Below are 72089 nucleotides of genomic sequence, written 5' to 3'. Positions count from 1 at the left end.
AAAGGCGATAAAATGCTTACAATTTCAGTGATTAGTTTAATATCTGAATCAGAAATCATCCTTGGTGCTTTTTTAATTGAGGGATCTGCCAATATTGCAGCTATATATGGGGACATTAGTGTAAATCTTTTAAGCATATGGTAGACAGAATTCCATCTGGTTGTATTCAGATGCAGAGAGCAGTAAACCAAAATTATTATACTACTGCTCAACAGAGAGCGCTAAAATAATTCAGGTTCTATTGTCAATGAATATAATGAGAGTAGAATATATTATGCAATTATTGTATTCAATTAATGATGCAAAGTTAATTTACCATTTAAAAATATAATCCTCTAAAATACCCACCAATTTTCCTCTCCTCCCAAACCCAAAAAATTCCCCACCCCAACCATTTCAACTTATAAAAAATTTCCCAGACTCTTTCAAATGGGATTTAAAAAAAATAATATCAACATAAATATTTTACTTAAAAATAAATTGAATAATGCAATTCATCTTTTATTTTCTTTACCATCAAAAAAAAATTATCATGTATTACTTTTAACACGTTTGTATATTTGTATAATAGGTACATTTTAACTTATTTAATACTTCCTGTATGTGTGTATCGTTTTGAAAACGTAGGGAAATCCTTGGAGATTCGTATTCGTAATCGGTAATTCGATATTAATAGTCAGAACATTATTTTTGGTAATCAGAAACAACTAGAAACAACCATTCACCCACTTTCAATGTCAAGAGTCAAGTGTGAAAAATAGATGATGTAAAAGATCACTTCTTATGTAAATATTATGATTACAAATACCTTTTCAACGAAATATAATAAAGCTTAATTGTTTCTGGCTGATGAGAGCTTTGCACTGTATTTATAAAATAAAATAAAATTTGAATTATGGTTTTGTTTGGAATAATTACTTAAAAATAATAATTATGATTGGGATCCAAAAAAATACCTAACCTAATCATAATCACCGTAAAAACCTAATAACCGGTTTTTACTTTAAAAATAAAAAACCGGTTATAACCGGGACAAAAAAACAACCGATAAAACCGGTTATTGCGAAGTAAAAAAACCGGTTTTCGGTTAAAACCGGTAGGTTTTTCCCATCCCTACAGTACACACGTGTGAAATTTTAATAGGTACGTGGTATATTGATTTAAATAAATAGTTTTATCTTAGAACTTTTGAATTACCAGATGCAACTTTTACCATTTTAAAATGTTCTTGACTGTATGAAGTCTTATAAAAAAAACTGCCACGATTAGCTTTTGTAACTTGTAAAATTTTTATATCATTCATTTTAAGAGTTTAATTTTCCGTGTTTTTAGAAAAGTTACGCCCTAGACCATTAGCAAGAGTCTTAAAATCTTTAAATTGATCGTATGTAAATTCATTTACTTTGTAAGGATTACCGGAGTTCTTTGCTGTCCTTATTAAAGAAACGTATTGATCAGGAATATATGTAGGTCCAGATTTACGGGCTTTTTTGATGTTTCTCTCAATTACGGAATGAGTAAAATCATTTTCATTTTGCGTATGCCCTTTAATGAGAAATTTGTGAATAATTTAATTAAGGGTAGGAATTACTTCCACAGCCTGAATGTACATACTTATTAAAAATTTGTTTTTTTGCTGACCTGTGCAGTTATCACTGTAAAAAATGATGTCTATATCTTCATTTGCACTTGCAGGTAACTCCTGGATATGCTTAAAAACGCATGTGCTATCTCGTTAGCTCCTCTGTTGCCTTGCCCCTCGTGCCAGAAAAAACACTCAACATCTTTTGTTTTCAAATCGAAGATGGTACAATTGTAACCACTTAATTTTGAGACGTAATAAAAAGTTAAAAATTCGCCTTTTGGACAAGGCAATGATGCTTGAAGATCATAAACAGCAACAATTAGCGATGATCTACACTGAGCTTCGTTTTTGGCTTTTTCTTTTTCTAACCGTGATAATTCTTTTTCGTTTATGTGGTCTTCGTATACCTTTCTCATTAGTTCTTTTTCACTTCCAACAGCATTACTGTAGGCAGTATAATCTTCACACGCGTTTTTCTTTGGAATGAAAAAACTAATATTAAATTCCTTGTTAAAGGTTTTATAAAACATAACATAGTTAATATACTTTTCTTTTTTGTCAGTGCACATTTTAACATAATCTCTATAAATATCGCTAAGATTTCTACCTCCTGAGATGTATTCTCTGCTAGAATTAGCTCGAATATAATGGCTCTCGACACGAGGAATCGATTGAATAAACTTTATAGCAATATTTTTTAATGACTGGTCAACAGAGTGATGATGTTCATATTTACCTCTTCTATCTTCGAGTAAAGGCATCGGATTATTCATATCAAATACCTTAATTCGCACTGTTCGTATTATTGAGAGAGATACATCAAGAGTATTTAGGAAAAATTTTTGACATACACGAACTTTTTGGTTACTGCAATCTTTAAAAAATAATTTCAAATTGTTTTTCTTGGTCTGTTGCTAGATTTGTATGCATATTTTGGCTTTATTTCCACGTTGCTATAAGCAATGAAGGTACGCTTATGCAATGCATCAGATAAAGCATAGTATGCATTAAAAATTTGTGTCCGTTGCTCTTCCGTAAATTTAGTTGTGCATTATTGTCTACATTTATCTCCACAAGTAGGCTTAACAGATTTAGCATTCACGACTTTAGTTTTTGTAGCATAATTTTTACCTGAATGTCGCAACCGTTTTAAGACATTTGTTTTCCATGTATATATTTGGGTTAGCTTTGCGTTTATGTGTCTTTTTGGGTGGTGGATTTATTTGCGTTGTTTGAGACTGCAACGGTAGTTATTGCTCTTCTGCAGTAGGCTGCAAATCCCAATTGTTTGGAGCTTTTTCTGTCGTTGGATTAAAATTCGGATCTGCTACACTATCATCTGAGTCATAATCGTTTGAAGAATTATTTGAGTCAGAATCACTATCAGTTGACGATGAATCTAAAAAATAAAAATATTTAACGAAAACCTAACAGAAAACTAATGTTAAATAATACGTCTAAAAGAATACAATATCATAATTAAACACAGTCCGATATAAAGGTTGTGATTAAAACAATACAATTACGAATTTAAATCAATTTTTTTGTTCAACTTTATTTGAAACAGTATACAATTACGGAAATATACTATTACACTGATAAATATTGCACCATTTATACCAGTAATTTTTTTCACAAAAACTATACAATTTCAAAATTATATGATTTTAAATAAAAGAATGTTTGAAAATATTATGAGCAAAGTTAAATAAATTCAAAATGATACACTATTAATGAAACACAAAGCTTACCTTCAAGTTGATATTTTGGTTTTGTATACTCTTTAAGCGAAACAGCGTGCGCACTTCCTTGATTCGTGAACACAACTAGATATTGTACCGTTTTTGGGCGAAAGGCGGATATTTCTTGAATTACGATTGATTGTCACTATTCCAGAGAAAATATTGATGATACTGATCGTTTCTATATACTTAACTCAATTTCGTAAAAATTTGGAGATTGTATACTTTTCATGCGAAGTCATTTTAATATGTCATGTTTCATATGTATCGAAATAGATTTGAAATTTTGTTGCGTATGTGGCACTTGGCAAATAATGATTTATTATGTCAAGCAGAAGACAGACTGTACAAAGTTCAGTCCCTGGTAACTTTGCTAAATTCCAAATTTAAAAAGGTTATAGTACCAGACGAAAATATCTGCATAGATGGTACCCTTCCGCGGGCGTTTAACATTTCGCCAATATGTGAAAGCTATGCCCAATGGGAGGTATACGTATCACTGCAAAATTTATTGTGGTGCAGACAAAATTAATGGCATGTATGTGGCAACTAAAGTAGTATTTGAACTTATGGACGAATGTCTCGATAAAAGAATGACATTGTACACTGACAACTGGTACACCAACGTAGAGCTAGCTGAAAAGTTACAAAGCAGACAAACGCACCTGTTAGGAACACTACGAAAAAATCGGAAAGGTATTCTGAAAGAAATACTGGTAAGCAAACTGAAGAAGGGTGAAATTGTAGGAAGAGAGAGAAACGGCATTGTCATTTTAAAATGGAAAGATAAGCGCGATGTCCTGATGCTTACGACCAAACATCACCAAACGTCAAAAAGAAGCCGGAAGCTATTGTGGCTTATAATAATGAAAAAAGTTTCATTCATGTGTCCGACGATTCAAAAATATGGTACTGTTAAAGTTTTATATTTAAATGTTAAACATCACTTATCCAAAATATTGCAATTATGCTGGTCAAAAAACACGAGTGAACAGTAATACACTTAGATATTATGAAATATTTTATTAATTACACAACTCTAAAAAATCTAATATCCCAAGATTCTATAAACTAAAGCAAGCTTTTATTGTCAAAATGCATTAAAAATTAAAAAAGTTTATTATTGCGTGTTCCAAACAAATTGGAGTACCACATCGCATGCATATGTAAAAAGTCTTCCTATTTTTATTTATTGGATAAACAGAATATCTACTGCTTGTTCTATGTAGCTTAGGTCCCAATTGATGTACCTCTGGTTGCTGATTAGCACGTAGTGGTCGACGGCGTAAGGAAGGGTTTTGTCTTTGTTGATTTCAAAACTTAGATATCAGCTGCATACCCAGTTCTTTCAAAAAAATTCGTCTTTTTAAATTAAAGTTTTTTGTATTATATATATATATATATATATATATATATATATATATATATATATATATATATATATATATATATATATATATATATATATATAAGTTATCGACCCATAAATTATGAACTAAGCTTTAATGAGGTAATGACCCAAGTCCAGTGAACTGAAGAACGCTGATTAAGACAACATACGTTCCGAATGTTATACATTGTACTTTTAATATTATATTTCATTCTGTATAAAAATCATATTGTTAGTTAGTTTAGATTCTGCTTTTATCGTAGTAAAACCTATTGTTACTATTTTGTGTTAAATAAATATTTTTTTAAAATATAGTTTTGGAAAAATCTAATATATTTGGCGCAGTCAGATTGGATGGTCAAACGGGCGTTAATGAATATAACTCTCGGTTCTTTTCTACGATTTTTTGACCATTTGAACCATATTCGCGAAGTGAATTCCAGTTGGGCGAATTGAGTAACCTGACGAGAAGATTCGTACTTCTATACCGGAGGGACTTTCAAGTGAATATTGTGAGTGTCTCTAGATCCAGTTCCAAAGCAAGGTATTCCATTGACAAGATCGCTACATTACTGTAAGTGAATTAATGTCATATAGAGAGCCTAATTTAACACTAGATACTGATTATTCAGAGAGTAGTAACTCAGATACAGATTCTGACTCAATTTTAACTAATTTACATTTTAATAGTAATAATAAAATAATTCCAGAAATATTTAAATTGAATAATAAATTTAAAATGGCAGTTCCACAATTAAAGAAAGAATACTTAGATATGATTCCAGATTTTGATGGAAATCATACATTACTTCCTAGATTTTTAGAAATTTGCGAAAAACTTGTAAATAAATTTTATAATGCTGCGGATGTAAATGATTTTCAAAATGAATATTTGATGTCATGTATATTAGCAAAAATAAAAGGCGAAGCCGCCATTAATATTTCTTCTTGTATTCTTAGAACTTGGCAGGATTTAAAAGATGCTTTGATAAATTCGTATTCAGATAAAAGAGATATTTATAAAAAAATTTATTAAAATCCTTTGTAAAAGGTATATATTTTTAAAAACCCAAACGGGCTGTGTTAGACAAAACGTTTTCGGAATCCATTATTCCATCATCGGTGTCCTAGAAAATATATAACCACTTAATTAAAAAGAACGTGAAGTTAAAATTTTGACCAAGGTTAATGTAAAGTGTGGTTAATACTTACTAGGAGTACATGAATGTAGCCACTAAATACATGGGTAAAAACCCGTTAACAAATAATTAGTTACATTTGTTTTACATTATATTTTATAAATTATTAGGATGTTAAAGTTTGTCAATGGATGTCAACTTTAACATCCTAATAATTTATAAAATATAATGTAAAACAAATGTAACTAATTATTTGTTAACGGGTTTTTACCCATGTATTTAGTGGCTACATTCATGTACTCCTAGTAAGTATTAACCACACTTTACATTAACCTTGGTCAAAATTTTAACTTCACGTTCTTTTTAATTAAGTGGTTATATATTTTCTAGGACACCGATGATGGAATAATGGATTCCGAAAACGTTTTGTCTAACACAGCCCGTTTGGGTTTTTAAAAATATATACCTTTTACAAAGGATTTTAATAAATTTTTTTAATATATGGTATACAGCCCAATACAGGAACGTAGATTCCTTGTAGACATTTATACTTTAAGCATAGAAATTTCAGATTTAAAACAAGGCAATGAATCCCCATTCGATTTTTATAACCGAATTCAACACCTATTAAATCATCAAATATCTGTTTTGTCTACAAAAACTGAACATATGGTTGAGAATAATATTCTCGGTAGCTTTTTCCGAAATTTAGCATTAAGAGTACTGTTACGTGGGTTAAAAAAACCTCTTGGAACCCTAATGCGTACAAAGAATCCTCCAGATTTAAATTCTGCATAAGGCATTCTTACAAACGATTTTCAAATATATCTCGAACAAAATAATTCTTCTCACAGTAAAAATCCCAAACTTTATCAAAATAATAATTATTCATCCAGGCCAAAATCCAATTTCCGACAAAACCAACAAATTATACATCAACCCCAAATTCAATACACACAAAGGAATCAATTTTCAACACAGAAAAACCCTATACATCCTCCGAATTCTCAATATATGAGACAATCTTCTTTCCAAAATAATCCTAGTACAAGCAAAAATTCAAATTTTAATGGAAACAATGATGCTTTCAAGCCAAATCCGAATAGAAAATTCCCAAACCCTACTCCAATGAGTACAACAACTAATAATACGTACAGACCAACGCAAAACTTCCAAAATAGGACTCATTTCCGTAACCACAATAATCTTGCAAGCCAAAATAAAAATATTATCGCGGAAGAACTTTATAATATAGATAATATAGATTGTCCTGAAAGTTCATCCCAAGACCATTTTTTAGAGAAGCTAGCCTCGGAAGAAAACCACAGCATGTAGAATTATTAAACTTAACTAACAAATAATACGAATTGCCGTACATAATTTTCCCTGAACATAATTTAAAAGTTTTAATAGATACCGGGAACACTAAATCTTTTATTACACCAAAAATAGGTGACAAATATTTTAAAAATTCAATATACAAAAAACCATTTCAAATTTCTACTGCTCTTGGAACAACCAAGGAAAATTTCTGTACCGTAATTCCTTCTTCGTCTATATTTAGGCATAAAAAGCCGCTAAAATTAAATTATCATATATTTAAGTTTTACGATTATTTCGATTGCTTATTAGGATTAGATAATTTAAAATTATTACAAGCAAATATTGATTTAGTAAATAATTTACTAAAAACACCTACTTGCTCAATTAAAATTTTCTATTATAGACCGGTCGCTGGCAGCACGAATTGTATAGTCTGTATTGTATTGTATAGTCTCCACGTTCCGAACAAGTAATTAGGTTAAACATAAAAAATATAGAAAATGGTGACGTAATTGTACCTTATACAAAATTAGGAAAATTAGAAATTCCCCAATGTATTACAAGAGTTGTTAATAATGAAGCCTTATGCACTATTACGAACTCATCAGAGTTCCATTTTAAAGTTGATTTAAGTTCACCAATAGAAGTTGAAAAGTTCGATGAATACGAACAAATAAATCATCCCAATCTTAATTCTATATATACCGAAAAATTTTAATTTGATATTTCGAAAATTCGTACCGAACATATGAATACCGAAGAGCGGAATTCCATTTTAAAACTAATAAGTAAATATTCGGACATTTTTCATATTGATTGCAACCAATTGTCTTTCACTAATAAAATAAAACATAATATAAAAACTTCTAACGAGATTCCAATATATTCTAAATCATACAGATATCCGGAAATATATCGTAAAGAAGTCCAAAATCAAATTCAAGGCATGTTAGACCAAAATATCATCAGACCGTCTAGTTCTCCATGGTCCTCACCTATTTGGGTGGTTCCTAAAAAACTCGATGCCTCCAACAAACCTAAATTTCGCGTAGTAGTTGACTACCGACGTTTAAATGCTATCACTTTAGGAGATAGATATCCACTTCCAAATATTACTGATCTCTTGGACAAATTAGGGCGTTGTCAGTACTTTACCACGCTAGACTTAGCATCTGGGTTTCACCAGATAGAAATGGCAGAAGAAGACATCCCAAAAACCACTTTCAACACCAAAAACGGGCATTATGAATTTTTAAGGATGCCATTTGGCCTTAGAAATGCCCCAGCTACATTCCAGAGGGTAATGGATAACATATTGAGAGGCATACAAAACGAAAAATGCCTTGTCTACCTAGATTATATCATAATATTTAGTACTAGCCTCCAAGAACATCTCATAAATTTAAAAGAAGTATTCCAGAGACTACGTGAATCCAAATTTAAGATACAGTTGGACAAATCTGAATTTAAAAAAAAAGAAGTGGCCTACTTAGGTCATATGGCCACTCCAGACGGAATAAAGCCAAACCCAGAAAAAATAAAGGCTATAAAACACTTCCCAATACCTGCTACAACGAAACAATTAAAAGGATTCCTAGGACAATTGGGATATTATCGGAAATTTATTAAAGATTTTTCAAAAATTACAAAACCCTTAACAATGCGACTGAAGAAGAATAACGAAATAAATATTAAAGACGTAGATTATGTTGAATGCTTTAATATTTGTAAAGATCTTCTTACAAATGAACCTATTTTACAGTACCCTGACTTTACGAAACCATTTAATCTGAAAACAGATGCGAGTAACTTTGCAATAGGTGCAGTTTTAAGTCAAGGAAAAATAGGTTCTGATCTACCAATTGCTTATGCGAGTAGAACATTGAATGATTCAGAAATAAACTACTCGACGATCGAAAAGGAACTCCTCGCTATAGTTTGGGCTGTTAAATATTTCCGCCCATACATTTTTGGTCGTCGTGTGACTCTCGTAACAGATCACAAGCCTCTTCAATGGCTATTTTCGTTAAAAGATCCTAGCTCAAAATTAGTTCGCTGGAGACTAAAACTCGAAGAGTATGACTATGAGATTGTTTATAAAAAAGGTGCTTTAATCACAAATAGTGATTGTCTATCAAGAATACGATTAAATGCAAATAAAACTCAAGACATAGAACCCGAAACACCTCCAAATTTCTTCGACTATATAGAAAATTTTGATGAAACATTATTAGGAACCCCAAATAATGTAGATTCAGAGTCTTTGATTGTTGAACCCGATGAAATAATAAATCACCAAGATGCCAATGATGAAGATTCCTATGATAGCGACGGTGTTACAATCCATACAAACAAAGAAAATCCGATTACAGGTATACCTATATCAGAAAGCTCGGTAAACACTGGAATGAATCAAATTATCATTTCTCAAGTTAATTACGAACCAGCAGCACCATCTATTATAAAACTTTATGATAAAAAACCAAGAATTCTTGTACAATTTTTAGTTAGACATAGTTAAATTTGTAAAAGAATATATAGTACCTAAAGTTAAATATTATTTGTACTTCGAAGATCCTATATATGAAATATTTAGTAACGTCATACAAAAATATTTCAAATCTTCGCAATTATCTCTTACTAAAAGCACCAAGAAGCTAATTGATATCCCACCAAATGAAATTGAGGAAATAATAAAAAATTATCACGAAGGAAAACAAAACCACAGAGGATTAGATGAAACGGAAAGTAGAATAAAGGCCTTATATTATTGGCCGAATCAAAGAGCATCTATCCAAACCTTCATAAATGATTGTGAAATTTGCCAATTAACAAAGTACGACAGGAAACCTGTCAAACCCATGTTTAATATAACACCTACTGCAACTAAACCCTTCCAAATTGTACACCTAGATTCGATTACTTTGGAAAATACAAAATTTTTAACTATAATAGATTCTTTTTCTAAATATGGTCAACTATACAAAATAAATTCAGCTCAAGGCATTGAAGTAGCGAATGCATTAATCCGATATTTTACTCATCACTGCATACCAGAACAAATAATATCTGATAATGGAACCAAATTCAGTTGTCAAAGAACTGTTAGAGTTACACAAGGTAAAAGTACATTTTATAAGCTCTCAACATCCAGAGTCTAATGGAATTGCCGAGAGATTTTATTCTACGATCATTGAACACGTTAGACTACTAAATAATCAAAAGAATATAAAAATGACCATATTGAACATAAAATAAATTATGCCTTACTAGCCTATAACAATAGCATCCATTCAGTAACAAAAATGAAACCATACGAGCTGATTACGGGACATATAGATAATAACTCTCCTTTTGATATCAATATCGAGCAACAAGTTTTAAATAATTATATTTCAAACCATAAAGAAAAGATGAAAATACTTTATTCTAATATCAATAAATCTTTACAAAACGTAAAAGAAAAAGTAATCTCAAAAGCTAACGAAAAAAGAGAAGAATTGCCTGAAACAATCCCCACTAAAATATTTGTGCGTAACAGACAATTCCAAGGTAAAACAAAAAATAAATACAATGCTGAAGAAATAAGCAAAATTAATAAAAAAAGGAAAACCGCAAAAATAGTTACTCGACATAAAAATACTGCCGAAAATATCCACTTTTCTAACGTCAAACGACCTAAAAGAAAACCTTACAAATTTTCAGGTTCCTCGCAATCGGATGCACATCAATCCAAATAAAAGATGTTACCCATAATCTAGGCATACTACCAATCAAATTGGGACCTGCAAAACTTCAAAAATCTAGCCACACATTTGTCCATTACTACAATTTAAATCCGTTTTTAGAAGAATATTATAGCTTAAATATACAGTATGATCACCTGAAAAATAATCTTTCTAATTGTAAATTTTTCAATAACGAAACAAAAAATTATGTTAATCTAGCACAGTACGTCAAAAATAACATTGAGGAACAATTTGAAAATCTAAACATACATACAAAATTGCAAAGAAATGAAAGAGGTATAATCAATGGGTTCGGTTCAATTATTAAAGCTGTAACAGGAAATCTAGATGCTGAAGATGGCGAAAAAATTAACTCATACTAGAACACTTAAAGACGAATGAAGCAAACTTGCAAAGCCAAATCAATAACCAGTATTCGCTAAGTCACGAAATTATCAATAATTTTAATGAAACAATTCAAAACATACAAGAAAATGAAATTAATTTAAAATCAAAAATTTTGGCAATAAAAAATATAGTAGACTCCCAAACAAATCTTGAAAACGTCAACTATTTAAAAGAAATGTTTAACGAAAATATAATAACATACAACCTAATACTCAATACAATGGAAAATGTCCAAAATTCTATTACATTTTGTAAACTAAAAACATTACATCCTAGCATTATTAAGTCCAGTGAATTATATAACGAACTCCAAAAAATTTCATCACATTATAAAACACAACTACCCTTTGAAGTAAAATATTAAAACATTTTAGATTTCGAAGCTATTTTACAAATAACATGTAAAATAGAAAAGAAACAAATACAATATTTTCTTTCAATTCCTATTAATTATGAATCTAATTTCGACTTTTATAAATTATTATATTACCAATCCCAACTAAAAGTAAGTCAGAATTTGTCATCATGTTACCAAACTCAAGATATTTATTAAAAAACGAAAAAATAACAATTCCTCTAAATGACATTTGTACTTATGGTAAGATCTTTCAATGTCCTGGTTATCTCCAAATCAACCACGAGCACTCATGTGAAGATGAAATTCTATTTCATGGCATATCCACACACTGCCAATACTTAAAAGCGAAAATTCCATTTAACCATATCGAAATTATCCCAGAAATTAACCAATATTTAGCTGTCTTTCCTAAAGAAGAAAAAATACTCATTAAATGTGCAGAAGAGACGCAAATAAAAATCCTAAACGGAATTTATCTCATAGAGAACACACCATGTAAAATTATATTCCAGAATCAAGAGTTAACCTTTCAAGATGTCACATCAGGACAACCAATGATGATAAATGTACCACAATTAAATCTCGATATTCTTAAAATAGCACCAATGGAAATAACGCTAAATTCATTAAAACTTAAAGATATTCCAAATCATGAATTAAGACCCATATTACAAACTACGCCTGTGTATCACATTCCAAGTATTTTTACAACTCTATTGTACATTGGAATAATTATAACAATTATTGTTCTATTCAAAAAGAAAATAGCGAAAACGAAGAAAAACAATTCTACAAAGAAGGAAGAAGAAGGGCAAACAATCGAACTTCCACAACAGGCTTCGTTCTAGAAGAGGAGGAGTTATCGACCCATAAATTACGAACTAAGCTTTAATGAGGTAATGACCCAAGTCCAGTGAACTGAAGAACGTTCCGAATGTTATACATTGTACTTTTAATATTATATTTCATTCTGTATAAAAATCATATTGTTAGTTAGTTTAGATTCTGCTTTTATCGTAGTAAAACCTATTGTTACTATTTTGGGTTAAATAAATATTTTTTAAAAATATAGTTTTGGAAAACGCTAATATATTTTATATATATATATATATATATATATATATATATATATATATATATATATATATATATATATATATATATTATATATATATATATATAGAGAAAAGAAATTTAATCTTTGCAGATAAGTTAAATAGTAAACTCTTAAATATTGGGGAAATCTGCAAGAAAGACTCTAATGAGTATCAATTGTTTCGCCGAACGTTTTCGCCAAAGAGAATTAATTTGGCTTCTTCAGGGCTGAAAGAGAATAAATTATAATTAGCTACCATATATTATCTATTAAAACATTATTGATCTTACCGTAACTTAGAATTGTAGAGTTAGAATATTAAAAAACTTTGCTTGTAACATAGTGGTGTTTTTTGTTACTATGTGCAAAAAAAGTTTTTTTAAGGTTTGAAATGTATGGTAGCTTTGAACTTAACACGCAAAGGTTTACCCAAGGTTAATCGAAAAACCCAATGTAACTACATTTAAAAGGAGGTAATTCTTTGAATTGTCGGCAATAACTAAATTTTTGATTTTTAGAAAGTTTAAAAGTGAGGTTCTGTTTTAGCCAGAACGCAAGCGCTGACAAATTCAGTAGTTCTTATAAATCTTTATGTCGTTAAGGTTCATTGGTAAAACAAATGAAATTAAATCCCAGTATAGGGAAATATTATTTTGATTTTCTTTATTTAATTATATTCTATTGTTCATGTATTATTATATCTTATTGAGATGTATCTAAGAAAAGCATCTTATCAAAAGCAAGTTATCTTTTTTAGTTAATGAAAATTAATTATAAAGGTAGGTTAGTTGTTAATGGATATATCAGTCAAGTTAGTTATCTGTGATGTTGTATTGTTCTTGGTATCTGATTTAAGTAAGAAGTGGTATATATCGCTTAGATTCTTAATGTCACTCTTAACATTAATGGAGAAATCGTTAAGGAAAATATAAGACATTTCAATGAACTCTCTTTTAGATTTATTGTTCTCACGGTGGAGAATTGTAGTGTTCGCATAGTCCATGAGATGACCAGTGGAATGGACATGTTTGGCTAATGCAGAACGGTCAGGGTGAAGTCGAGAATCACTTTTGTGTAGTGTAATACGTGATTTCAATAATTGAGATGTTTGACCGATGTAGGAATTGTTGCAAGAGCGACATGGAATGTTGTAGACAATGTTACTAAGCCTATCTATGGGAGTCTTATATTTTATCTTAGAATAAAGATTATTAATTGTTAGGGCTGATCTACAAGCATAACAACATTAAAACTTAATGTGGCTTGTAGATAAAACCCAATGTAGTTACATTTCAATTAACCTTGGGTTAACCTTTGCGTGTTAAGTTCAAAGCTACCATACATTTCAAACCTTAAAAAAACTTTTTTTGCACATAGTAACAAAAAACACCACTATGTTACTAGCAAAGTTTTTTAATATTCTAACTCTACAATTCTAAGTTACGGTAAGATCAATAATGTTTTAATAGATAATATATGGTAGCTAATTATAATGTATTCTCTTTCAGCCCTGAAGAAGCCAAATTAATTCTCTTTGGCGAAAACGTTCGGCGAAACAATTGATACTCAGTAGAGTCTTTCTTGCAGATTTCCCCAATATTTAAGAGTTTACTATATATATATATATATATATATATATATATATATATATATATATATATATATATATATATATATATATATATATATATTATATATGATGCAATCTAGAAAAGAGGATTACATTTTTTGGTAACTTTTGGCAGATATGAGACAGCCGTTATATCTTCTTTAAAGGCAAATTTTAAACTGCGAATTTCTCTTTCTCGTGTGTTCAGAAATGCTTTTGGAAATTGCCTTTTATTCTTCCTAACTGTCCCAACCAATGTAAGATGATGAGTCTGAAGTAGATTGATCATGAGCGGATAACTGGTAAACAAGATATCGAAAGTTATATTACGTTTAATACCAGAAACTGGCCCAATCAAACGTTCAACTATATTTTGCGGACTGTTACTTTGTCCGAAAGGTTCTTTTGGCTGTGTGCCGACGTCTAAACTTCCATGTTTAGACATTAGTATGTTTTGGAGTCCACTAGCGCAAATACTGTTAACCCATATCTCCCTTACTCATTCGGTATGTATTAAAGAAATGACACACGTCCCCTGAATGATTCCAGTGTTTCGTCTCTTGTGAGATTTTGACTTGGTATATAGCATGTCTTACAGTTGCAAACGAATTTATCAAATAATCCTCAAATTGCTGCCAATTTATCGATCTGTTTCCGTTCTACTCTATTTTGCACATTGTCGAATGGCAAACATTGCAACAAAAATGAAATATCTTTGTTGTGACATTGTTGTTCGAATGAGATCAATACCGCTGCCATCAGTATTCTAAAGATCTGAAATATTTTGTCAGTTTGACTTGTTAAAGTTCCTTCAAATAGAGCAGAAATATAATAGCTTCGATTTATTATTTGTCACTCTTTTTGACTAAATACTGATGTCGTACATCGTACCTTGGGGCTTTTGTCGCTAATTTTATATTTGTGTAGTAAAAATGTCATCTAACCTTTCTTCTGTAAAGAAAAATAACCAAAAATCAAGATTACTCTGTTGTTCTCGTGCTATTTCTCTTACACCAGGTAAATATGTAATTATATTGTGCCATCTTGTTTTCACTCTTTTGTTCTTTGAGAGCTTGAACCACTTTGATTTTTCTTTATCTATAAATTATCTCTTACTATTATTATCACTACTACTTTCTGAACTACTTGAAAATTCACTTTCTTCTTCAGTGTCCACTTCTTCAGAATCCTCCCTTTTGTGTGCCTCTTCTTCCACTTTGGTTGTCTCTTGACTTTCTAATGCTGTTCGTTCTTCCTCAAATTCACTATCAATGAACGATTGCTGCACTTCAGAAATAGTGCCAAACTCCGCCAATAAACGTTTTAACCTTTCCTACTCTTATTCATAAGACATAATTTATGTATAATATAGTACCGCTAGAAGAAAAATAAAAATCATAGTACATTTTGAAAAAATATTAAAAATATCATGTTAATTTACCTCTATAAAACAAAACAGTAGTGTACCGGGATATAATACACTCCAACCGTCTTTGACCAACTCCTAATCGAAACAGTACATATGGACAGTTGACAACAAGGTCATGAAGAGAAAACATGTATAAACTATACGCTTCTTCTTCTTCTTAGAGTGCCGTCTCCCTACGGAGGTTGGCAATCCTATTGGCTATTTTTATTTTTGAACTTGCTGCTCTAAACAAATCAATCGATCTGCATTGATACCAATCACGTAGATTCTTTAACCATAAGTTCTGCCATCGCCCAACAGATCTTGTTCCTTGAATTTTTCCCTGTATTGTGAGTCTCAAAGTTTCATATTTTGTCCCATCATCACGTGGCTTAGGTATTCCAGTTTTCTGGTTTGTATAGTGGTGGTTAGTTCTGTATCTTTATCAACCCTCTCCAGTACTTCTTTATTTGTAATTCTATCAGTCCATGATATTTTTAATACTCTGCAGTATAACCAAAGTTCGAAAGCCTCGATTCTTTTAAAATTGCATTTTTTTAATGCCCAAGTCTCAGCTCCATATAACAATATTAAAAATATATAACAGCGAATGGTACGTAGTCTGATTACCAAATTTAGATTTTTGCACGTTAAAAGTGGCTTCATTCGTATAAATGCTGATCTGGCAATCTCTATTCGCCTGTTTATTTTTGAAGTATGATCATTGGTTTCATTGATCAAAGTTGCCAAGTACTGATATTTTTCTACTTGTTCTATTACGTTACCATTGATTATCAATAGGTGATGTTGAAGGAGCTATTTTATCTCCTTTTATCTTATAGTAATAAAAGGAGAAATTAGTGTATGGTATATCCCAGAACACTAACCGAGAGATAAGGATCAGTTGGAATATTCAACATCGATTTCGCCTCACTATAAGTCCCAGGTAAAACATTTTCTGGTGTTTAACAGTCTTTAGCAATTCTCTATCTTTGTTGTCGCTCCTTAATACGTCCCCTTTTTCTTCCTTTTCCTTCTTGTATGTACGCTTTAAAACCTGTTTATTCTTTAATATTAGCCTCCTAAATTGTTTCAATTATCGCACCATTCTTTTCTTAGTCTACCAATACTTCGTCCATTTGGTGACTTATCTCGTGTTATTTTTAATATCCTATCATCTGCCATTCTACTAATGTGTTCGTTCCACTCTGTTTCCGTTTTTTTCCCCATCCATTTATGTCTTTTATTTTGCATGCTCTTCTTGTGTTTTCGCTTCTCTACCTATCCAACAGACCTTTCCCTGATATTCGTCGAAGTATTTTGATCTCTATTGTTTCTAGTAGTCGTCTCATTTTATATGTGTCAGGTCTTGTCTCCGCTGTGTATGTTAATATAGAACTAATTGTAAATTCTTGTTTTTGTATCTTGTCTTAGGTGTTCGTTCTTCGAGATTGTGTCATTAAGAGATTACGCTGCTTTACTTGCTTTTAAGCTTTGTTTTCGTACTTCTTCTTCAACATCTCCGTGACTAGTTATATCTATTCCCAGATATCTAAACCTTGCTTCCTGCTTTATTATTTTCCCATCAATTTCGATTTTACATCGTAGTGGGTATTAAGATGTTGTCATACATTTGGTTTTTTCTGCTAATATTATATTCTATTTCTAGGCTGTTGTATTGAAGATGTGAGATTTGGAGCTCGTCTTCTGTCTAAGCGATTAATGCGGTGTCGTCTGCATAACATAATATTTGGATTTCTTTGTTCCCCATTCTGTAACCATGACCTTTAACTACTTGTATTATTAAGTACCTTCTTATTAGTTTTTATTACTATAACTACTTAATAATTATTATTAATTTAAAAAACTTCAATACTCCGAACACCAATACTCCAATTAAATTTAAAATGCGTAACTTACCTGAAATTTCCGGTTATTTCTACGAAAATCTTGTCCGATTTCCTAGTAAATTAATAATTGTAGAACAAACAGGTGGAAGAAGTAGAGCAATTACTTAAAGTGGATCAACATTGTTCTATTTAGAATAGGAAACGCCGACAAGGACAAGAGTGTTTGCAAAATACTTGAAACTCCTTATAAATTGAATCCTGTGCTTCCGCTCGAAATGGAATTGTTTGGAACGCTTTGAAATTTCCCGGTTTGAAAATTAGGACGTAAATATTTTATCAACAGACATCGACTAGTTCATATACCTACTTTGTTTAAGTCAAAATGTTTTATATTCTATTGTTTTCTGGTAGTACGCCCTTAAATGTATGACTCACATGGGTGGAGATATAAAATAACATACAAAATTGGATTGAATATAAATGTAATATTTTTATAAACATATATATTGTTTGAAGAGATTCTAAAACTATATTCTTGTGGCTATTCTTTAAGTTAAACATTATATTTATAAGGGTTTAAATCACAATTGATTGTAATGAAAATTACATTTTACATTTGTTTTGGATGTTTCGATTTAAAATCCGGAAATCGTTTTCAATTTTTTTATGCCTTAAAAATTTTGTTTACTTGTAAATGTTTGTCAATTGACGCTTTGTGGCAGCCAATTTAACAGTTGACCTACATAGCGTCGATATTGTAGGCATATAGCCATGTTTTAAGTTAAAATTCTGAGGATGATGTAATACCCTCGGATTTATATCAAATTATGATCTTTCTGTGCTATGTAATTAATTATATAAGACGTGTCTCTGAGCTTTTATTAACTCATTAATTTTGGTATATTCTTATTGTTGATTTCTTTCTTTATTATTGATAGTCAGAGCCTGGTACATTCTGTTAGTAAGTTTGTAGTTAGTAAGTTATTCACATTTTTCTTCAAGAACAGTTAATGTTGTAACGATCCAAAGAACTCATAATATTTTTTTTATTATAGTTTATTCAGAACACAACAATTTTTATGCACCCCTGTATAACTTAATTGCGTTTTAAATAACGTAAACATTAAATTTTGTTTTGGTAAATTATTGAGTCTTAACCCGGCATTTCACGCGCCAAAATAATATAAACCAAAAATCTTTTATTTTAAACTTACGTTACAATTTGTCATCTATTGTTGGCTTTTATAGCATTCAGTACAAAGCTGGGAAGAATGTTAGCGGTATATATACTTGACATGCCATTTCTTGACCATCTCGAACCACTTCTACACGACGTTCAAGTTGCGGTGTAATGAGACTTATTGCTTATGATTTCAAAAAGTTTCGGCGAGTACTATGAGTATTGTTTTCTTTTTGTCAGCAACGATATGGCATTTGATTCAAGATATATTTAAGGAATTAAAAAATAGTGTTAAAGATCATCGGCTTCAACTTTTTCGTGACACAGAAAATAGTTCCTTTTAGCTCATCAACGGTATTAACACTTTGTTGCGTTGTAAAATGTAATCATTGTTGGCTTGTATGCATGGCCACTTTCTGGAACAATCTTGTTTTTGTAATGCATTGCTGACAATAATGTAACTGTTATTTTGTTTTGCTTGGGCTTGTAGGATACCAAATGCAGTCACACTATTATCCTAATACGCTGATCAGCTTAAGTCACTAACTTCCTAATGTCCTAATCAGCTTAAGATGGAATACTGGTAGTTCTGTTATGACATTGTGAAGTCACACTCAACTTCTAATACGGTGATTGGCTTGGGTCACTAATTACCTTATATGGTCACGAGTAGTTCGGTGATGACACATAAACACAGCGGAACGAGAGATAATAATTTGGTGTGATTTAATTATGACCATTGTGAACGAGTTTGATTTAATTTAATAAAATAGCTATATTTACGTAAATACGTGTTTTAACTATTTTAATAGACGATACTATTTTAATAGATGATATCAGAAGTGTGTTAAAGAACCTACGGTAGAATTTAGGGAACTGTTTTTAATGTTAAGTGATTGAAAGTGTCCAAAATGCCGAAAATGAAAAAGTCCAAGCGAAATAGTAGTTCCAGTAGTAAAACCACAACAATTTCGTCTACCGATTCTTCGCCGAGAAGGGAGTCAAGGTATACGAAAAGAACACGTAAGTCAAGAAAAAGATCTAAACATTCAAAAATAAATAGAACCTATACGCCTTCGCCTTTGCCTCAAATTAAAGAAAATGCCACAAAAATAAATTCACCATCTGCATCTTATAATTGTACGAATAGAAACATTGAATCCGTCAGTTTTATTCCTGAATTTGATCCACTAATTGGAGAAATAGATCGATGGATTGAAATATTAGAGCACAATGCTAAGACGTATAGTTGGTCTGATAACTACATTATATTTCAAGCGATTTCTAAGCTTAGAAGTACCGCTAAAACATGGTACGCTAGTTTTATTGAAAATGAAGTTGCATGGTCTCAATTTTCTTGGGCAGAATGGAGATCAGTGTTAGAAAATACTTTTCAAAGTACACGAAATACTTATGATCTTTTTATGGACGTAGCCCATCATAAACCAACAGAAAGTTCTTCATTATATGAATTTTATTTTGAACATTTAGCAAAAATTAATAAACTTAAAGTAAATTTTTCCGAGTCAGATAAGATTTCTTTAATAATTGGTGCTATTGGAGACAAACATATTAAATCTGCTATTGAAGTTGCTCAAATCAAAGATGTCAATTTATTGGCAGTTTATTTAAGAAATAAGCTTTATCACAAAAGTCCAGAAAAATTGCCTGATTTAACAAATCCAATTGTTTTTTCCAAATCAAAATTTGTACATAATAACAAATTTGTTAACAACAAATTTAACAAGAATAAACCTTGTATGTGCTGTGGAATTCAGGGTCATTTAAAAAAAGATTGTCACCACAGAAACCAAATATGCAGGTTTTGTAAAATTAAAGGTCATATTAAACAAAACTGTTTTAAAAAGAACAAAGAATGTCAAGAGACAAAAGTAAATAAAGCGAACAAAAATTTAGAAAAAAATAAATCTGTTAAACAAATACAGTTTGAATCTTCCGAAAATAAATTTAATAAAATTATTTTCTTAAATGAGCACAGCCATACTGCATTCATTGATTTTGGCAGCGATTGTTCGCTAATTTCAAAAGAATTGGCAGATAAGTTTAAATTAGAAATAAAATCATTAACTAAAGATGTAAAACTTTCTGGATTTTTGGGAAATTCTTTATCAGTTGAATATTATGTATTTGCTACAATAAAAATCGATTTTGTAGAATTAAATATTATGTTGTATGTCATGGATAAAGATTGGGTTAATGACCTTCTAATAGGAAGAAATTTTACAGAAGATGTAAATATTATGTATTATAGGATAGATAATAGTTTAACATTTAAATATAAGAAAGACTTAGATAAAGAAATAAGTACAGGAAATATATCTAAACACGAGAAAATGATGTTTTAAAATATTTTGCTAAATCACGAGGACTGTTTTTATACAAATTTGAAAGCTCTAAAAAAATCGCATTCTGTTGTTATGAGAATCGATATTACAAGTTCAGAAGTTTCGTCCCTACAGAACACCTGCAGCTGACAAAGAAATTTTACAAAAAACAATACAAGAATTATTGGATGCAAATATTATTCGAAAGAGTAATTCATCGTTCGCAAGCCCTTCTTTTCTTATTGATAAAAAAGACGGTCAAAAACGTCTGGTGGTAGATTATAGGCATGTAAATAAAATTTCAAAAAAGATACCTCCAACAATGCTGATAATTGAAGAGATAATTGACAGCTTATATAATTATAAATATTTTACGTCCTTGGACTTGGCAGCAGGATATCATCAAATTCCTATGGCAGATAACTCAATCAAATACACAGCATTCGTTACGAGTCAAGGACATTATGAGTATTTACGCTGTCCCTTTGGGTTATCTAATGCACCGACTGTATTTCAAGAAATGATGAACGAAATATTTGAACAGTTTAAACAAAACAATATTACTCCGTATTTGGATGATATCTTAATTCCCTCAAAAAGTATTGAGGAAGGCCTGGAACTATTAAATAAAGTATTGCAAGTATTAGAAGATTATGGTCTAACTGTAAAGATGTCAAAATCAAAATTTTTAATGACAAAAATTACCTACTTAGGATATGAAATTTCATTTAATAAAATTTCACCAAGTAAACATAAGATTGAGTCAGTAAAAAAATTTCCTTTGCCAAATAATCAGCATCAATTAAGGCAATTTCTTGGATTGATATCATTTTTCCGAAAGTTCATACCAAATTTTGCAAGACGCACTGCAAAATTGACGCAATTACTAAAAAAAGATGTAAATTGGACATAGACAAAAGAAGAAAAGAAATATCATTCTTTTGAACTAGAGCTTTTGGCTATTGTCAAAACCTTAGAAAGGTATAGATATTATTTAGCAGGAAGATCTTTTACTTTAATAACAGACTGCAATTCCGTTAAAAATGCATTAGTAAAACAAACAATAATCCCAAGAATAGCAAGATGTGTTTTGTGTTTACAAGATTTTTGTTTTGAAATAAAACATAAATCAGGAGTACAACTACAACATGTAGATGCCTTAAGTAGGAACTTTGAAAGAACTGAAGCAGAGGAAAGTCTTAAAATTAAAGTGATGCTCATCCAAGAAGACGACTATCTAAGAGAAGCACAGGATACAGATACGGAAATAAAAAAAATTAAAGATATTCTTTTGTCAGGAGATCAGGAAAATCATAAGGATACTTTCAAGAAATATGATTTAAGAGGAAAGAAAGTTTATAAAATAACAGAATATGGTAGAAGATGGTATGTGCCTAAAAATTGTCGTTGGCAAATTGTCAAAATGAATCATGACGATATTGGACATTTTGCGTTGGATAAAACAATTGAAAGAATAAAAGAACGGTATTGGTTTCCACGAATGCGAAGATTTATTTTGAAATACATTGCGGCTTGTCTTGCCTGTTTATACCATAAACAACCGGGAGGAAAAAAGCCTGGCTATCTACATTCCATTCCAAAATATGCTAGACCGTTTCATACACTCCATGCCGATCATTTAGGGCCATTTGTGTTAACGAAATCTCAAAATAAATACGTCTTGGTTTTGATTGATGCCTTTTCTAAATTTGTGTTTGTTGAAGCTGTCCCAGATACATCAAGTAAATATGTTATTCGTGCTTTAAAAGAAATTTTTAAAATATTTGGTAACACCAAACGAATGATATCAGATGCAGGATCAGCTTTTGTTTCAAAAGAATTTTTGAATTATATGGCAGAGAGAGGAATTAGAGTGTTTACAACTGCAGTAGGAATGGCAAGAGGCAACAGCCAAGTAGAAAGGGCAAATAAAACATTACTGGATACCATGGCCACAATGGGTGCAAAGTTTGAGTCCGATAAGTGGAATAAGGATTTAAAAAACATTCAACAAGGAATAAACGGGACAAAACACCGAATAACTAAATCTTCTCCCAGTGAAGTGTTTTTCGGGTACAAATTAAGAGTTGATGGAGACAAATACATAGATGATAATGATATGGACATTATTGATGTAACGTCTTTGAGAAAGGATGTAGCTAAACGATTAGAAGAAAACAGAATCAAACAGAATAACGAATTTAATAAAAAAAGATGCTCTCCAGTGAAATATGCTGTTGGTGACCTGGTATTGACAAAAGTTACAAGTTTTCCAGCAAACAATGAAAGTAAGAAGCTTTTAGAAAAGTATAGAGGGCCATTCAGGATTGTTGAGGTTCTACCAAATGATAGATATCGTGTAAAAGAAGATGTACATTCATCAAGAACAAGGCGTCCTTATGAAGGAGTTGTTGGTGGAGAAAACATCAAGAGATTTAAGATTCAAAGATCTTAAAATTATTCAGGTTAGTTACATGATAGTGTAGTCATTTTGTAGAATGACATAAAGATATTCTATTGTTTAAAAGGAATTTGTTTGAATAGCTGGAACTAAAAAAAAATATATTTTAATTGTCATTCTGAAAAATGACAACAAAGTGTTTCAATGATCTGAATGGGATTATTTGAGTAGTTCTGACTATTTGAAGCAAATTTATTTTATTCGTCATTCTGAAAAATGACAAATAAATGTTCTAATGTTCTGAATGGATTTTCAGTTCGTCATTCTGAAGAATGACAAATAAATGTTTTAATGTTCTGAATGGATTTTCAGTTCGTCATTCTGAAAAATGACAAATAAATGTTCTAATGTTCTGAATGGATTTTCAGTTCGTCATTCTGAAAAATGACAAATAAATGTTTTAATGTTCTGAATGGATTTTCAGTTCGTCATTCTGAAAAATGACCAATAAATGTTCTAATGTTCTGAATGGATTTTCAGTTCGTCGTTCTGAAAAATGACAAATAAATGTTTTAATGTTCTGAATGGCTTTTCAGATCGTCATTCTGAAAAATGACAAATAAATGTTCTGAATGGATTTTCAGTTCGTCATTCTAAAAAATGACAAATAAATGTTCTAATGTTCTGAATGGATTTTCAGTTCGTCATTCTGAAAAATGACAAATAAATGTTTTATTGTTCTGAATGGATTTTCAGTTCGTCATTCTTAAAAATGACAAATAAATCTTCTAATGTTCTGAATGGATTTTCAGTTCGTCATTCTGAAAAATGACAAATAAATGTTTTAATGTTCTGAATGCATATTCAGTTCACCATTCTGCAGAATGACACCCAAATATTTTAATGTCTTGAATGAGTTTGTTTGAATAGCCGTAGCTATTCGAAACAAATTTATTCACATTGTCATTCTGAAAAATGACAGTCATATGTTTTAATGTTTAAAAATGAGCTTGTATGGATACTTGTAGCTGTCTGAAACGAATTGATTTAGACTATGTCATTCTGCAGAATGATGGAGCCTTTCTATAAATTGGCATTCTTAATAATAAAGAACATATTATTTTTTTTTAATAGGTGTTGTACGATCGAGGACGATCGTGACGTCAGGATGGTCGAATGCAGTCACACTATTATCCTAATACGCTGATCAGCTTAAGTCACTAACTTCCTAATGTCCTAATCAGCCTAAGATGGAATACTGGTAGTTCTGTTATGACATTGTGAAGTCACACTTAACTTCTAATACGGTGATTGGCTTGGGTCACTAATTACCTTATATGGTCACGAGTAGTTCGGTGATGACACATAAACACAGCGGAACGAGAGATAATAATTTGGTGTGATTTAATTATGACCATTGTGAACGAGTTTGATTTAATTTAATAAAATAGCTATATTTACGTAAATACGTGTTTTAACTATTTTAATAGACGATACTATTTTAATAGACGATACAAAGTCATGCTCGTAGTAAGTAACTTTACGGTCCTTTGACTTTGCGGTAAAAATCTTAGGAATTTTTCTTTTATTTTTGCGAATTGTGCCCATAACAGTTAGTTTGTGTTTTTTAGCAAATCTAAGTCTAAAGGTATCGACGAAAACCAATTATCGAAAGTTATATTTCTTCCAGTTCCAGAAATTGGTTTAATTAATCTTTGTACGACTGAAGAGACGCTATTGACAACTTTATAGGGCCCATCTGGTTGAGTCCCAACGTACACCTCTAGATTTTAGCTCCAATATTACGTGGAATCAACAAGCGATAATATTTTAATTCCATACTTTGCAGGTTTATTCGGTATATATTGCCGAAATCCACATTTGCCGCGAAATGACTTGAGCATTTCGTCAATTGTCCCAAATTCACTTAGAGCATAATTAGCTTTGCATCGGTCAACAAATCCATCAAAAAATTTTCTTATAGGAGATAGCTTATAGTACTGTTTCCATTCCTTTCTATCATCAAGATCGTCAAAGCGAAATAAAAATTGAAATCGATTAATTCCCATTGTAAGACGAAAAATCTCTACGCCGACTCCGTCCTGTGCCCACAGATCTCTCAAATGTTAGTGTGATGACAGCAAGACTCCAGAAAAATATAGAAGAACAATAAGTGCTTTAATTTCTTCCATATTTGTACTGTGGCATCTCTTTCTTTACTGTGATTTGTCCAAAGCTTTAGAATATATTTGTTTGCGTGTTCAACTATTTGATTAATGACGGAGTCTAAAAAAAACAATTGCCAAGCATCAATAATAGTTTTTGCTTCTCTATGTTTCTGCTCCGGGTCTTTTTTTAAACAGGAAACTACGGGAAATTTATTTCACGTCTTTTTGTCACTTTCCACAAAACACATACGAGTATTTAGATCTTGCTTCGTTTCGCTAGAGTTTCGTTACAATCTGGTAGCTCTTCTCCTTTTGATTGCTCTGACTTAGAGTCGTGATCATTGTTCTCCAAAACGTCATCTTGGTTTTCAGGAGGTCCACCTATCTCATCGTCGCTTTCAATTTTAACCCATATGGCTAAAATACGCTTTATTTCTTTCTCGTAAGAACCTATAACCTGCAAACAAAAAAATACTATTACAAATCACCGTTGTAATAGTATTTTTTTGTAACTATATTTCCTTCTTCTTAGAGTGCCGTCTCCCTATGGAGGTTAGCAATCATAATGGCTATTTTTATTTTTGAACTTGCTGCTCTAAACAAATCAATCAATCTGCATTAATACCAATCACGTAGATTCTTCAACCATGAGTTCTGCCTTCGGCCAACAGATCTTCTTCCTTGAATCTTTTCCTGTATTATGAGTCTCAAAATTTCATATTTTGGTCCCCTCATCACGTGGCCTAGGTATTCCAGTTTTCTGGTTTAGTGGCTATAGTGGTGATTAGTTCTGTTTCTTTACCAACCCTCTCCATTACTTCTTTATTTATAATTCTATCAGTCCATTATATCTTTAATACTCTGCGGTACAACCAGAGTTCGAAAGCCTCGATTCTTTTTAAATTGCATTTTTTTAATGTCCAAGTCTCAGCTCCATATAATAATATTGAAAATATATAACAGCCAATAGTACGTAGTCTGATCTGAAAATTTAGATTTTTGCACGTTAGGAGTGGCTTCATTCGTATAAATGCTGATCTGGCAATCTATATTCGCCTGTTTATTTCTGCAGTATGATCATTGGTTTCATTGATCAAAGTTCCCAAGTACTGATATTTTTCTACTTGTTCTATCACGTTACCATTGATTGTCAATAGGTGATGTAGAATTTTTGGTCTTTTTGTAATTAGCATGTACTTCGTTTTTTTTAGCGTTTATAGTAATTCCCATCTCAGCACTATTCATACTTACCTTTCGATAAGATGTTGTAGATCTTCTATACTCGTTGCTATGATCACAGTGTCGTCTGCATATCGTAAGTTGTTAATTAATTTTCGGTTAACGGTAACTCCCGCTTTGATACTATTGAGCGTGCTTTGAAAAATTTCTTCAGAATATAAGTTAAACAAAAGTGGCAATAAAACACATCCCTGTCTAACTCCTCTACAGATCTTCATTTCTTCTGAATGTTGAACATCAATTTGAACTATGGCACTTTGGTTCCAATATAATGTATGCACTATATTTATGATTTTACTATCAATGCGCTTGTTCATAAGTATTGATATTAGTTTTTCATGTCTTACTTTATCGAAAGCTTTTTAGTAGTCAACAAAGCACAAGTGTAGATCAATGTTTACATCCCGACACCGCTGAATCAATATGTTGATGGCAAATAGTCCTTCTCGAGTACCCATTCCATTTCGGAACCCGAACTGCGTCTCGCTAATATCCTTCTCTAGCCTTTCGTTTGTTCTCTTATGTATTACTTTCAGCAGTACTTTTAAAGTATGATTTATGAGGCTCAGTGTTCGATAATCAGAGCACTCTTCTGATGCTTGTTTTTTAGGGATGGTTATAAATGCTGACTTCAGCCACTCTTGTGGTATTATTCCCGTATACCGTGTTGAATAAATCTGCCAATATTTCCAAGTTATCCTATTCCGCTAGTTTTAACAGTTCTACTGGTATTTTATTTAATCCAGCTGCCTTATTGTCTTTAGAGTTTTTGATAGCATATTTGATTTCATCTGTCGTGATCTTCTGTCTCTCTAAAGGATTTAATTCTTATATTTTCTGCATTTCACCTTTTTCATCTTGGAAAAGTTCTCTAACGTACTCCTCCCATCGTCTTAATTTCTCTGGTAAATCTGTTAGTAGTACTTTTCACTAAAATACTAAATTTAAGAAATATTATAAAAAAAACCACACAAATGGTTTACTTATCGTATTATTAACTACTTCAAAAAACACACCAATATTTAAAAGTGTGAAACTGCAACACAAATATTTTTAATACTGATGTACACGCGCACGGTCAAAAGCACCGACTACAAAAATATTAAACTGTATCTCTCAGAGGCCAAATAAAAAATAAAATAATAAAACCCTAGTCGGTAAGGGGAAAACCGCTTGGAGCATTCCAGGAAGTATCACCATCACTATACAATCGGCGTCATTTTAACATTTATCACGGCTCGGTCCTTTCGACCGACACGCGTGTAGTTCTGGGTTAAGCGATAATGCAAGCTTTCTTCTAGAACTTTTTTCCATGGGTCATATTTAATGGTACGATTAAGGCTCCGCCTGATTTTGACAGGGGTATGGTAAGTTTTGCTTGCTTCTCCTGAAATAAAGATAAGCAGTTACTCTTGCTTTCTTTAAAATGGTTTGTTTCAAAACTTGTTTTTTACAAAGTGTTGCAGTTTCGCAAATGTATATAAACATTCATCAAATATTAACAGACATTGTGTTAGTTTTGATTCTTCCCGTATATTTAGCCAATATTTAGCGTACAAAAACACAGACGCTATAGAACGATGAACGGTTGATAAATACTTTGTAGCAGACAAAAGAGTGTTCTTCCATGCATTGTACATTAACAAAGGATAATAGAAAAATGAATGGCTTTTGTTAAAAGTGCAGATACCTGGGTGGGTATTCATCGCCCACACCTAGAGTTTACCTGTAAAAAACAACTCTGGGCCCAACGACCGTGTCAGTCAGTTATCAGCAAGCACTCAGTCACCATCAGTCGTTCCATCCAGTAGGAGTGGAGGCTGCTTCATCATCAATACTTTTTGTGGTTCCTGTATGTCGTTGAAGACGTCTTTTTCGATATCGGTTGATGCCATCATTCCATTGGGGTCAATTACAATACACCATATCTTGTTGCTGCATAGATCAAGTACGTTTACTTGGTGCTAAATTATTTCATATTGTGTCACGATTTTGAACCTTTTAATTGAACTTTATTTTGAAAATTTTACTTTTTTGTTTTTATACATTTTGTACTTTTTTACATTTTACTTATTGCTAATTGTTATTTACATGTATTCATAAAGATTATATTAAAATTTTATATAATATAATTATTTTTTTCTCGATTGCATTATGTTTAACATCATTATATTTCTTTGTATTTTATTGAAGTAGAAATTGGCTGTTAAAGTCATTGTTCTTTCTTGTATCATATTTAACCTAAAGTCTTTTTACCCTATGACGGCCAATATGCAATTAAGTTATGATCAGTGGGCCTCAAACAGTGGAGCGTTAATATTTAATTCCGATCGCTGGAAAAGTAAAAATATTTAATTTCCTGAATGTTATGTTCAGTAATAATATTGGATTTTACTGTATCAAAGGCAAATAAAATGAATATAATATGTATATACTATTAAAAGAAGTGGGACGGAATATTTCGAATACTGGAAATTATTTGTCGATATCAAATGTTCATCAAGGTCCCTATAAGTCTTTATTTTGCGTAGAATGAAAATTATACGAATGGTTTTGCATGCAGTAAAATTGAAAAATACTTACCAGGTTGATGGTATGTCCAAATTTAAATAAAATACATCCAAGACTTTCCTTTCTGCACTATTAAATATAACCTTGAAACAAATTGGCACTAAATCATTTCGGAGTTTTCAGCAAAACAAAAGGTTTAAATACATGTAGTCCAGTAATTAATACCAAAGCTATTGAGAGTATGTAGTCCAGTAATTAGACCGAAGGTACTTTATCGTTTAACTAGAACACACCACAAAGTCCGAATTAAATTCCTGAAACACTTTTTTGTTACTCCTTTTTAGCAAACGATTTGTCCTATTCACTGTCTGATATTTCACTATCAAAGTCGTCACTATCTGAATTGTCTATCCGAATAATTAGAGGCCTGATCTTATCTATAACTCGATCGGTTTGAAAAGAGTGAACGATTATGTCTTCCGTATGTCTAATACAATTTTGTCATTGTCTGCCTTTATTTTTTCTAGCGATTATTTCCATAAACTAAGAACGCTAGAGTCATCTGTTATTTTGGATGCATGTTTATCATAAAAATTTTTGGATATACCCCAAACTAACTCAATTGCATTATAGTAGCAATGGTAGAGCGGAAGTCAAAGAATTTTGTGCTCTTCACACCTTTGAAGTAAATCGACTTTTAAAAACACGTCACTGTAATAAATTTTCTTTTCTGTCAACCACAACTTTATTTCTTCTTTTGTCCAGTTACTTAAAGGATATCTCTCTTCTACTCTTAAGTGGTAGGATGCATTATCCAACATTATTAAGGATGGTCGCTCCAATTTTTTTAACAAATTTTCTTCAAACCATCCTTCTAAAATAATTGCATCCATATTTCCATTTCCATCACCTGTATCCATTGTGGACGAAAAAATTAAACTAGCGTCAGGAATAAAATCTTTATCATTTCCAGCATGAAGTATAATTTAGCGTTTACTATTACGGGAACGACTCGAAGAATAACATTTCGTAGTGCCTTCTTGCCAGGATGATATTGACATATTTCCTTTAGCGAAAATCCAAGTTTTATCTAAAAAATACAACTTGCCTCGGACTATCAGATTGTTTATGCATTTTCTTAAAAGATTCTACCGTTTTGAAACAACATTAGAGGTTTCACACGATACTATTGTCTATTATTTGTCTTTTTCTATCGGAAACCTAAATGTTTCAGCACTCTCCACAAACTTGTTAAACTAATATCACACAGTTCCTTGTCTGCTAGGTATTTTAATTTTTTTTAATTTAATATTTTTAATTGCAAGTTTAATTGACTGGTGCAAATCTAAAATTTTTGGATGTCGACGATTTCTCTTGCTTACTTTATTTATTTCATTCTCACTCATGTTATCAGTTCTTCGGAATGTCCTCTCTAATATACAGCAAGCATCGCGTAAGCGTTTCTAAACTGCCATAACAGATGTCAATGAACCCATAATATTTTTTTCCAAATTGAAATAACTTTCGACTTTCAGAACTAAACGCCGTTCTTCTGGAGATCTCGTTTCAACGACTCTACGTTTCTACTGTATTTTTTTTTCTTTCAAATTACTCATTTTACTTTAAAGTACCGCTTCACTACTATAATAATTGCTTTCACTACTATAAAAAATAGGTACTTATATACAACTACTACACCCTAAAAAGGACGAGGGTTGTACAACAGGCGAAACAATCGAACACAAATTATTTAACAGCCAATGCTAAACAAACGTAAACACTGCATTGATTGTGATTGCAAGAACCGTTCGCATGTTTTAAATAAGATTTTTGCTGATTATGTAATGGTTCAACAAGTTGGTCAATACACCCCTTATAGATATAAGCAGGTAGATTATCTTTACCTGTACATTTCTTGGGTTTTAATCTCTTTACACCAGCTCTAATGGCTTCTTCAGTTATCTCATCAAACTCTAGAATACCATGAAACTTAGGTATCTTCCTATCAGATGAGATGCTATAGACTGACTTAAAGTATAGTGCAAAAGCATTAGAAACTCCATCAGAACCAGTGTAAATATTGTTTTCTAACTTAATTTCTGATGGTAAACCCCTGGAACTACTTCTGGATTTGACAAATGACCAAAAACTAGTTGGGTCCATGTTAACATTTGTTTCTACAGTGTCATGATATTTTATATACTCAGATTTTGTTTGTATTTTAATGGACTTCCTAAGACAGTTGTACTCATTCTTGATTTGGAAAATTCGAAAAATATGTAGGAAAACTGTATTTACTATAACTATTGTTAGATTTTTGTCTTTTAGGTACTGCTTGTATATTAAAACCAATAAACGATAACTTGTCGATCAGTGCTGATTGAAACAACAGAGCAATAAAATGTTATTCATAAAGGTTGTGTAAAATATATCGCCGCGTATCTGGTCCACTAGTAATTAAGTTACCAGCATTTAATTGCAAAGCGGTCTTCTTAGGTGGAAAATACTTTACTCAAAATTTTTTTTGTAAACGGGCGGTTTGGGTTGTGTGATATAGAATATCCACAAGTCGCCTCGTAATGCTTAATTTTTTAAAACAGCTATGCTTTTACGGAAACTTGTTTCCCTTTGCGTAAACTCTTTCTATGGTAATATACCCAATGCGAAAGGAAGAAACCAGCGAGTTCAAGGTTGAACATATATAATCTCTTTCTTTCTGATGACCCCAATTGTTATATAGAGGTGATCGTATGTGCAGAAAGCAACACAAAGTTTGCTTTAAAACTAGCTTTCTCCAAACAAAAAAGTTAATTATTTAATTACTGGCGAAAGTTGGATTTATCTTATTATATATTACTAATTTCTATGATCAAATTGTATAATATGAAAAACTTAAATCCGTGTGATAACTGTAATGTCTTATTATTAATAAGTTTTTCACTTTTTGTGACAAACAAATTTTGAACGAAGCGAGTTTTAATTCTACACTCCTCTAATCCCAATAAAAATCGTTTCACTGTGGAGAAGGAGACAAATGTTGATAAGAATAAGATTAAATAAATCTCTAATTCGATCTAGGCTAGATTAGGCTGTTTTGCGTACATGATAGCCTCAAAGTCTGACATAAGCAAATTGAATTCGATACACAACAGTGATTCAAGTTTATGCTTGGAAGCGTTCAGATTCAGTGCAGCAGATAGTTTGTATTTTAAAGCCAACGATATTTTTAAGACTGCCGCCCTATCTATTTTTATTGCCATTTCTGGTCTTATTTTTAAGGTGACACAAGATAATGTAACTATTTTCTCTTTATTTACTGTATTTCCGTTAGTAAATTTTAAAATTTAAAAATCTACATTAATATCTACTTTCCACCATTATTGCACCATCATAAAATAAACAACACTGCAAAGTTTTATATAGACTATTTGTTTTAAAACACCAACAACTTTTCTATATCCCACCCGCAAACTTCACCAAACTGTTTCAAATAATTGTTGGTTTTCCCGAAACTTACACGAACTCTATTTTCCTCTAAAGCATTATTTATCTATTTGAGAACAAATGATTCTTTTCCGTGATCCTTTCTCCGAACCTTGAACAACAGCCACGATTGAGACATTATACTTTCAATTCCGATGTTTATCGGGTTTGATAATGGAAATAAATCACCGTTAGTCGATCTGAGCGTTTACTTTGTGCCATGTGAAATTCTAATTTTACAACCTTTATCCGAAAAAAAAAGACTAGTACGAGGTGCAATCAAATAGAACACGGTTTGTTTTGGTGTTTGTTGGATATCTGTTACCTCGTTAAAACCTGACAATATGTTTAGCAGGAATCTAAAAATCATTAAATATCACACAACTAACGCAAAACAACAATAACTTAAAAAAACTTTAACCGTTTTATAGAAATTTAATTTTTTAGTTCCATTTGCTTTTTTTTATTGTTTTTTCTTAATAAATTAGCTTGATAGTCATATATTTAGTATACGGTGAAAAAATAATAAAATAGAGATTATTGGAAAGCCTTTCAATTATACATCTTATTAAACATACTGCTTTATGGAAATATATACATATTTATTTTTACATTACTAGACATACGAAGAAAATAAAAAATAAAAAAATACCTCTGTTAATGATATATAATCTTAATTTACACTTCACTGACCACTACATATTTTAAAATTAAGAAAATTTCAGCTCTGTATAGTCCAGGATATGAGGGTTTTCTGCTCAGAATTCCTTTCATATGCATGAATTTGCTTGAAATTTTGACAGTAGATAAAAAATAGTTCTGAGATCACAATCTACCCTGTGTGAATACGTGGTTCTTTTCTGGGTGTGGTTATCACCCCAACTCAAGGGTAGAAAAAGTTTATATAAAAAAAATATTTTGGTCGCTATGTAGAATACGGAATTTTAAAACAAAAATGTTGTTTAAGACTTTTTTCGAAATATTCATAGTTTTGGAGTTATTCGTAACTAAAAGCTCACAAATTACACGTCAAAAAGCATGTTTTTAAAAGGTTTTTCGCGAATAACTCCAAAAATTTTAATTACATCCGAAAAACTGTTTGGATATAAAATCAACCTTAATAAAGAACGGAACTTGCCTTGTAATTATTAACCTAAACTTAATATTACTAAAGTTATGGCATGATGTTAATTAAGCGGTAAGGTTTTAATGGAAAACTGATAAAAACTTAAAAAAAAAATGTTTAAAATGACCACTACCGAAAGTGATTTTCATGAAAATTAAGGTAAGTTATAACTAAAATAAGGTAGGGTTGTATTTTTTGTGAAAATGAAAGTTCTAGCGAAAAATAAAATTTGTAATTTCCACTTTAATACCCTGTATCCTTCTTAATATCAACATTTTATTAAAGCAATTTGGCTTAAATCGTAATACTTTAAAGTGTAGAATCTACTGTTTGTTTTTGTACAATTACTTAAGGACCACCCTGTATATCGCAAGTATTGAAGCATCTACGATAATATTTTATTTTTGTCCTTTTCACACTATTTCGGCATCCTTTCTTACAGCTGTAAAATAAAATATTTTAAAAATAATTATGCTACAATAAACCGTTTAAAAATAAACCGACTTTAATATACACCAAAAATATAATTTGTCCACAATATTCAATGTTTTATATTTAGTCCAGTTGTCAGAGGGTTGACCCCTAAAAATTATATTAACAAGCTGAATTTCACCGAGAATAATAATTTTGGGACCCCAAAAAAGGTACTTTTTCCCCTGGCCTTCCTTCTAGAACCCCCCTCGTAGATGGGTAAAAACGCAAAAAAACCGATCTATTAAGAATCTGTATATATGAATATGAGCTATTTGAAATATAAATAAAAAAAGCAGAATTTAATGTGTTACATTACAAACGATCGCACGTCACAGGAAATGCCTTCGAGAAGACGGTAATTGTTAAAAAGATTTGAACGTTTGAGGTTGTTATGTAAAAGTTTAAATCCAGCGGTTTTTAAGCATATATGAGAATCATATATGCTTATATGATTCTCATATATGCTTATATGATATATGAGATCATAAAAATCGCGCCATTTATTTATTTAACCCCTTTATAAAATCTGGTTTATTAGCAAACAGGCAAAATACAAAAATTGCATACGGAAGCTTCACTGTTTACCTTTAAAACGCATCTTGATGTTTGTCGTTAGGACACCTGAATCAAAAGATATCGAATTTTTACCGTCGAGCTGATACAAATTTTATTGAACATTGATTTTGCGCGGGTAACTGACATTCAAAAATCGACGGTCACTTTAAGCGTTGTTTGTGAGAGAACGGTTCATTCTAAACAAAACATGCTAGCAAACATTTTTGTTTAAAATTATTTCAGCTACATTTTTTATTTAAAAATGGTAAACTTTTGTGCATCTTTTTTATGGACCCAATATTAATATTTTGGGCAAAATTCAGCTGGTTTGTATGATTTTTAGAGGTTCAGTGGCATTTTCATGTCTGACGACTGGAGTAATTTGTTAACATTAAAAATCATACTAACCGAAGATTAATTCATTTCAAGATTTTTCTCAAAGAAGTCTTCTTTAAATTAGGGATATTAGGATTTTCATAAATTTTCTGCACAATTTTTTAAATTATTGTTTGAAGCTTATTATCCAAGAAGAAACTATGAACTATTCGACTAATCATATTCTTATACTCAACTGTAACTTCATCGAGAACTTTGTTCTCCCAATGGTATGCTTTAAGTGGTATAAATTTATTATTATTTTTAGGATGTTTATGTAAAACATCTTATACTGATGACTTGTTGATACCTAAAATTTAAAAATATAATTAATATTATTGTTGACATAACAATGCTAATTGTTACATGTAGCCTCAACAGTAAGTTTTCCAGCATTTCTCTCTTCTGCTTACTCTTAAGATGGTTTTTTTATAAGTGTTCATTATTACACCTTTTTGCTTAACGCTTAAACGTATTTTTTTGATCTTTTCTTGGAGGTGAAAAAGAGTTTTCATTCATATTTAGTCAAAGTAATACACAAATTAATAACAATATTTAATCAACGTAACCCACACTAAAATTAATATAATTAATGTACTGTTCGTTGCAAGATATTTCGGATTTAATCTTCTAGGTATAGTTGTATACAGGGTCGGACTTATACTGATACATTAAAATATTTATTTAACATAGTGAAGAAATACAAAAAAAAATTAGACCTAACTATCGTCTACATTAAATCGGTATTACTATCATTGTTATCGTTTAAATCTATAACTACTCTATTTATAATGTTTTGGAACTGTAAATATTTTTTTTCTAGTTTTTTGATATGCTCTATACAATTTTTCCAATTATCTGCTGTAATATTATTACATTCGGTCTTAATTAAATCTACAACAGTCGAAAATGATTTAGGAGAATTATTATTTTTCCTCACATTACTTTTTAATTGAGACCACGACAATTCTATTGGATTCAGTACACAGTAGTAAGGAGGTAATCTTAATAGTTTATGGCCATAATTCTCAGCTAGACTGTCGATAACATAATTTTTTCACATTTAACTAATTTTAATAGTTCCACAAGTTGTTTTCTTGTGTAAGAATCCATAAATATATAAAATAAATTTCATGTTTTTTTTTTTTAAATTTTGTAAATTTTAGCTTTGTTTGAATAAGTGTTTGGAGTTTTGCTCTTTAGTCTACAATAAGACGGAGCATTATCCAAAATAATGACGCTATTTCTTTTTAATTTAGGTAGTAATTGCTGCTCAAACCACTTTTCAAAAAAAGTACTGTTCATATCTTTATGATAATCTAAGCGACAATCACTTTACACTGTTAGCAGAGAGTAATAAAGCATCTTCTACTCATCCTGATTCTTCCACACAATGTAAAATATAAATTCTCTTCCCTCTAGAGAGAGGGACATTCGTGACGCAATTTTTTCTACCATCGGTCCAACATTTTTTAACTATATCATGGGTGTCGAACCAAGTTTCATCCAAATATTACAAATTCTTCTCTTTACTCTTAAAAGACCTTTGACTCTCCAAATAATCGAACCTCTACTTTATTAAACGGCTGGATTCCATAATTGCCTGCCATTTATTCACTGTTTTAACCATAAAACATTCAGAGCATGGTGAACATTCAGGACAATAGTCTTCTCTCTTGGTGAATAGACAGACTTACTAACTGTACGCAACAGTACCGGTGTAAAACTTGATGATGTTGATGATGAAGCCATTACAAACAATCCAACAAAACGAGCACGAGCGAAAGGTACGTATATGTTCGTAGGTATATGGAATAAAAAATCACTCACGCACTGCATATAATTCGCAAAAGAAATATTCGAGATGCTAATTACTGCCGTAGATGCGGAAACAAGCCGTAAATTACATGCGATCAAAAACGTACTAAACAAAAAAAAATGTTTTCGTTCGTAATAACTTCACCCTTTCAAGTTAAGTTTCGAATATAAACTGAACAGATGAGACACGTGGCCAAAGCCGGCATCTTTATACCCATTATATTATTAAAAATCTGGGGAATTCCATCCTCATTATCTTGCAACGAATAGTACCTTCGGATATGAATTCCAGGTTTTCTAGTAAAGTGAATAAACGCGAAGATTAGTATTGAAATATTCAAAAAGATAAGGTATTCTTATTTACAAAATTGATAATGGTTAAATTCTTATTTTTATTAATATAATATAATAACCAACATTAGCCGTGAAAGTTTTAATTGTTTTTTGCTAAACATAATAGTTATTTAACCAACAAGTGTATTAATAAGGGCGATTAACAATTGAGATATATTAACGCGCGAGCGAAGCGAGTGCGTTAATGTTCGAGATTGTTAATCGCCATTTTAATTCACGAGTTCGTTACAAAACTTTTCCGTCGACCGTACTTTTCAGAAATAAAAATATCTTAGTTTAAATTTTTATTTACTTAACGATAAATAATGACATACAATGACAGACAGTACTTACAGCGGCTACTTCATTTTAAATAATTTTTTGGTGGGAATATAAATAGGTATGTTTGGTTGCCTACACCACAGGTAACTGCCAATCACAGAGCGTTAAATATGGTTAAATTAATTTATACAAGCAATGTATGTTGTATTGTCTATAATGAAATCGTTCAATAATAGAAAATCATTCATTAATAGGGGTCATTAATCAATGATTTTGAGGGTGTTAAAATTAATCATAAATGGATGGTCGACGGAAAATATTATTATTTAATGAATAAACACCTCAGGAACTTCTATGATGATACAAATTTTACGACCGTTTTATGACATTTCGTGCTCTCAACAATTTGTGAACGGAGAATAGGAGATTATTTCTTTGTTTCTTAATTCACTCAAAAGTTTATTTACAGTTGGTAAGTTATTCACTAAATACATATTATGATATATTGTTTCCCTTTGTTTGTTTGTATAGCTGATAAATGAAATCCTTTTTTATTTTGTTTCGCAACATTGGACCGCCTTTTATAAGTTCGTACACAGTGGATCGTTTCACTTATGTAAAAAAAAACCGTCTTTTTGATCGCTTCTAATTTAACCATCGTCGTAAGAAGACCTAAGAAAAATATGTAATTTTACTTTTTAAGGAATTCTACTCGGAATTCTGTGTTTTTATGAATTAATTAATCGGTAAATATGATTAACCTTCCTAGTTTTTATTAATATCTGTAATTAGGTTTAATTAATCTTTGACGCTTTGACGATTTAGGGCATTGGTAGTTGATGTATTAAGAGCACAAATAAGTAGTAAAAGCCAAAATACCGCCAACAAAAAATTAAATATTTTCGTTGGATTTCGCGGAAATGTATGTAGGGCGAAAATTCGTCCCATGTGGTATCGAGTGTTTTCACGTTCTACAAATCTGATTTTATCAGTTTAGACGAAAGTTTTGGAAAATGGTTACTAATGACTGTATTAATTCCTTGCCATGATGTGCAGTCGCATTCTTTACATATTAGCAGTTGATTATAATGTGTTTCCTTTATCTTTGAAATTCCATTAAGGCCGTATGACACTATGAATTTTCTTGTATCATTTCTTATATCGTTTCTGATATAACAAAAAAATGGATAGTGTCATATAAGCGTATAGTTCTTATATCAGAAACGATACAAGAATTTGTGTCCGCTGCAGTTTCTTGTACAAGAAATGCGCCAATTTGTGCGCAAAAACGTAAAACTTTTGTCAGAATGGCGGCTGGAGATTAGAATAGCAGTAGCCAAATTGAAAAACAATAAATCACAGGGATTGGATCAAATAGCATCGGAACTACCGAAAGTGGGAGGAGATGTATTACTAAAAACAATACATAACTTCTTTAAAAATTCGTGATTAGTTTAAAAATTTTTTTATATCTCCAAATAAGAGAGTAGAATTTCAAGAGCATGCCATTCAAACACATAATTTGTAAAAAAAAACAAATCATTACAACCAAATTATTTATTATTTCTGTTTTCCATTACAGCATGTTGAATATCTTCAAAAACTGTGGTTTCCAATTTAGTTTTAATATTGAGACATTTTATTTCTTTCATTTTTGAACCACAGTATTTAAAAAAATAATCAGTAGCATCTGGCTTGGGGTTCTCAGGTAATGCAGTTCTATTTTTATATGTGTCAAAATTTCGACCAATCATGTGCCGAATCACATACAATTTCCGGTAAAAGAACTTGCATAGTATCATACAGAGCACAAATGTACGTGCAAGAAACGATACATGAAAACATAAATAACTTTTCAGAAACGATATAAGAAATGGTACAAGAAAATGCATAGTGTCATAAGGCCTTTAGCATATTTTTGTTTAAATTCTTCGAAGAATCACATTCTAGTTGGTATTGTCTTTCTAAGAATTTGTAAAGTGCAATTAGCCCTAAGTACGTCTGATAACTGATAACTGCTAAAATTACATGTATATTTGGTGATGTTCGGAACATGACTGTCTTCTGTCTTTGAGTTTTAATTTGTTAAAATGGTACTAAACAAAGTATACAGATAATAAAGAGTTAAAAAAATGGTAAGAGTAATGAGATACATAGAATACTTGCACTTAAAAGTAAACCAAAGTCGCTCCACCTGGTACTGGTCGTTTGAGAATTCACCCAGTATTAGGAAGGTTAATTAAAGAGTATTTTTAACGAATACTTACCGTTGTAAACGTTAAGCACAACTTGCTTTGCATCGTGTGTGAGATGAATATAACCAGAACGTTTTTCAAATTCAGACTCGTCTTCACTTTCTGAAACAGTGGCAGGAATGTACAGGATATCGCCACTAATCATTTCTATATCACTTATATTCTTACAAAAGCCCATTTAGTGACAATTTGATATTAAGTAAACGTTATCTTTTTACCTGAATAAAATTCCAAGAAATTGACTAATCTTTTATAATCTGGCTTTATCACTGGCGTTACGTACCTACAAATTTGTAATTCTGAATTCCAAGTACAAATGCAATTAACTGATTAAATTTAAATGGGTACACAAAATTATGCTTAAAATTTTATTTACCAATCGTTAACAACTCAAAATTGAAGTACGTACCTGGCTACACCTACTTTGTATCATTTAGTAAAGTACCTTTAAACTTTGGATAGAATTTAAAATTGAACCAACCTAATGTAACGAAAGACTAAGGGTGACTATTCATTATAGCAATAAGGGAGTACAGTCATTTTGTGCTTGATATCGGCCCAGTCTTTTAATCTGGGGAATTCCATCCGAATTATCTTGCAACGGATAGTACGTACGCGTAAATTTTACATTTACATTGTTGATGCAATTAAATTTTTGATAAATGTTATCGCAATATATTTTCAATATTAGAAAAAATCTAAAAAAAAATAAATAAAGGTTATGTGATAGCATTACAACATCTAATAACTTATTTGTGTTAGGTATTAATATATACTTAAACAGCCGAGTCAAGTGTTTTTACCCAACAATATATTATTCAGTAAAGTGGTAAGCTATTAAAACGTTTTGATGCATTTTGTACTAAAATAATACCACACGCCACAGTCTTACATGTTATTATCAACAATTTATCGATAAAATGCAACGTGAACCAGATTTTTTGTAGATGTCGATGTTTAATTTCTTAATGATTTTACTCGATCGTGAAACGAAGGTCTTAGAATTTTTCTAAACACGCGAAGTCAAGGGCACATAATGCATGCTAGTCATTTCATGCGATATGCGAATTGTTATAACGGCCTTTGTGTATTGCAATTTGCAGTATTGATTTTTTTGAAAAATTATGTATACAATGCGAAGTTAATTGAATGTTTGAATTATAAAGTAGTGGTGTGTTAAATAATATGGTAGCGACAAATTTCGATCGAGACTATTTACATAAACAAATAACGAAGAATAATTTTGTTATTTTTTTTCTGTTCCAGTTCTAGTAATTTTAGGAAGTGTACTCAGTTTGTTATTATTTTAATTGTAATATGATAGTTCTAGACAGTTCTAGTTAATTTGTGCTAGTCGTGATAACCATTGGTTTAATATTATTAAATCTACACATACAAGCAATATAATAAATAAAAGAAAAAACAGTCTATTAAAACGATTTTAAAAAAAAAATCCTTGTAAAAAACTAATAATGTATCTTACAGTAATATATGTAGAGGAATATACGAGGCATGTTTTTTAAGTAAGTACCGTTTTGCGATTCCGCCGCCGCAGCTCTACGGTCGGCGTTCCGCGCATGAGCGCTGGTTACCTACATCTCTTGTCTACGCACTGACGCCATTACAGTCTGATTCTTCATTGTATACTTGTTTACTCCAGTGTTTAAGATGCCTCCAACAATCGTGAGTCACGCTGATTGTGAAGTATGGGCTGCTATACGATTTCTTAGTGCTAAAGGCGTAAAACCGATCGATATTCATCATGAGATCGTTGAAGTTTACGGACAAAACATTATGAGTGATGAAATGGTAAGGAAATGGGTGAGAGTATTTAAAGATGGCCGCACAAATGTGCATGATGAAGAACGGAGTGGGCGACCTTCGGTCGTTAATGAAAATTTGGTGCAGAAAGTGGACGAAAAGGTGAGAGAAAACAGACGCTTTACAATTTCATCATTGTCCGACTGCTTTCCTCAGTATTCTCGTAGTGTTTTGTATCGCATTGTTACCGAGAACTTGAATTATCGGAAATTGTGTTCACGTTGGGTTCCAAAAATGTTGACGGATTTGCACAAAACCCAACGTTTAGGCAGTCCATTGACTTTCCTTGAGCGGTACCACAGTGAAGGTGAAGATTTTTTAGACCAAATTGTTACTGGTGACGAAACGTGGGTGGCCTACGTCACACCAGAATCGAAACAACAATCCATGGAATGGCGACATTCATCATCACTCAAAAGAGTAAAGTTTAAGCAAACAATTTCTGCCCGGAAAATCATGTGCACAGTTTTTTGGGACAGAAAAGGAGTATTGGTAGTGGAGTTTCTGCCTCGTAATGAGATAATCAATGCAGCGTCTTATTGTGAGACACTGAAAAATCTGCGTCGTGCAATCCAGAACAAAAGACGTGGCAAGTTGAGTAAGGGTATCGTTTTGCTGCATGACAATGCCCGTCCACATGTGGCTAATCAGACCAAAGATCTCATCAAATCATTTAAATGGGAAACTCTAGATCATCCTCCATACAGCCCTGATCTGGCGCCCAGCGACTACCATTTGTTCCAGCACTTGAAGAAACACCTGGGCGGTCAGCGTCTTCAAGACGATAACGAAGTCAAAACATTTGTGATGCAGTTGTTAACAAGTCAGGCGGCAGAATTTTATCAGGAGGGTATTCAAAAACTGGTTCCACGTTATGACAAGTGCCTCAATATTCACGGAAATTATGTAGAAAAGTAGATTAAGGTACAGGCTTTTATGTAAAAATAAAATTATTGCCATATCTTTGCACGTCTTTTTTTAATTCCAAAACGGTACTTAGTAAAAAAACACGCCTCGTACAAATATTAGTGCAAAATAGAAGAAAATTACAAATTATATTAAAATAAAAACCATAACACTCAAATTGATCTTAAGGAGAAAATGAAAACTTATGATATTACCTTACAGTGTAATGCAGGGGTCACCAAATGGCGGACCGCGGTCCGCATCCGGACCGTGGGCTTGTTTTTTGCGGACCGCCGTTAAATTTAAAATATGGTAATAAAATTATAGTGTAAAATTATAATTAAATCTAAATATATAAATATCTTTACATTTTTAAAATGCACAGTACTAATACTATAGAGAAATACGTAATCTAAATCATATGTTTGGACTAAATGGATTTCCAAAATTACACGAAGTGGCTACCTAAAAATAATCTTTTAACAAACTACAATAGGGAAGCTGAAGCTATCTCTTTTTACTACTAACACTAATAACACTAAAATTATTTTAATTTGCGTATTTTATGACTTACCCAGTAACCAGTCTACAATAAAACTAAAATGTTTTTTCAAAATTTCAGGTAATAGAACCATAATAAAATAATTTCTTTTGTATTTCAAAATTTTGAAACCCTTTTGTATTTCATAATAACATTATTTCAATTTGCATATTTCTGATTTTAAGCTTTAAAACTTAAAATAAACATCCATCTTGCATTGGTATTAATGTAGAAAAGTTAACATGTTAATTACCATTTTGTAGGTACCATGTTGTATAAATTTCTAACTTTTAAAATATTTTCAGTAATAATTTACAATACTGCTGTGTTCAAAATGTACTGATAATAATATCAAAACAATACACAATTTATATTTCATTTACTGTACCAGGAAAGCATTCAACTATAGAGTGGTAAAAAAAATGAGATATTAGTTTGCTTTTCCATACTTATATTGTTTTTTTATTCGCCGTACAATGTGCAAAACTGCAGTTGTAAAGTAAACAAACGCTATTTAAAATAAGCTGTTACTAACATTTAAATGTTTAAATAGATTTAGATATGTTCCATAAAATTGTTGAATACTTTAGTTGCAGAAGAAAACAATCAAAAACAGTAGCACTAAATGATTAAATTAAGTTCAAGATACAAATTTTTCAAATTACGCCGCAAAAATTTATTAAACAAAGACGGAAAAAAAACAATATAACAGCCTTATAATGATCTTTTACCTTGACTTTATTTCATATCCCCATCCCCCTAAACGAGGTGGCCTAGATTAGACGCCTAGTTTCAACTACGTAGCCAGGATGATCTCTTGAGGGGAGGTTACAACTACTGGAGGGTTGTTCCTGGTAACCCCCCCCCGGGTTTCGCCACTGCCTGGTTTAGTGCTGAGTGTCCGGACCGCTAAAGTGTAGTAAGTTTTTGAAACGGACCCTCAGGGAATATAATTGTTGACCCCTGGTGTAATGAATAATTAGATCCATACTCATAATCACTGCCTTCCGTATATTCATTTGGATTGTAAATGATGACTGGATTAGTCGCTTCGATGCGATTTTCAAGCATACAATATTATTTTATAGTCTGGAAAATAATAAGTGAAATTACTCATGAAGCGTGTCAGTAAAATTTACCTGAGGGGAATAAATAGCAGAAGACCAGATTTTTTGAACATTATATCGACTACAAAGATTCTTCATGATTTTACAATTTAAATTCGAAGCATTATTACATATGAGATATTGAAGAACTCCAAATATGACAAACACTTATTATTCTAGCAACTTGCAGATGTTAGAGGCAGTAAACTTGCGCAGAGGATGTAACAATGTATATTTCGGAAACCAGTCAGTACAAACTAACAGCCGCGTAAAACATTGTTACTTCTGATCAAAGCGCCTACCAAATCGACAGCTATAATTTTCCACGGATACTCAGCTTTTTTCTCATTACCCATTTTTCCCATTTATGCGGTATTGGGTGCCTTTTGTGGTCAACACATTTTACAAGCACGAACATACTCAATGACATTTTTTCGCATCTTCGGCTAGTATTAGCGTTCTTGATCCGGACCAGAGTTTTATAAACAGCTGAATGTGCACAAGTGGCTGAATCTTGACAAGAATTGTTGACACCTTCACGTTGAGGTTTGGGCACAAGAGTTTGGGTTTCCGTTTAAATAGATTTATATTAAAGGAGATCATACGGAAATAAACTTATAAATGAGATCAATCTCAACTTTCTATTTTGGGAAATTATCGGGACTGGCTAAAATTTTCATACCCAAGGCATTATACTAAGGTTCGATGCTATCAGCATCTTCTGTAAGATAAGCAATTTTATCATTCTCTTGAATCCTCCTACAATAGTAAGTGCGTCTTTAACTTTATGAAAAGCTCCTTTACGATGGACAATTTGGAAATCAAACTTATTTAGGTGCATAGCCCAACAAGTCTAACGACCTGTGGGATTTTTCAAATGTTGTTTGACGATGGACAATTTGGAAATCAAACTTATTTAGGTGCATAGCCCAACAAGTCTAACGACCTGTGGGATTTTTCAAATGTTGTTAGCCATAACAAAGAATAATGATGAGTGATAAAAGTGAATTCAACCCGGCAATGTAAGGACAAAACGTTTCAACAGAAAATAAGGCAGCAAGGACTTCGCTCTCGGTGGTTCCATAAGAACGCTCGGCTTTTGTTAGAGAACGGCTATCATCAGAGATTACTTTTTGTCCACCAGCGATTTCGTACAGTTTTCCTTTGTTATCGACTAAGTTTTATAATGTTTTATTTCAAATACGAGCAGCCTCTTTTATCTTTTTAAATAAGTTGAATATATCTTGCTTCTTTTGCAGATCTTTAATTTCCAGAGATTACTCTTCAAACCGCGTTTCTTTCATTTCTCCATAGGTTTAATATATCATCCTTCATTCTCAAAAACTTTTGTTTTTATATTTTATTATATTGGTTTTGGGTAAGTCGAAAGTAGATTTGTTTAATAAAGTTTTAAAATAACGCCAGTGATCTTCAATATTGTGAAACCTACGATTAGGTTGATGCTTCATAAGTTTCTTGAGTCTTAGATTCAAATCATGGTACAAAGGAATATCAGCTCTAGGATATGTTTTGACTACTTTTACCAAGTTTTGATAACGCTTGTTAATACTGCTGTCATCTATCTTATTTCTCCTGATTTTTTAGTACTATCTGCTGGGCGGTTTAATCAACTAAAATACATATACAGGGATGAGTGCCTTAAGAACCGGCAATATAACGCAAAAGATAGAAAACATAATACGTTGTGAAATAAAAAGAGATTGTGATGGGTAGCTCTTTCGGGGCGACAGACTCAGTAAAACTTAGGTTTGAAATAAAAATAAATCTATTAAGTATATATATACAATAAATAAGAACTAAAAAAGGAATTCTACGTTGTATACTTATAAAACAAAAATAAAATGAATTCTACGTTTCCGTCTGGGTCCCGCGATGAATGAATTCCCCGGCAAACGTCTATAAAAGAAAAGAAACTAATTATTACTAATGAAGAAATGAAATAGCAGACCCACGGTAATGTTCAATACACAAATACCGATGGGTTCCGCTTGGCTAAGGACAGAGTACGATCCTCAATACGGAAATCTCTCTGTCCGGCTTGGCTCTGTGCAGATCCACGGTAATGTTCAATACACAGTACCGATGGGTTCCGCTTGGTTAAGGATAGAGTATGATCCTCAATACGGAACTGTCTCTGTCCAGAATGGCTCGCAGGTTCACTACACCGGCGAGTCAGGGAGCCTAGAGCGCTAGCTACAATACTGTCTAATTCCGCTATTCACACGCCTTAAATAGCCGTTCTGATTCCCACTTCGCCGTCACGTTGTAGAAGTGGATGCGCAAATGTTGACACTCCCACGGTTCGAACTGTTAAACGATCAGAGCATCGTTACAAGATGAAAGTAGTAGAGGTGAGAAATTATCGATATTAACCTATAATTTACTTTACATTACATTAGAATTATCGAAAATTTCCCACCTTTAGATGTGAGCTTATGAGCTTGTTGACTTCACTCATAGTAATACGTACCACGTAATGTAAGTAAAAACAGTTTAAGTAGGAGTATTTTTTTATCCAAAATTAAAGTAATGATCAATAATAAACTATGATTTGAGACGTCGCATACACTCTTCTCAATACAGAATTATCATAGCGTGTTATTCTGTATTTGTCAAAACAGAATTAATTATCAAATAACTACTAATTAAACTGTTTACTTACATTTGCTTTATTGCCTTCAATCAGTTTTTACTTTATGCGAAATTTAAAAAATGTAAATATTCGACGTCATACTTGTAATATTATGACTGAAGTCAACTAGCTCATAAGCTAACGTCTAAAGGTGTACCCACTATCGATAGTCCTAATTTCATCTACTACCTACTTTCATCTCTTTTTATTTCACAACGTGTTATGTTTTCTATCTTTTGCGTTATTTTGCCGGTTCTTAAGGCACTCATCACTGTATACCAAAGAAAAAGTAAGGTTTCTACAATTTTTTGAAGACCTAGAAGCAAAGGCATTGTTACAATACCAAAGCCAACCAATAAAAAAAACTCGAAACTAGAAAACGAAGAAAGTAATAATTGTCTTGAAAAGACTCTTTTAAGTATGAAGGCAAAAACGGTAAAATTTTTTGGTATAATCATCGTAGAGTGAAAAGTAGTAGTGTCGAGCGAAATAATATATGTAATAACCAAATTCCCCGGCAAACGTCTATAAAAGAAATGAAACTAATTATTACTAATGAAGAAATGAAATAGCAGACCCACGGTAATGTTCAATACACAAATACCGATGGGTTCCGCTTGGCTAAGGACAGAGTACGATCCTCAATACGGAAATCTCTCTGTCCGGCTTGGCTCTGTGCAGATCCACGGTAATGTTCAATACACAGTACCGATGGGTTCCGCTTGGTTAAGGATAGAGTATGATCCTCAATACGGAACTGTCTCTGTCCAGAATGGCTCGCAGGTTCACTACACCGGCGAGTCAGGGAGCCTAGAGCGCTAGCTACAAGACTGTCTAATTCCGCTATTCACACGCCTTAAATAGCCGTTCTGATTCCCACTTCGCCGTCACGTTGTAGAAGTGGATGCGCAAATATTGACACTCCCACGGTTCGAACTGTTAAACGATCAGAGCATCGTTACACCCCCTTCTCTTTGAGAAAAAAAAAAGTAACATACCTTTTTTTTGTGTATATGGTGTCTACAGCCTTGTGATGTCATCTATCCCTCTCGGTAGCTTTATCACAATCTTCCTCCCCACGGTTTTAAATCTTTTACATGCGCCGTCATCTGCTTGCGGCTACTACTATCGGCCAATTTCAGTTTTACTATTACTGGTGATATCACTGACGATACTATGTATGGTCCTGAGTACTTCGGCGCTAGTTTGCTGGTGAAAGCTGCACTAGCCGATGATAGATGGTGTTCCTTGTGAACTACCTGTAAAATTATTTCATGCTTGAAAGTGATAGTGAAGGCCTGTTAATAATAGCAGTTAACACAAACCACCTTAATTCCTTTTTAATAGAGAAAACACAACTAATTTCGGACAGTTGCCCAATTTCGAATACTGCCCATCTGCCGTGCCATCTGTATAACGCAGTCACAATTATTATACTGTTGTAGCTTAAGACCAGATTTATTAATTATTAATTAATTCTGTGGTGCAATCGATCGTCCTCTAAGCTGCGCCTGCCTGGAGTTCTGCAGTTTTATCCAAGGCGTACAAAAAGCAGCTCACCCGAACAGATAGGAAGAGTCTATTGAGGATGGCATGTGCATACAAAACAGTCTCTACCGAGGCGTTAGGAGTTATCGCTGGGTGTATTCCAATGCACGTGCTAGTGAAGGAAAGAGGAAGAATATACGAAGGAAGAAATGAAGACATAGCAACAGAACGTATAAAAAAAGAATGAGATGCTCACAGGACATGGTTGCGTTAGGGCATACCTTTAAAGATTTGGAAAGGCAGAAAATAACAAAAATGCCTGTATTGTGAAATATCGGACACTGTCTCACACACTTTATTGGTATGCGTTAGATGGATAGGTGAGAGGAGCCTGCTTGAGACAGAGCTAGGCAGTAGGGTGCAATCAGTCACGGACCTGGTGGAGGAGACGCTTAGGTCGTCAGATCGGTGGAAAGCAGTTCAGGCATATGTGAGGAGAACATTGGAAAGAAAGGAACAAGAAGAAAGGCGACCCGAAGGTAGGCAGGCTGCTCAGGATCAAGCAAGAAAATAAGGCAGAATGAGAAGATGTGAGATTAAACATGAACAGGGGGGGGAATAGAGGGAGAGAAGATTTCCGTCGTAGTGGGAAAGTGCTAGAATGCGTGAGAATTGTGCGTGAATGAAAGATCGTGTGAATGCCGTGCCGACGTTGCGTTCCAATCAGGACGATCCGGCCGGTAATTCACGGCTGAGGAGGGTGTTTTTTTAGCAGATAGGTCTCTGGCATTGACGGCGATGGTGTCCGAACAAACCACGGCCTCAGTATCATCGTGGCCACGCTGGGGGAGTCCTGCATAACAGAGACCTTCTAGGACCGAGGTATGTTTCGAACATTTGGACCACCCCTTCTCATAAAAGAAGAAAAAAAAATGATGCTTCCATATTTACTTTCGAATTAAACTACACTTTAGTCGTCGGCACTTCACATCACTTTTTAAAGAGGAGAAAAATTCATTACGTCTCCGTTTGTTTTATCACCTGTGCCGAAGAGATAGTTGCTACTAGTCCACAGAAAATCGGAATAAAATAGAGGTAAATGGTGATCACCGATCATGCATCAGATGGACTGTGACATTGGATAAAGCATGGAGAGCTGGTGTCTGTTAAAAGAACAATGAGAACACTGGAAAACATAACCTTTATAATCACTAGACATCTGAGTGAATATGTGCATGACAGAAAGAGGAATAGTAACGAAAACGAAGTAACGAGATCCAGCTACAACCATGAACTCTACCGACTGTTCAAAGAGACACCAATCTAAGAATTCGTTAAACTTCAGAGACTTTGATGGGATGGTATGTAGTAAAAACAAAAACCGAAATATTGCAGAAAAAAGCCCCAGATAGTACAATGCAGGGCGCAAGACTAAAAGGAAGGCCACGGAAAAGATGGGATGATGAAGTGGCAGCGGACGCGCAACATTCGCTAGAAGTGAAAACCTGTAGACGATCGACGTAGGACCGGAAGGTTGGAAGCATAGTTTGGAGGAGGCCAAGGCTCGATTTGGGCTGTAGCGCCATTGGAGAGAAAGAGAGAGAGAGAGAGAGAGAGAGAGAGAGAGAGAGAGAGAGAGAGATAGAGAGAGAGAGAGAGAGAAATGAGATTCGGCTACCAATAACTAAAACTTTGGATTCAAATATACACCCTCAGGGTTTTTTTACTTGTGTACCATAAAAGTCAATAAAAGGAAAATTATTATTTTTTAAAAATGATTTAAACAAGTTCTCAAATAATTTTAAAAGCTCTACTTAAGTATCATTTTCTAGATTTTATCTTTATAGTCAAATATAATCAATATGAGTAATAGTTTATTGAAAACTTTAGTATATAACTTAAACAGTTATGTCGGTAGAAAATAATAAATTCCCCAAGACATCCATAATTAAAAAGTTGATAAACAGAAATAACAACAGCGTAGACGAAACACCATTGCGTTATTTCCCTAAAAGGTAAGAAGCAAGTGTGCCGTACACTTTTCACTGTAGTGTTTTGGATGAGCGCAATTGGTGGATTTGTCCCACCTTTGTTAGTGTTTTTCCGAAAAAAACATGAAAGCTGAGTTGTTAGATAGTGCTCCTTTCGGATCCATAGCAGCATGTCATTCATCAGTCTGGATTAAACAACATATATACTCACAAAGTAAATTAAACGTTTAATTTAGCATGTGAAACCAAGCTTAGACGATCCTGTAGTACTTATTTTGGATGGACACTACAACCATAAAAGAAATCTTGAACTGATTGAAACAGCTTGGTCTAACCATTTGACAATTATCTGCATTCCTCCTCGTAGTTCCCATAGTTCCAGCTTTTGGATATAGAATTTATGATTCCGTTCAAAACATATTACTCAGAAAATACAATCATGGTTTAGACAGAATCCAAAGCGCAGTATAACATCTTTCCAGATATGTCGACTATGTGTGGAGCGTGTTTCAAATGCGAAATGCTAAGATAGAGGTAAACGAGTTTCGAAAGTCTGGTATCTATCCTCTAAATAGACAGTGTTTCTTAGATGCCAATTTCATTATAGAAAGGCAAAGAGAAGGAAGTCCATCATCTTAAAGAAAGCCCGAAGAATTCCACATTATTAAAACTTTATTAGAATTCATTTTATATGGCGTAAACGACTGGCCGGAGTATTAAAAGACCCCAGCCTATAAAATTAAAATTTAAATTTAATCTAACTGTTAAAAATGTACTTGCAGGCATAATTTTTGATCACTTTCCTCTACTCTCTTTCCTCTCTTTTTTTGAGGCCTTTCCTCTACTATTGAAAAATTCTTTTGATTTCTTCATAACCAATGTTTTAGAGGTCGTAAATATGTAATTATTAAACCATATCTGTCGTATTTTATTTTTTTCTATACTCTTAAATATATTTTTTTGTATTTGCTACAAAGAAAACTCCATTAAATTTTTTGAATTACATTCGTTATGAGGTCCTTCAAAGTCAATAACTTTGTGCTTTAGTTTCTGCAGAAAACATTTTTAATTACATCAAAATCAGACGTATACGATTTTGAGTCTGGCAATTCTCCTTCTCTTTAATAATTGCTGACAAAAAAATTTAATAACTTGATTCCCGTAGAGACAGTTTGTCATCCTTGTTAAAAAATAGAGTTTTTAATGAATGTAAAATATGAATTTCAAGTTTAATTTACGATTACGATAAATCTTTTATTTCATAAAAGTAATAAAAATGGTACATTTTGAAAACTCATATTTATGCAACTAATTATACGATTGATAAAAACTTTTTTTATATAAAAATTACGGTATTTAACCGATATTTAACCGGTAACTCTAATAATAAGAAAAATATTTTCAAAACCGTGTTTTTAGCAATAAATCAGTGTAATTAAAACAAAAATGAAAATTTTTAATTGTTTTGTATACAAAAACGACTGTGGTGCATTTATGGACCACTGGTAATAATACCATTAAGTTTGTTTAAATGATTTCTTTAACTAATTGTACGAAGTGGGTTCTTTTTATTAAATTTTTAATAAAAACTTCTTTTTATAACAAAGACCATATTTAACAACAAATTTTATTATCTTTTAGCAACATTATCTTTTTAAATTATATCATATTACGCTTTATGTAACGGTTTTTATTATTTGTTAGGATTTTAGTGCAGTCATTGAAGCGAAATATGGTCTTACCTCCGAAATTTTTTACTGTGAACCGATTTGCATGAAATTTTGGAATTAGGCACATCTTACCCTTAAATTCAAAAATGAAAATGATCTGAACTCCGCCTATTATTTTTAAGGGGTGTGAAAAACCCCTTAATGGAAAAATTTACATTGAGTCATTTTATCGCTAGAAAACATGTCTAATAGTAAGTGGTGACATTGTAAAGTGTTTTCTAACACAATTACCTCATATTAAAATCATTTTCAAAAATCCCCCCTTGAAAATCTTACAACCCCTACAAACAACCCGTAAATCACAAAAAAATACTTTGGTATGACATAAAAAGATGTAAGTATAGAGTAAGTAATATTTTATATTCTCTATAATAATTATCAAATTTTTAACCCCCTTTCAACCCTTTTAAACTACCCCTTGATAAAAAATTGTTAAGAATTTTTTTTATTATTATCATATCCTTAAGCTTTTTTACCCTTAAAACTGCCCCTAAATGAAGACAGTAAATATATATGATTACATATTTAAAAATTTAATTTAGAGTAAAAAATTGCCATTTATTGAATAAAATATTTACAAATTATATAAAATTGTACTATTATTATTAAAATATAATAATATTATTCATGAATCAATGTCAGAGTCGCTGTCACATTCAACATCTTTTGGCTGAATTGGAGGGCTATTTTGGCAGTTATCTCCACTACACGTTCCACAGGTACTATTACAAAGCAGACCAACTCTTCTGCATCCGCAAGACGATCCACATCCTTTTTTGCAGTTGCAAAAAATCATTTTCAGGAGTTCTTGTGGTGCAGGTAGATATACAGACTTAAGTGGATTTAATAAACCGTCATTCACGACCCACCCTCAGTTACTAAGTAGAAAAGAATATGATAAGTTTTTGGACCATAACTCCTTTAATTTTCATGCTATCACAATTTATAAAAAACCATTGTTAAGGTAATTAAAAAAGCTACAACATCCTTTATTGCAATATATAGTAACAAACCTTTTTCTAAAACGGTGAATGGTTAAAGAGCTTAAGAGAGGCTGTGATTGAGCTGCCACGCGCTCTTTAAACAATCATATCTCCGTCAATTTTTGTTTGAAGGAAAAAACAAAAAAAACCAAATTGTTTGTCAGAAAAATACCTAAACTTTTTATGCGTACACTTTTATACATATCTGTCGTCATTTTTGAGATATTATGAAAAAAAGTGGTTTTTTTAAAAATTTCAAAAGTTTTTTTTTAATCGTGACTTTTTTGAAAAATATGTGTCCTGAAGCAGCCACACTGATAGAATCTATCAAACTCTTCATAATAAAGGTAATTCTAGGCGGAATACGATTAATTTTAATTTTGGTGGAAATGACATTTATGAAACCCATTGATTTAAAAGAAAAAACATTAGATGCTCCTCTTATTTGCAGTACAGCTCACTTATTTAACATGCAAAAGACTTTGAATAGTGCTCATTTTAAAGCTTATTTCAAGCACTACAAAACCCTTTTTTATTAGAATGCCTAAAATGCATCTGCCCGCCGCTAGATGGCATTGGCCACATCGATTAAATTTCAGACAAAATAAAAAACGTCTTTGATCTTTAATATCTAGCTTAATATTGCACTTAGAATTATCATCATCACTGGCTCAACAACCCTTTTTGGGTCTTGGCCTGTTCCAGGATTCTTCTCCATTCTGATCTGTTTCGTGCTTTTTTTCTCCAGTTTTTTATTTTTAAGGTTGTTATATCATTTTCTATTTGTTATAAGTATCTCAGCTTCGGTCTTCCTCTTGTTCTTTTTCTCATAGTTGTATCTTCTTCGCCATATTCCGTTTTCTTTTGTGACCTTATATATGTGTCGCAAGATTTTTCTTTCAAGGGTGGCTAACAACGTTTCCTCTCTTTTAGCAAGTGTCCAGGTTTCTGAGCCGTATGTGAGTACCGGTCTTATTAGGGTTTTATATATTTGGCATTTTGTTTTTCTTGCGACGTTATCTGATCTTAGTTGCCTAATTAAGCCATGGTAACATTTATTTGCAATAAATATTCGCCTCTTCACTTCCTCCGTAACGTTATTATCAGACGTGACTAGGGATCCCAAGTATATAAACTTTTTTACCCCCTCTATGTTGTATTCTCCTATCGTTATATTTTGTGGCTGCCTTAGAATACTTTATAAAAAACTAAATTGTTCATTTTTTTACCTGTTACAATTTTGTTTTTTTTTTATACAATTTTTGATAATACGTATATTTTTGGAGATATTTGCAAAAAACCGATGAAAAACGTGAAAAAATTGCGAATTTTCAATTGCCAATAACTTGAAAAGTATTTACTTAAAAATTTTTAAAGATGATTTTTTGATTAAAATTAGACCTTCTATCGATATACGAGGTTATTATATATATATATATATATATATATATATATATATATATATATATATATATATATTCTTTTGAAAAATATAATTTTTAAATCAAAATCATAATCATAAATCCACAAGGAAACTAAGTTCCTGTAGTTGGCTGTATACCATATAATAAAAAATTTTCCAATAAAATCCTTTATAAAAAGGTATATAAAAAACCCAGTCGGGCTATGTTAAAACGACAAAACGTTTTCGGAATAAGTATTCCATCATCAGTGTCCTAAAATATTTAACCACTTAATTAAAAAGAACATGAAATGATTTAAATTTTGACTAAGGTTAATGTGAAATGTGGTTAATACTTACAATATATTACATGAATGTAGCCATCAAATATGAGGGTAAAAGCCCTTTAAAAATTAATATATGAAGTTTAGTTTACATTATGTCGTGTTTACAAATAGGATGGTAAAGTTACCGTTGGATTGGTAACATGGCTACATATGACTCTACATTAAGTTGCAAGTCCTGAGACGGTATGTCACCGAGGACTTTATTAAAGCAACTGATTGAAATGACAATCTTAACAGGTGATGACGGAAGTCATGACAGAGCAGTCAGTGTAACTGTATGTATCTATTTTAGACAGAAGCCACCGTTAATATATGAAGTAATATATTTAAAATTGTGAAAGTTGAAATAAAATTAAAAAATTTTAACAGTATCAACCATCAATGTTGTTGTTTTAAATTATGTATGTGAGATGAAATTGTGATGGGAAAATTATGTGATTATAGATAGGCAACCAACTATACAGTGTCAACCAACAATACAAATTTTTTTGGAAGATATTGTGGATAAATGAAAAATTTTCTCAAATTAGATTTATACAAAGATCTTGAAATTCTTAAAGAAAAACAAAAAAGCCCAAATTGCGTTAATCGTCATGTTTCATTCAATCGAGATTTTCTCCCCCTTCCATCGCCAACTATTCTCCTAACCCACATCCCCAATTTACTTCTACAATAAAAATCTATATTCATGATTAGTTCACCTAATACTCATCTTCCTTAGTTCACTCTAAAAACCTTCCTTCCAATAAATCTTACTCTCCATCTATCCCACTTCTTTTCAACCCAAACTTCATGTCTTAACCACTATACCCAATTTTTTCCATGCTTCTTTTTCGACACTTCCAAATTTAGATTAGATCATCCGTCATCCCCCCCCTTCCAGATTATGAAATTCTCATTTTTCTTTTCTACACAACTCCCTCAGGGTTTGGTTTTCGGTCCTCTGGGGACCTCAGCCTTCTGTAGTCTATCCGTTTATCACAACTTTTTCAAAAACACCTTAATTTTCATTCTCTTTACTCAAATTTAACAAAGCCACCTACAACAATTTTATTTTACTATTATAGTCAATATAGACCAACAGTTCATTCAACTTACCAACTTATAACTTAATCTTTTATTTTCCTATGTATCTAGTGTTGCTTTATAACAGATAGGGCCTTTTCTAAAGTTATAAGTTGAGTTCATTACGATCAATATATTACAAAACCACTCCCAACCATCAGTTTTTGTCCATTTCATATAGTCAACACACAAAATATAACTACATCACTCAGTCTGTTAACACCTAATCAGATATTTATATTCATGAACTTGTAACTCAAGAAGTTTTACATTTACCAGGTACCAAATGTTGTTTTTTTGACATACAGGGCCTAATATAATTGAGTTATAAGTCAATTTTTACATGAACTTTATATTACAATAGTTTAATTTCATTCATTGAATAAAATTCACACATAATAAATATATTAATTCCTATACTTTTCAAGAACCAAACTTTTCAACTGTGTCTAGTTTCCATTTTCCAGGTACCAAATGTTATTGAAACATAAAGGGCCTTATATTAGAATCTTTTTCATCACACCACTTGACACTGTATAGTTGGTTGCCTAACTATAATCACATAATTTTCTCATCACAATTTCATCTCACATACATAATTTAAAACAACAACATTGATGGTTGATACTGTTATAATTTTTTAATTTTATTTCAACTTTCACAATTTTAAATATATTACTTCATATATTAACGGTGGCTTCTGTCTCAAATAGACACATACAGTTACACTGACTGCTCTGTCATGACTTCCGTCATAACCTGTTAAGATTGTCATTTCAATCAGTTGCTTTAATAAAGTCCTCGTAGTAAAACTTAATGAGTCAAATAAAACTTCTGAACTGTTTTTTATTTGACTTATGTTCATTGGGTCAAAATAAAAGAATGACTTAAATGTTTAAGTTTATTACATACATACATAATGTATTAACATCTTCTTCGTCAAGTGGCATCTCTGCGGTGGAGGTCGCAATTCCAATTTTCTTGTTTTAATTGTATTTAAAATTTCTATTTCTTTATTCATCCTTCTCAGAACCTCTTTGTTTGTGACGTGTTCTGTCCACGATATTTTCAGAATTCTTCTACACCCACAGCTCGAATGATTTCAGTTGTTTCATTAATGTCGCATTCAAGGTCCAAGATTTCATTCCATAAAATAAAGTCGAAAAAACATATCACCTCGCCAACCTCAATCTTAGTTTCAATTATAAATCTCTTATACGGTCTTCTCATTTTATTGAAATTTGCTCTAGCCTTTTCTATTCTGATTTTGATCTCCTGAATGTAATCATTTGTGGAGTTAATCATTGTTTCCAGATATGCATATTTGTCCACTTGTTCGACGTTGGTTCCGTTTATTAAAAGATTCACTTTATTTCTTTAAGTTTTCGATATTCTTATAAATTTCGTCTTCTTGACATTCATTGTTAGACTACTCTTTTCCATACTCGGCTATTCTGGTCACCAGTCTCTTAAGATATTCAATATGTTCGGCTAAAATCACAGTGTCATCCACACATCTAATGTTGTTAATCCCTGTCTAACTCTACATCTAATTTCAATTTATGCTGACAGCTGTTCGTTAACATGTTGTTTATAGTATAAATTTGATCCTGAGGTCGGTGTAGTCAATCTTCTTTGATTTCAGGACATTTATTAATTTTTTATGTCGTACTTTATCGAATATTTTATTATAGTCAATAAAACATGCGTATATATCTTGATTGACGTCCAGGCATCTTTGTATCAGTATATTAAGGGATAAAAGAACTTCACGCGTTCCTAGGCTTTTGCGAAAACCAAATTGTGTATCATTAACGTCTATGTCAAGCTTGTCATATATTCGGTTATGGATGACTTTTAGTAGTAACGATTTTCTTTTTGAGCAGACAAATAAAAATCGACGTTAACCACTCTTTGGGTGATAATACGACTAAACTATAAATTTGGTTCAGGAGTGTCTAAAACATCAATGTGTTTCTTATCTAGAATTTTTAGGATTTCTATAGGAAGCATGTCAGGTTTTTCAAACTTTTCATTGTTTTTAATGCGTGTAATATTTACAAGTATAATTTCTTCTTTTGTAATATATGGACCTATTTCTTCTGACGTAAGTTCTATGTGCTCAAGTGCTCCTCTTTCATCATCTAACAATTCGTCGATATATTCTGCCCATATTTGTACTTTATCGTCCGAATGTGTTATAGTAGTCCCGTGTCTATCCAGAATTGTACGAGTTGGATTTTGTTTTCTTAGTCCTGCCAGTTCTTTAACTTTCTTGTGTAGGTTAAACAGATCATATTTATTTTGAAGGTCTTGGATCTCTTTGCATTTCTCTTTAAAGTATTTTTCTTTTGCCTGCTTTATTATCTTCCTGATCTCGTGGTTTATCTCTGTGTATTTATTGTTGTCTTTGTTTTTAAATTGCCTCTGTTGTTCCATCATATTGGGTATTCGTAACTATTGGCATAGTTACTTTTAAATTCGGATTTTTGATCATCTTCCAGAATATCTGGATCTGTGATACAAAAATTTTCTGTTGAAGTTAAATCTTTATAAAATTGGTGAATAATATCTGGTATCGAGGACAGCAGTGACAACAAGTCGTTTCCTTTCTCATTAGAAATTGGCAATAGATGATTAGAAACTACAGGTATTGTATAAGGGATCGAAGCAGATCCCCTGCGTTTTAGATTTAAGAATTTTAACGGCAAAACTCTCTGTAAGCAATATCTGACCAAGATAACACCAAAATCTTTTTCGTACCTGAACCACTCTGTCTGTAGCCTTTTAAACTGTACATTAGTTACATCTGTTTGTCTTTGAACCAACGTTATATGCTATGCACCCATAACTTTTATTTATTAGACAGCACTCAGTCTAGCTTTTAAAAGTATCTGTTAGAATTGTTCGAGTGTGCATTAGTCTCGAAGGATACAGTTCAGCGTTCAGTCGTATGAGATATACTATCATTTTCGGAGTGTGAGTCCGACGCGTCTACTAAAGTTATAATTTGTATACGAAAAATTTCAAAAATCAGGTAAAATAATTAAATATTTTATAATACTTGCCCTAAAACTAATATTATTTTTTTGTACAGATGATGTGCGATTATGAAAGAGAACAGAACCGGCTGTGTGATTATGAAAGAGAACAGAAGCGGCTTCGAAAGCTCATGGAAGAAGTTGAAAGTGACGCAGAGTCAGAAAGTGATGTCGAGGAATCCGAAAGTGAGGATGATTTCATTGAGGAACGATCTGAAGATTCAGACAGTGAACAGGAATTGGGTGAAACGAAGTACGAAGAGACATGTGAAATTATTGACGACAATGAAATTTTTTTTGTCGGTAAAGATAAAGTTACAAAGTGGAAAAACATTGGGCGCCTAAAAACAAGAAAGTAAAAACCAGAAGCGACAATTTAATAAAAGTTTTACCGGGAGTACCTCGTAATCTTCAACATTAAAAATCTCCTGTTGATATGGAATACATTTTTTACAAATGAAATTCTCAATACTATAGTTCTGCATACAAATCACAAGATAGAAGTAGTGTCTACTAATTTAGTTCGTGAGAGGGACCACAAACCAACCAATACTGCAGAAATTAAAGCATTACTTGGCCTACTTTACCTTGCAGGTGTTCGTAAAGCAAATCGTCTCAACACTGAAGATCTCTGGAAGATCGACGGCACAGGAATCGAAGCATTTCGTCTTACTATGCGTATAAGCAGATTTAGATTTCTAATGCTTTACCTTCGATTTGATGATCTAAATACTCGTGATCAGCGTAAACAACTAGACAAATTAGCGCCTATCAGAGACATTTTTGACCAGTTCATTTATAGCTGCAAAACAAATTATGTTCATTCTGAGTATGTCACGGTGGACGAGAAATTAGAAGGATTTAGAGGTCGATGTACATTTCGACAGTACATACCGTCTAAACCAAATAAGTATGGTATCAGAATTTTTGCACTATGTGATGCCAAAATGTTCTACACGAGTAATATAGAAGTTTACGTAGGCACTCAACCGGATGGTCCATACAAAGCAGATAAGCATATATAAAGGGCTTTTAATAATAGAAAAACAGATTCTACATACGCACTTCACCTTCTAGATTATAATCATTCATTTAATGACGAATTTCAAATTCTTCACATTCAAAATAAAGGTCATATGCTTTTTTTGTTAGAATCTATGAAAATTAACAAATTAAAACATACAAATATAATTATGAATCACCAACTTGAAACAAACAGTTCTCCCGTCCTCAACATATTTAGTTAAAGACTAAAAAGTGTAAACGCATACCAAAAATAGATCATTCGAGAAAGGCACTCTGCCGAAACCGCTGTAGTGATAAGATTTTATAATAAATTTTGTGGAAGCTTTGAAAACAACGTTTTCAGTGTTTTATTGTAACATAAAATTATTTTCCATCAAGTAACTTTGGTTGATAATATATAAAAGTTAATATATTTTGACCCTTTATATTATTGTTTTATTAGATTCGGATTGGTATTTTGCTGCTTTCGTTTTGCAGAATGTAGAATTATAATTAGGGTTTGGCTTTAAAAACTATATTGTCCAAAAAATATAAATAGCTATTAAAATATTTACTATTTTTTTTATGGTAAAGATTTGATTATTAAAAAATATTTAAAAATACATATAAAAAAGAAAACTCTCTCTATGTATTTTTTAGGCTAATTATGTTGAAATAAAAACATTACAATGAATAATATTATTTAAGTAATTAACTCTGAACTAACCATCGGCCTCAGACTATATGCGCTAGAGTGATTCAATATAAACCAGTCTTTGATCTGTCACAATCAAAATATTAGTTCGTAATATTGACCAGAATTGCCATTTAGTGGTCAAGCGAGGTCTCATTGTAGTAGTAGACCACTAAAGCCGAAACTTCGATTAAATGGGATAAAAAATCAGACACATGTAACCTGGTACTGGTGAAGAACATTGATGTTCATCGAATCCGCATTAATTAGAGCTTTATTGTAATTCCACTAATCCGAATGGGAGAAACCAAACTGTTCGTTCCATTGTTAAATTAGTTTTGCCCCGGAATAATTATTCATTGTAGGATTAGAGGAGAAGGTTCGTGAGAGATACGTCACAACCTGTTACAACCACAAAAAATACTTCAATTGACGAACAAAATTTTTCAGTCACGTTCTATTCTAAAGCCGTAATAATCTAATTATCTTAATAATGTTTTTACATTACTACAGAGTGGATGGAGTTTATGCTTTTGTATTTATAAAATTGATTTTATGCGGTAAAGGGTTTTGTAATACAATGAGCTGAATTAAAGGTAATTAGGATCCACAAGGATAAACAACAATCTTAGAAACATCGCTGCAAAAAATAGGAACACAGGCAATGTAGAGAATAAATGGATGGAGATAGAAAAGGCCCTTATGACAGCTGGTGAAGGCTCCTTAGCTCCAAGCAAAATTAAGAAAAAGGAATGAATGACAAACGAAATTTTGCATCTCATGGAGGAAAGGCGAAGAAATAAAACCAACAAGACAAAATACAAATAAGTGAACCGTGAAATTAAGAGAAAAATAAGAGAGCCAAAGAGAACTGGGTTCTGGACAACTGCAAGGAAATAGAAGAATATGATAGAAAGTACGGTAGCTTTAACATGAATAAAAAGATCAAGGAAATAACAGGTAAAAAAGTAAAACAAGCATCCATAGTAAAGGACAAAAAAAGTTAAATAATTACAGATTTAAATGAAAAACTGGCAAGATGGACAGAATACATTGAAGAACTTTTTGCAGACGAAAGACCAGAAATAGCAGTGGCAGAACCTACAGACGACACAACAGAGCCTGAAATCCTAAAAAGCGAGGTAGAATATGCTATAAGGAACACAAAAGGGGGTAAAGCTGCAGGACCAGATGAAATTCCTGTAGAATTGTTGAAACTAATAGACGACGACGCACTTAAAATAATGGTGAACCTCTTTAACACAATTTATAGAACAGGCATCATACCAAAGAAATGGCTCTCCTCTACTTTTGTCACAATCCCGAAGACGAATAACGCCAGAGAGTGTTCAGACCACAGAACTATAGCATTGATGAGCCACACACTAAAAGTATTTTTAAAAATAATTCACAAAAGAATATTTAATAAATTAGAAGAGGACATAAGCGCCACACAGTTTGGATTCAGAGGTGGACTGGGAACACGGGAAGCTTTGTTTGGTCTGAGTGTGTTAATGCAAAGATGTTTGGATGTAAACCAAGACCTCTACGTAGGTTTCATAGATTTTGAGAAGGCCTTCGATAAAGTCAGACACCAAAAGCTGTATGAAATCCTAAGAAGCAAAAACATCGACAGTCGCGACATTAACATCATATCCAGGTTTTACTGGGGACAAACAGCAAAAATCAAAGTTGATAATAAGTTAACCGAAGAAATTGAGGTGTGCGTCAGGGTTGTGTGCTTTCTCCACTATTATTCAATATATATAGCGAAACAATATGTCAGGAAGCGCTCCTAGAGCAAAACATTGGTATGAACATTACCAGAGAGTTAATTAACAATATACGATACGCTGATGACACGCTAATAGTAACAGATAACCTAGCAAATTTACAGGTTTTGATGGAAAACATAAACACCCATACCAAAAAGTATGGTCTAAAACTGAACATCAAAAAGACTAAATTAATGATTGTAACAAAGAAGCTATACACCAATGTGAATTTAACCATAAATAATCAGCCAGTTGAAAGAGTTACGTCCTACAAATATTTAGGGGTTTACTTCACTGATACTAATGACCAGACAAGAGAAATCAAGAGGCGAATAGAGATAGCGAGACAATCGTTTATCAAAATGAAAAAGTTCCTATGCAGCCGGGACATAAATATAAACTTAAGAACGAGAATGTTAAGGTGCTATGTTTTCTCCGTTCTGCTGTACGGCATGGAAGCCTGGACACTGAAAAAGATAAACATCAAAAACATTGAGGCATTCGAGATGTGGTGTTACAGAAGAATGTGGAAAATACCATGGACAGAAAGAGTAACAAATCAAGATGCTCTGCTGAAGATGGGAAAGAAATGCGAAGTCATAAAAACCATACAAACAAAAAAACTGGAATATCTGGGCCACATAATGAGAGGAGAAAAGTACTCTCTGCTTAGACTCATAATCCAAGGAAAAATCTCGGGAAAGAGAAATGTGGGACGTAGGAGGATTTCCTGGTTGCGAAATTTAAGGGAGTGGTATGGGTGCAGTTCAATATAGTTGTTCAGAGCTACAACCAACAAAGTAAAGATTGCTGTGATAGTAGCCAACCTCCGATAGGAGACGGTACTGCAAGAAGAAGAAGGAAACTAAATTCCTATAGTTGGCTGTATACTATTTATCACACAAATTTTTTATAAAAAATTTCTTTATAAAAGGTATAATCATAAAAACCCTATTGGGCTACATCACAGAAAGTTTTTGGAATAACTATTCCATCATCAGTGCTATCTGGATGTACAAGTTGCCACTAAATATATGGGTAAAACCCTTTAACACTAGAAGCACCAGAGCGGTCATTTTGACACTCTGTATTACCTATTCATAAATGTTTTAGAAACTTGATAAGTTATGACTTTTCCTAGATCTATTTGAAGATTATAATTTCTCTTTTACAGGTTCTTAGCGTAATTACTTTTTAAGATATGGTAACGTATAACTAGAACTACCATATAGTAGTCATTTTGACTGCTTTCTATTTTCGACCCTCATTAGTCTAGAGTATTACTCATTCATATTTATTTTACAAAATTTATGATTTGGGACTTTACTATTTACTTGAGGATTATAATTTCTCTTTTACAGGTACTTGAATATATTTATGTTGATATCTACCTAGAAAAATGCGGTCCTAATGACGAGGTAGTCTAATTTTTGTTCTACTTTTCTGGGGAGTTTTTACTTATTTTATGTATAAAATACATCGAAAATATTTGTTATTATGTAGTTTGAGTATACTCTTTGCAATTGCATGTTCAATCTGTATTTTGATTAATTTTACATTGTGATTTTTATTATTTCTGCTATTATCATGTCTCGCCGATATTTGACTCAGCAGGAGCTATTAGAGTGTCTACAGAATTTGTCAGAAGATGAATCTGTAGCAGAGTTATCTGATGAAGATGTATACGATAATGAAGTTGACGAGTATGTGCCTAATACAGTTGATTAAGGACATTCATCGGGCAGTGATTCTGAAGGTGAAGTTGAGATTGAGGTGATGCCCAGTACTTCTGATTCAACTTCGAATGCAGACTTCAATACATCTTCAGAAATAATTACCAACCAGGTAAGAGGAATTCGCAGAAGCAATTTAGAGAATTCTTCCATAGATACCATAGGATGGGAGTTACTTGACAACAATACTAGTACACCAGGTAAGCAACTATATTATATAAGTAGCTTCTATTTATGTATTTACTTAGGTGTATAATATTTTTGAGCATATTCTTCTTGATGTCACGAATATTGGCGATAATCATGGCAATATTTACCTTATCTGCAGGATGTTCTTCTTCCTGGACTCAGTTTTCCAAATATTTTTCCTTGCAGGATGGCTTGTAGAAGGGCGCATCTAAATTCATTTCGCACAATGTTTTCGAAATATTGTAACTTTCGAGATTTGATAGTGGTCACAGCTTGAATGCTTCCAATTTTCTGCATATATCTTCGTCAAGGTCAACTATTCAACACCATAAAAAAGAACAGAGAAGACGTAGCATCGCAGCATTCTTACTTTTATACCAAGAGAGAGGTTATGGCTCCTGAAGAAGGCCCCCATCTGGTTGAAGGTGGATCTAGCTTTTCCGATGTGCGCTCTTATTTCTTGGTTGTTGGTCCATTCTTTATTTATTACGGTGCCATTTATTTAAATAAATAAATAAATGAGTATATACCTGCATACTAATTTATCTCGTTCATTTTAGGAAGGCGTACCAGTCAAAATGTTCTAAAGGAAGCTGCTGGACCAACCCCTCATGCTAAGAGAAGCATTATTAGAGATTCTGCAGCTAGTGTATTGCGGCTGTTGATTGATGAATGCATACTCCGTAACATAAAATCATGTACTGTTGCTGAAGGTAGAAGAAAACTCAAAGATGAAAATTGGCAAATTTCTATTGAAGAAATCGAAGCATTTAGATCCTTACTGTATGCTAGGGGAGCTTATATGGCACGAAATGTTAGCATAAAGATGCTGTGGTCTGGTACATGGGGTCCAAAATTTTTTCAAGAGACGATGTCTAGAAACAAATTTACACAAATAATGAGTTTTATCCGTTTTGATATGAGAAATACCAGGTCTGAGCGATTATCAACAGATAAATTTGCACTTGCGTCGGGAATATGGACCCATTTATAGAGAATTGTATATTATGTTATACACCTGGCGAAAATATACCTATCGACGAACAGCTTTTTTCTACGAAGGCAAGATGCCGCTTTACCCAGTACATGGCGAATAAACCCGATAAGTTTGGAATTAAATTCTGGCTTGCAGCTGATGTCGAGTCCAAATATTTGTTGAACGGATTTCCTTACCTAGGGAAAGATAAACAACGACCAGCCAATCAACTTCTGGGGGAACATGTTGTTAGCCGTCTAATGGAACCATTTATAAATAAAGGAAGAAATGTCACGACGGATAATTTCTTTACTTCCATAAAGTTGGCAAAAGAATTACGAAAGAAGGCTACCAGCATTGTTGGAACAATCAACCGAACAAGAAAGGATATTCCACCGTCAGTAAAAAATGAAAAGATGGAATTGTACAAAACAAAAATTTTCAAACACGAAGACTTGACGCTAACGGCGTACCAGGGAAAAGTCAACAAAAATGTTCTAGTGCTGAGTTCTTTACACTCGAATGATATTAAAATGGGCACAGATAAAAAGAAAAAACCGGAAACCATCATCTTCTACAATCAGACAAAATACGGAGTAGACGTTGTAGATCAGGCTTCAAGAAGATGGCCGTTGCAAGTTTTTTTTAATATTTTAGATATGGCAGGAATAAATGCTTGGGTTCTGTATAAGAAAGTTACGGACAGTCAAATATCTAGGCAGGATTTCCTACTTTAGTTAGCAGGAGAATTGCGAGATGATCACATGACTAAGGGCAGGACAACATCAACGAATACAAATCCAAGAGGTACAAAAAAACCACCAAATAATAAACGTAAGCAGTGTCAAACAGGGAATTGCAACAAAAATAAAACATTTGAAATTTGTCATATATGTAAAAAATTTGTTTGTGGGTCATGTACAAGCAAAATTGAAAAATTTTTCTACTGCATAAATTGTACTTAAATAATTAAATAATTTATTTAAATATATTAAATATGTCTTTTATTATTAGTTATTAACACAATATAGGTTTTTATCAAATAAAAAAGAATACAAAAACGGCTGGCAATAGAAAATTCTAATATCCGTCATTTTGACCGCCGGTGGTGGTTCTAGGTATGCACAAATGCTGGTGCTTCTAGTGTTAAACCTTGTTTTATTAACTTTGAGTTATATTTTTGATAACTAAAACCATTATCTTTAAGTTTCTTAATTAACAAGAAGAGAAAATTACAAATTTAAATAATTCATAGCATCTCACACAGGGTTACATACATAATCTTAAAACTAAATTTACAAACCAGAATAAAGATTGTGCAGAGTTATGCTCTAATTCAAAATGCAATGATAACGAAATAAATACTTTTTACGAAGACCTTAAAAAATCTAGACAGACTGGCTTCCGCAAAGGATATAGTACATCAGACCATCTGCTGACAATGCGAACTCTGATAGAGAAGGCAAATAAGTACCAACTACTCAAATTTCTTGCCTTCATAGACTATGAAAAAGCATTTGATAGTATCGAGATATGGGCTATAGAATAAGCTATTCATCTATCTATCTAATTAGCCTTCTTCGGTCCATATTTGGACATAGGCCTCCCCAATCCTTTTCCATTCTTCTCTGTCTGTCGCTATGGTCATCCACTTAGAGCCCACGTGCTTCTTGATATCATCTGCCTATCTCATTTGGGACCTTTTTCTGCTTCGTTTATATTCCCACGGTCTCCAACTTATAAGAATTTTGTTCCATCGGTCTTCTTTTTGTCATGTATTGTGTCCTGCAAATCTCCATTTCAATTTTGCAACTTCTTGTCTAACATCCCTCACTTTTGTTTTCACTCTTATCCACTCGTTTCTCTTTTTATCCATTAGTCTTATGTGCAACATTTGTCTTTCCATTGCTCTTTGGGTTTTTATGATTTTGTCCATGTCTGCTTTTGTAAATGTCCACATTTGGGAACCATAAGTGAGATCAGGGAGTACGCATTGATTGTATACTTTGGTCTTAAGATGCTGTGGATATATTTTGTTTTTAAGAATGTAGCTTAATTTGCCAAATGCCGCCCATGCCAGTCTAACTCGTCTTTTTATCTCTGCTGTTTGGTTTTCTTTGTTAAGTTTTATAGTTTGACCCAGATATATATAATCCTGAACTTGTTCTATTTCATCTTATCCGATCCTCATTGTGATGTCTTCATCTGTATTTCTTATGATTTTGGTCTTGCTATAATTCATATTAAGGCATATCTTTCCAGCTTTTACGTCCAGTTGTTTAATCATTTCAAATAATTCTTCTTTTTTATCGGTTATCAATGCGATGTCATCAGGGTACCTTAGATGGTTCAAGCGATGTCCCCAAATTTTTATACCTTTTTCTTCCCATTCTAATCTGTTAAAAATATCTTCCAGAGCCTGATTGAAAAATTTCGGTGATATTGTGTCACCCTGTGTCACGCCTCTATTTATTTGTATTGATTTTCTTCCTTCATATACTTTAATTGTTGTTTTGGCCTCCCTATATATATTGGCTATTAGTTCCGTATATCTGTAGCCAATTCTGCTGTTAATCAAAGAACTTTTCACTGCCCAATGTTCGACACTGTCGAAAGCCTTTTCGAAATCTATGAACGCTATATATAGAGGCATGTGGTATTCAATTGCTCTTTCTAGAAGTATTTTCATACTTAGTAAATGGTCACTTGTGCTGAATCCCTTTCTAAAACCAGCTTGTTCTTTCGACTTATATCCGTCGACATTTGTCGTCAATCTATTGGTTAAAATTTTTGTTAGGAGTTTATACATTACATTGAGGAGTGTTATAGGACGGTAGTTTTTTATATCTGCTTTATACCCTTTCTTGTGTAGGATAATGGTTACGGATTTCTTCCGGTTGTTTGGGATTCTTTTTTCTTTTAATATCTTGGTAAAAAGGGAATGTAGAGTATTAATTACTACTTTTCCACCATATTTCAGCATCTCTGCAGTTATTGCATTTTTTCCAGGCGATTTGTTGTTTTTTATTTCTTTCAATGCCGTCTTTATTTCTGATTTGCTTATTTCTGGATGTAGCTCTGAGTTGACATTTATTTTAGTTAGTTAGTTTAGTTTATTTTAGCCTTAAGTTGGTTTTTAATTTCTTCTGTTAGTTCCTTTTTTGTTTTATATAATTCTGAGTAGAAATAGTGGATAATATATATGATGTCATCTTTAATGTTTGTTTCTACTCCGTTCACATCTTTTATTTTGTTTATTTCACATTTAGATAATTTTGGTCTTAAGCATTTCATATTTTTGTTGTTCTGTATTGCTTCTACTATTTTTTTTCTTGTTCTTTTCTCTTATTTTCTTTTATCATTCTTATTATTGTTTTATTGATTTCTACATATTTTATAGATTTCCTTTTGCCTTCTTCGTTCAGCTTCCTTCTTTTTTCCATAAGCTTCTTTGTTTCTGTTGATATATAGTTGTTCTTTTTTAGATCCATTTTTGCTATTTCTTTTCTTGATGTAATCATCGTTGCTGTAAGTATGTTGTCTATTTCGTGTATATCTTTGTCATCACTGTCTAATTTTTGGTTAAGTTGTTCTTTTAATAGATCTTTGTATATCTCTTTATATTGCCCTAGTTTGTTTCTATCTACTAGATCCCAATTTCTAATTATTTTTCTTTTCATTTCATAGTTACCGTCAACACTAATTTTTGCTCTGACCACGCTATTAATAATTGTTAAATAGATTTGGGATATAGTCAACTAATACATAATATATATATATATATATATATATATATATATATATATATATATATATATATATGTAATGAAATTAAAATTTCATCATTCAAATATTGCCGCGCTCTACCGAGTACATTATCTGGAATATTAGACACAACCACTTCTGTCATCTTTATATTTAAAAACTTGTCACCTTGTCAGATTTTTATTTGTGGTTAATAATGTTAAACATCCAGAGTTAGTGACATTAAATGTCGTTTCTTTAATTTCAGGTAAAATTTTGTGTAAATAATGTAAATAGAACATGTTTTAATAAATCTTTAATTTCAGAAACTCAGTTGTGTTACTAATTATCAAAAGGAACCTTATAAAACGACATTTTTGGTCATGGACAAATTGAGATTCCAATTCATAATACTAGGTTCATCAGACAGTAAATCAAATGAAATCTGTATTGTCTCAATTGAGACTCCAGATGGTCGTATTTTTGATATCCCAGACGAATTTAAGCAGGTAAATAAACACACATACATATCTAGATCCAGTTTATTTACAAAAGTAAAAAACTCATTGAAAAAAAGAGGTCAAAAACGAAATGTATGGATCCCATTAGATGATGAATTAAGGAAGATTTATTTGGATGAAGGTGAAAATTTACAATTTGGTGATCAGTATTTAGAAGAAAAACTACAACCAGCTGCTGTTAGCTATGAAGATTTGCCAAACATTCAAAATGTGGGGAAGTTAACAGAAAAGTTTTTAATTGAAAAATTTTCCATTAAAATGCCAAATGTTAGACAATGGATGGAAGAATTTGAAAAAGAATGTGTAAGGTTTGAAATTTTAAATGATGAAGATAAAATAGAAAGTTTAAGACATCTACTTGAAAAACAATGTTTAGATTGGTATGGTAGCATGTTAATTAAATATACAGTGAAATCAGATTGGAAAACTTGGAAAACAAATTTTTGTGATACTTATGAAAAGAAAGGTTGGTCCCAAATAAAATATGCTTTTACATTCAAATATCAAACTGGTTCTCTATTAGAATATGCCACAAAAAAAGAAAGATTATTATTAGAAGTTAATAAGTTAATTGACAATAACACACTAATAAACCTGATTGTGTTAGGTTTACCAGAAAACATCATGAACAGACTTGATAAAGATTCACTGAGTTCAACTACTTATCTTTTCAGTGAATTAAACAAGAATGAACACTTAGCAAATAAAGAAAGTGAAAAAGTATTCTTACACTATAAAAGAAATGTTGAAGAAAAACAAATTAGAAACAAACAAAGACTGGACAGAGAGCAAAAGCATAAATGTACCATCTGTGAAAAACTTAAAAAAGGAACACGCTACCACCTTGAATCAACTTGTTGGTTTAAATCAAAGGATAATCAAACTAATAAGGATGATCAAATTAAACTTATCAATAATTCAGAGTTAGAATGTGAACTACAAAATTCTGATTCAAAAAACTATTAATACTGCCATTAATAAAAATAAAATTAGTGTTGAATAAAAATATTGAGCTTTTTGGAGTATATGACTCAGGTTCAAATGTTTCATTAATAAATTCAAAGTTATTAAAAATAAATAACAATAATTCAATTGATCCTAACAATACTAATTTAAAAACTATTAATGGCATTAAAAAAACTAGTGGTATGGTAAAATTACATGTAAAAATTTTTGATATAGAAAAGGAGACAGAAGTCTTTGTGATCGAAAAAGATAATTTTGATTACGATTTTTTAATTGGTTTAGACTGTATAAAAAAATTCTATTTGTGTCAAAATGAAAACTTGCAAATAAGTCAAAAAGTGCCTATTCAAAATGATGTTACTACGGAAATTGAAACAATTTCAAAAAATTGTGACATTTATAAGAAAGTAAGAGATAATAATCGACAAATAAAATTTGATCCTAAGGAAACAAATGAAATAGAAAATAAATATTTAATAAATTTCAATGAACACTTTGATGAGACAAATTTTAAAATTCATGTAGACCATTTAGATTGTGATCAACAATCAATAATAAATGAGTTAATATGTGAAAACAAATCTGTCTTTGCAAAAGACAAATATGATGTAGGGACAGTGAAGGAATATGAAGCACACATTGATTTATTAGAAGAGAAATATTGCAGCAAAAGGCCATATCGAACCACAGTTGATGATAAAAAGGAGATTGAGAAACAAATTGCATTGCTACTAGACAAGAATCTAATAGAAGAATCTTACAGTCCTTTTGCAGCCCCAGTTACATTAGCTTACAAAAGAGATGAAAATACAAAGTCAAGATTGTGCATTGATTTCAGAGACTTGAATAAAATTGTAGTGCCCCAATCACAACCCTTTCCACTTATAGAGGATTTAATGATAAAGACAAGAAATTGTAAATTTTTCTCAACATTGGACATAAACTCTGCTTTTTGGTCAATCCCTATGCGCATTACAGATAGGCACAAAACTGGATTTGTTACACAAGAAGGACACTTTCAATGGACTTGTTTACCATTTGGGTTAAAAACATCTCCAGCAATATTCCAAAGAATAATGTGTAACATAATAAGAAAACACAAACTTGCAGATTTCACAGTGAGCTACATAGATGACATACTCATTTTTTCAAGATCATTCCAGGAACATATCAGCCATCTAGCACAACTATTTAAAGCAATCAAAAGTGAAGGATTTAGATTAAAATTTGT

General features: G+C 32.1%; 1 protein-coding gene and 1 long non-coding RNA gene across 2 annotated transcripts; one reads left to right on the top strand and one right to left on the bottom strand.

The window, feature by feature from the left end:
* Nucleotides 1-33544: 33544 nt before the first annotated feature.
* Nucleotides 33545-40714, bottom strand: LOC140438241 (uncharacterized). Its single transcript, XR_011950467.1, has 4 exons — nucleotides 40591-40714; nucleotides 40194-40464; nucleotides 35527-35803; nucleotides 33545-34531 (listed from the first exon to the last, which is right to left on the bottom strand). It is a non-coding gene; the product is annotated as an uncharacterized lncRNA (long non-coding RNA).
* Nucleotides 40715-69587: 28873 nt separating this feature from the next.
* LOC140438240 (uncharacterized) lies at nucleotides 69588-71299 on the top strand. The gene is made up of 2 exons (XM_072527937.1): nucleotides 69588-69639; nucleotides 69698-71299. The coding sequence occupies exon 2, from the start codon at nucleotides 69755-69757 to the stop codon at nucleotides 70856-70858; it is 1104 nt and encodes a 367-aa protein (XP_072384038.1). The 5' UTR covers nucleotides 69588-69639; nucleotides 69698-69754; the 3' UTR covers nucleotides 70859-71299.
* The last annotated feature ends 790 nt before the right edge of the window (nucleotides 71300-72089 follow it).

The sequence above is a fragment of the Diabrotica undecimpunctata genome, chromosome 4 (assembly GCF_040954645.1).
Source record: "Diabrotica undecimpunctata isolate CICGRU chromosome 4, icDiaUnde3, whole genome shotgun sequence".
Taxonomy (NCBI): domain Eukaryota; kingdom Metazoa; phylum Arthropoda; class Insecta; order Coleoptera; family Chrysomelidae; genus Diabrotica; species Diabrotica undecimpunctata.
Note: the sequence above shows the minus strand (reverse complement) of the source record. Positions and strands in the feature narration are given on the sequence as shown.

Bases quoted from the DNA above. Each gene is read 5' to 3' on its own strand.
- LOC140438240 (XM_072527937.1), top strand. From the start codon at position 69,755: ATGGACAAATTGAGATTCCAATTCATAATACTAGGTTCATCAGACAGT.